Source organism: Onychostruthus taczanowskii, unplaced genomic scaffold, assembly GCF_017590055.1.
Source record: "Onychostruthus taczanowskii isolate IOZ18803 unplaced genomic scaffold, ASM1759005v1 scaffold61, whole genome shotgun sequence".
Classification (NCBI taxonomy): Eukaryota; Metazoa; Chordata; class Aves; order Passeriformes; family Passeridae; genus Onychostruthus; species Onychostruthus taczanowskii.
In genome coordinates this window covers 824,801-892,504 of record NW_024503790.1, presented here as the reverse complement: position 1 = coordinate 892,504, position 67,704 = coordinate 824,801, and the positions used below count along the sequence as shown (strand labels likewise).

Sequence of the window (67,704 nt, the reverse complement as noted above, 5' to 3'; positions counted from 1 at the left end):
TGGCTCTTCCCAGCTTTCCAGGCTACAAAACCCCAGGAGGTGGGAGCACAGCCAGACACCCTCTCCCCACTGCTCCAGCCTGGAACCTGTAGAGTGCTCCCAGTAGCAGGAATTCCACAGGGGATGGGATGTGGAGGAATGGGATCAGAGCCCCCCTGGCAAGCCCAGCTCCCTGCCCTGAGCCAGCAGCCCCAGCTGTGGGATCAGGTGTGGGACTGGGAAGGGGCTGAGGGCTCAGCTGTGACCCTGGGCTGCCCTGGGAGGGGTTTCAGCACTGAAACTGCAGTGACCAGTTTCTGGCGATCCTCTATGGACTGCAGGTACTGCTGCTTGCCCTCCTTGGACTCGTCCTTCTTCTTCAGGTAGGGCTCGATGGATTTGTACTGGGCGTAGAAGTTACTCAGGTCCTGGGGCAGGAAAAGCACAGGCATCTGGTTATGGGGCTGAGGAGAAACAGGGAACATCCCCAGCTGGATCCACCCCAAATCCCACCCCTGCTGTCCATGCCGTGGGGCCCTGACCCCTCCCTTCAGCCCCACCCTCGGGGCAGAGCCTCTTCCCAAAATCCCACCTAAATCCCCTCCTGGCACAGCTTCACGCCAAATTCACACCTGAACACCCGACCAGGAGGTGCCATTTCCTCCCCAGGTCTGCCACATTCCAGGCCAGCACACATTTAGTCACTGGGACCCACCCAAGGGACGAGTGAGCCCTGACCCGGTGGCAGCTGGCACGCCCTGCTCCCAGCCCTGGGTGTCCCCTGGCTGCTGCCAGCCCTGCACTCACCGGAACCAGGTCCTTCACCACGTACATGTGGGGCAGGGGGTAGATTTTGGTGACTTTGCTGAGGTCACTGTCGATTTTTTTGATGCAGGCCAGGGTGTTGCCCCCCGCGATGTTCATGGCGCAGGAGCCGCAGATCCCTGAGGGGGAAAAGCAGAGCCAAGTGTGGGATTCTCCCTGCTGGCCCCAAAAATCCCCCTGGGCTGTCCTGGGGAAACTCTATTTGGTCTTCCCAATCCACCAGGACCCCAAAAAGCCTCTTCCCGACCTGACAGGGTCTTGGAAAACCCCTTCCCAACCCACCAGGGTCCTCACCTGTCCCAGAAAATCTCCTGGAAAGGCTCTTCCCAACCTTCTGGAATCCTCACTTAGCCAAAAAATCTCTTCTCACCATACCAGGGTCCTCACCCATCCCAGAAAACCTCATCACAGGTTCTGGAAAAGCCTCTTCCCACCCCTCCAGAGGCCTCACCCATCCCCAAAAACACCCTTCTTGTTCTATCAGTGTCCTCATCTGCCTTGGAAAACCTCTTCCCAACCTGTCAGGGTCCCAAAAAACCTCTTCCCAATCCACCAGAGTCCCAAAAAACCCCTCCCACTGCACCAGGGTCTTCATCCATCCCACAAATGCCCCAAACAAGAAGAATGCTGGAATTCACCACTGGGGCTGAACATTTTTAAACTTCAGCAGGGATCAAACATGGGAGCTGCTTTCATCAGCACCAAAATCCCTTTTTCCACGGGGCAGCTCCTTCCCCAGCAGCAAATGAGGGACCTTGAGTGTGATTTGGGGAGGGGAGAACATCCAGCTCTGCTTTCGGATTTGGGGCACGAGGCGGGAGCCAAAAGAGGCATAAAATAAATTAAAAATAGAAAAACACAATAAAAAATGGCATTAAAACGTGGGGAACTGCTGCAGCCTCCTCAGCCAGAGAATCCTAGGGCTGGCAGGGATGGAAGGGACCTCTGGGAATCATCCAGCCCAACCCTGGAGCAGGTGGCACTGGAATGTGTCCAGGGCGGGTTTGGGACCTTGCTGGGCATTGTCCAACCTTTTTTGCCCCTAAAAGCCCCAATTCAGCCTGGTTTTGTCCTTCCTTTCTGTGCTGGGAGGTCACAGGACGGATCCAGGATGGAGTAAACCCACAAGTATGTTGCTACTGATGGGATTAGCTGTCAGAGGAGGTCAAATGCCCCAAACAAGAAGAATGCTGGAATTCACCACTGGGGCTGAACATTTTTATACTTCAGCAGGAGGGGCTCAGCACCCCTTTTTCCCTAAAACCTGGAATCCAGGCTGACACTGCCCTTCCTTTCACAGCCTTTGAGGTCACAGGATGGATCCAAGTGACAGCAAACTCACAAACCCTCACAAACCTCACTCCAGCCTTTTTCCCTCTAACAGCTGGAGCTGGAGTTCCACTCCAGGGAAAGAACTTCTTTGCAAAGGTTCAGTTGGAATTTTTGTGTTTTAATGGAATTTTAGTGTTTTGTGGCTGCTGCTCCTTGTCCTGTCTCTGGGCACCACTGGGAAGGGTCTGGGACTGGGACCATCCCCTGGCACCTCCTGGGAATATTTGTAAGGATTGATGGGATCCCCTCTCAGCCTCCCCATCTCTGGAACAAACAGGCCCAGCTCCCACAGCCTCTCCTCACAGAAGGGGAATAAAATACCCCAAGTCATCCCCAAAATTCAGGAATGTAATCCCATTCCCCCAGGCAGGGCCCCCTCCCCTCGTGCCCATTCCCAGGGCACAAACTGCCCTCCCAAAGGTGACCAGAGGCAGCAGGGGCACAAAAATAGCCCAACAAAGGGATGAAATGACCCCTCTGAGGGTGTCCCAGCCCCTGGCACTGCCACGAGGTTCCTCCCACTGCAGAAAGGCTCCCAAGCATTTTTCAGCCAGCTGGGGTGGGGAGCAGGGCCTGCAGCAGGAATGTGGGACTGGGGGAGCCACAGAGGGTCAGGATGGAACCAGCCCAGCCTGAAAACCCATCCTGTCCAGGGAAAATATTCAGGGCAAGAGTTCTGTCTGGGAGCCCCACTCCGTGTGGAATTCCTGCCTTGCCATGCAGATTCCAGAGGAAAAGGTACCTTGGGCATGCTGCTTTCCATTCCCACCCCAGACAAAACATCCCCAGGTACTGCCTGCCCTGAGACTGCCCCTGCCTGCAGACCCACCTCGGTAATGCAGAGTCATTCCAGACAGGAATGCAACCCCACAGCTCAGCACAACCTGAAATCCAGAGTCATTCCAGCCTGGAATGCACTCCCACAGCTCAGCGGGACCCTAAACCAGAGCTACTCCAGCCAGGAATGCAACCCCACAGCTCAGCAGGACCCTAAATCCAGAGTCATTCCAGCCAGGAATGCAATCCCACAGCTCAGCAGGACCCTAAATCCAGAGTCATTCCAGCCAGGAATGCAATCCCACAGCTCAGCAGGACCCTACGACCCTAAATCCAGAGTCACTCCAGCCTGGAATGTGTCCCAGCCCCTGGCACTGCCACGAGGTTCCTCCCACTGCAGAAAGGCTCCCAAGCATTTTTCAGCCAGCTGGGGTGGGGAGCAGGGCCTGCAGCAGGAATGTGGGACTGGGGGAGCCACAGAGGGTCAGGATGGAACCAGCCCAGCCTGAAAACCCATCCTGTCCAGGGAAAATATTCAGGGCAAGAGTTCTGTCTGGGAGCCCCACTCCGTGTGGAATTCCTGCCTTGCCATGCAGATTCCAGAGGAAAAGGTACCTCGGGCATGCTGCTTTCCATTCCCACCCCAGACAAAACATCCCCAGGTACTGCCTGCCCTGAGACTGCCCCTGCCTGCAGACCCACCTCGGTAATGCAGAGGCATTCCAGCCAGGAATGCAACCCCACAGCTCAGCAGGACCCTAAATCTGGAGTCATTCCAGCCAGGAATGCAACCCCACAGCTCAGCAGGACCCTAAATCCAGTCATTCCAGCCAGGAATGCAATCCCACAGCTCAGCAGCTCAGCACGACCCTAAATCCAGAGTCACTCCAGCCTGGAATGCACTCCCACACCCCAGCAGGACCCTAACTTCAGAGTCATTCCAGCCAGGAATGCACTCCCACAGCCCAGTGTGACCCGTGACTCAGGAGTTTTTCCCAGGGGAAGTCTGAGAGCAGCCCCAAACCAGATTTGGGAGCAGCCACAACCCCAAACCACCAGTGCCCTTTTCCTCACTCCACCCCTGCCCTCGGCCAAAGGGCCAGAGAAGATTCCTGGAGCTGTTCCTCGAAGTCCCGAGTGCTCTCTCCCAGTTCACCCAATCTGATTCCCACAGCAGCACTGGCACAGCCCCCACTGCTCCCATTGCAGCCCTGCCCGCTCAGCCTTGCCGCTGGAATCTCTCCCTGATGTCCCCACGCACTGGGAGGCAGCTGAAGAACCAGACTGGGAGAGAAACTGGAACAACTGGGAGCTCTGGAAGGAATTACTGGAGCTGGCAGCTCAGAACTGTGTCATTACACCCTGGGAGCACCAACTCCAGCTTTACTCCTTGGGTCACTCGGGTGTTTTATCCCCAGAGGTGGGAGGGGACAGGGGTTCTGTGCAGCTTTACTCCTTGGTTCCTTTGGGTGTTTTATCTCGAGTTCGGGGGAGAGGGGTTCTGAGTTTTACTCCCTGGTTTAACTGGGTGTTTTATCCCACAGTGGAAGGAGAAGGATTCTGAGCAGTTTTACTCCCTGGTTCATTTGGGTGTTTTATCCCACAGTGCAAGGAGCGGGGTTCTGAGCAGTTTTACTCCCTGGTTTATTTGTGTGTTTTATCCCACAGTGGAAGGAGAGGGGTTCTGAGCAGTTTTACTCCCTGGTTTATTTGGGTGTTTTATCCCACAGTGCAAGGAGAAGAGTTCTGAGCAGTTTTACTCCCTGGTTTATTTGGGTGTTTTATCCCACAGTGCAAGGAGAGGGGTTCTGAGCAGTTTCACTCCCTGGTTCACTCGGGTATTCCATCCCCAGGGGTGTGAGAGCAGGGGTTCTGAGCTCCCTGGGGCTCCCACAGTCAGCACACACAGCATTCCAAGGGCATTCCAGGTGGGAATGTGCTGTCCTTACCCTCCCTGCAGGACCTGCGGAAGGTCAGCGTGGAGTCCATCTCATTCTTGATCTTGATCAGGGCATCGAGCACCATGGGCCCACACCTGTGGCACAAATCCCAAATCACCAACCCTGCAGAGCCCCCAGATGCAGGGTCTGACCCCTGCACCCACACTCAGCAGCACCTAAAAGGGTTTTTAAAAATTCCCACTAATTCTGTGTGAATCCCAGGGATCAAACAGGGATCTCTGACCAGCAGGGCAGCCCAGGGGCAGGGTGGGTCAGACTCTTGTGACCACTGAGTGTACGGCCAACCCAAAGCCAGTGACCTGTGCTGGCCCCTCTGCCCCTCTCTGGGTCAGGCTGTGACAGCCCTGCCTGGCCCCGTGAGTCATAAGGGACACAGGACAAACACTTGGGGACAACTTCTGTCATTTTACACCCAGGGCACCACCCAGGGATTATTCACTGGGGCAAAGCCACCCCAAAACCGGAGCTGCGGCTCCTGTGGAGTTTGAGTAGGGGCTGGGTGGGAGGGGGAGCTCCTGGAAGGGTTTGGGGGGGATCCCTCAGGAAGGGTCTGGGGTGGATTCCTCTGGAGGAGCTCCTGGAAGGGTTTGGGGTGGGTTCCACTGGAGGAGCTCCTGGGAAGGGTTTGGGGTGGATCCCTCTGGAGGAGCTCCTGGGAAGGATTTGGGGTGGATCCCTCTGGAGGAGCTCCTGGGAAGGGTTTGGGGTGGATTCCTCTGGAGGAACTCCTGGGAATTCAGGCCCAGCATCCACAGGGAGGTTTCTGAGCCCCTTCTTAGGATCCCAGGGAAGCAGGAGCTGCTCTGGGAGGCCACAGCCAGGTGTGGATAAACCATGGAATGGGTAGATAGAGCTCCCACCTTCTCTCCCTGGGAATCGTGAGCTGCACATGGAATTCCCTCCTGGAATGCAGTATCCCAGAAGGGGCTGGGCTGGAGGGACCTTCCCATCCTATTCCCAGGGGCAGGGACACCTTCCTCTACCCCAGATGGCTCCAAGCCCCATCCAGCCTGGCCTGGGACACTTCCACAGCTTCACTGGGAATTCTGTGCCAGCCTCCTGGGTAAGAATTCCTTCCCAATATCCCATTTAAACCTCACCCAGGGAAGAATTCCTTCCCAGTATGCCACCCAAACCTCTCCTCTTCCAGTTCAAACCCTGTCCCCTGTCACTGCTCCTGACACCACCTGGCCTTGGGAAAAGCTGCTCTCCTTCTTCTTTCTTCTTCCCCCAAACTTCCCACATAAATCAAGTTTATTAAAGCCACCATCACCCCTTTAACCCATCCCAGGGATGGTCCAGAAATGTGGAAAATCTGCTTTTTCCTGGGATAACACCCACAGTGCCTGTAGAAAATCTGCTTTTTCGTGTGGAAAACCTGCTTAAATCCACTTTTTCCTGGGATGACACCCACGGTGGCTGTGCCCACAATGAGCTGCTCTGTGCCAGAGGGAAGCAACCCTTCCTAGCCATTCCCTGGAGCTGGGATTGCTCCCTAGCCCCATTCCCAAGGGACACCCACTTGTTCAGGTCCACCTCGTAGGTCTGCATGCGGGGTTTGTCCCCGGCCTTGTCGGGGTCCCATCTGTAGATGGCGAATTTCTTCAGCCGCGGCGCCGCCGCCGCCGTCTGCGCCTGCCGGAGCACCTGGATCCCGGGAAAAACAGCCTCAGATCCCACCCTGGATCCCGGGAAAAACAGCCTCAGATCCCACCCTGGATCCCGGGAAAAACAGCCTCAGATCCCACCCTGGATCCCGGGAAAAACAGCCTCAGATCCCACCCTGGATCCCGGGAAAAACAGCCTCAGATCCCACCCTGGATCCAGGGAAAAACAGCCTCAGATGCTGGGAAAAACAGCCTCAGATTCCACCCTGGATCCAGGGAAAAACAGCCTCAGATCCAAGGAAAAACAGCCCCAGATCCTATCCTGGATCCAGGGAAAAACAGCTTCAGATCCCAGGAAAAACAGCCTCAGATGCCATCCTGGATCCCAGGAAAAAAAAAAAAAACCTCAGATCCAGGGAAAAACAGCTTCAGATCCCACCCTAGATCCTGGGAAAAAACCAGCCTCAGATCCCATCCAGGGAAAAACAGCCTCAGATCCCACCAGGAGGGATCCAGGAGGAGATAAAGAGATGGATATGAGTGTATATATTAAAAAACATATTAAATATATATGTATATATATATATAAAGATTTTAAAAGATAATAACTACATACATTTTTACACACCTATACACACAAACATGATAAATACGCTTGGAATTACGTGTGGGTACCAATGTGTACACCATGTGCTGTGTGTATTCACATTATTATTATATTGTGTGTACTTATATATCATATATTGCATTACATAGATTATATAGCACATTGCATGTGATATATATTCATAAATATGTGTATATAAACATAGATGCACAAATGTATATGTATGTGCAAACACATGTGCACATTGTTTATGGTGCATTTTATTTATAAATTATATGTGTTTATAAATTATATGTATGCATTTGTATATTCTACTGACTGTCATTATAATGACATAATTACATGTTCACTTTATTTATATACTGTGTTTAAAATTATAGTTTATGAATTTATATATCCTACATATACTCTATGTATTTTTAGAGTGTATATTACTCATGATATAGAACACATCATATTTGCATTTTTATATATATATATACACACACATACATATGTATATATAAGTATACAATGCATTTTCTATGGAACAAATTCATATATTCTATGTATGCTTATAAATTACATGTATTTATAGATGTGTTTGTAAATGGCAAGTATTTGTATATTGTGCTGCATGTGTAACTACAATAATATAATTATATTTTACATCCATATATCTTTATGCATATGTTTTATATACCTTATTTATATATATAAGTATTATATATATATAATGTCTGTAGATAAATGTATATACACACATTATATTAATATATTTATAAATAAATATAAACCCATTAAAATTACAAATACATAAATGTATATAGAGATTTTTACATTCACATGTTTATATATAGATAAAAGATAAGTATTTTTATATAAATTAAAATATTTTATATAAATACATCCTGGGGCTCCCCCTGCCCAGAGCCAGACCAATATTCACAAAATTCCGACCTCCACCTGCTCCTGGATCCACCAAACCTCAGCAGCTCTCCCTGCCTGGTTATCCAGGAATTCCTGAGCAGCTCCTGTCTTCCCGGGATCACCCTCGCCCTGCTCCCACTGCTCTTCCCAACCTTCTCCTGGAATGTTCCCACTGCTCTTCCCAACCTTCTCCTGGAATGTTCCCACTGCTCTTCCCAACCTTTTCCTGAACCACTCCCCAAATTTCCTGTTGTCCTTTATCTCCCTAAACCCTTTCCAGACCCTTCCAGCTGCTCTCTGCCCCCAGCCCCCCCGCTTTTCCCGGCCATTCTTCCCCTAGTTCACCTTCTCCTGGATCTGTCTGCCCCCAGCCCCTCCTGCCCCCTCCCTCCATCCCCTTCTCCCGCTCCTCCCCTCTCCCAAATCCCACACACCCCCACATCCCCTCTCCCACTGACCCTATTCCTTCCCAAATCCCACAAACCCCTCCAGCTCCTCTGCCACTGACCCTATTCCTTCTCAAATCCCACAGACTCCTCCAGCCCTTTCCCAATTCCCCCTTCCAGACCCCACAGACCCTCTCCAGACCCTTCCCCACAGCTCCTTCCCCCCCTCTTCTCCCACCCCTTCTTCCTCCCTTTTACCTCACCTCCTCCTGCCCCCAGCCCCTTCCCTAGCCCTGCCCTCCTGTCCATCCCTAATTCCCCCACAATCCAGTTCCAGACCCCACACTCCAGCTCCAGCCCTGTCTCCAAAGCTCCCCCTCACTCACTGCCCTTCTCTTCCACACCCCTCCCGGACCCCTGTAGCCCCCGGCCGCCTCCGCCACGCGTCCCCCCGCTCCACTGCCAGCCCCCACGGCCGCCCCGGCCCCTCACCGCCCGCGGTCCGGCCCGCAGGAGCCGCGCGGGGACTCCGCGCCTCAAGGAGACTCCGACCGCGGCCGCCGCCATCTTGGCGCTGCGTACTTCCACATGCCCCGGAAGCACCCCCTCACCGCCATATTGTGGTCTGACGGGAAGGGGCTCCCGCCATTTTGAGTGTGGCGGCGCCCTCAAGAGAGGCGCCATGTTGGGTGTGGCGCGCCCTGTGGGACAGGGGTGGCGGGGGCAGGACGCCCAAAACCCCCTTTTATTTTCCTAGATTCCCCTTTTTCTTTCCTAAATCCCCCATTTTCTTTCCTCAATCTCCCTTGTTTTCTGTCCGTTAATTCCCAGCATCATTATTTTGCATGGAGATGTCTGTGCTGCTACCCGCCTCCTCAAGGGGACCTGCCCCAACATCAGTGGGGCAAATGGTGGGTGCTGGGGAGCAAAGAGTCCCAGAGACACTGAGGTAGGAAAAGCCCTCCGAGGTCCCTCCAGGACCTTCAAGTCTAAGCTGTGGCTGATCCCCACCTTGTCCCCAGCCCAGTGAGTGCCACATCCAGTCCTTCCTTGGACCACTCCAAACCTCCCTGGGCAGCCCCTGCCAAAAAAAAATGTCCCTGTTGGAAATGATGTAACTTTCCTAATTAGTTTTTAATTAATTGTTACAATTACTTGTAAGCAGTGCCCACTTTTAGCAAGCATAAGTTAAACTTCTTCACTGCTCTAGATTCTTACTACTATTTTAATCATTAAATCACTGAAACCTTGAGTTTGTTAAAGCTAACCCTGACAAGCTTCCATAAAGCCAAAGGGAGTTGAAGACTGGACATCTGGGATCTCAAATTTATGGACCTTTAAGGACACTGGAGAAAGAAGAAGACACAGAGGAGACTGAGGCCTGGAAATCTGGGGATTCCCAATTGAAAAACATGAGAAAAGGATGATAAAAGAACTCAAGAATGTGGCCCAGCTTAGCATGAAGAATGAGAGATCAATAACCAATAGTGGACAGGCTGCTAATCAATGAAGAGCGTTATTAGAACCCATGACCACTAATTTCTGTGTTAAAAACATGTAGATAAATGAAATAATTTTGTATTGATGTGGAGGCTGGAGCTCTGTCAGCCACACACAAACCCTGCCTGAGAATAAAGTGATGCCTGACTCACCAACACCACAAAAACAGTGGTAGAGACAATTTTGGAGGATTTTAGTAACTTCCTCACCTCTCTGAGCACTCCCACTGTTTCCCTCCCAGTTATTCCCGACATAATTATTAATTAATAATTAATTATTAATTATTTGGTTATTTAATTCCCCAGCTTTTTCCTCACAGCAAATTCATTTATTAAGGGAATCACAAGCAACACACGCTGGGGGCAAAGGTGGAGGGAGGAGGAGGAAGAGGAGGAAGAGGATGAAGAAGAGGCCTGGCTATGGTGTGAAGTGCCACCACTGGAAGGCAAAGGGCCGGCGCTGGACGTTGGTGCCGCAGCGCACCTCGCCGAGGCTGCCGTGGTAGGAGGCCACGTCCTCCAGGAAGCGGCAGCACAGCCCCAGCGGCTCCAGCAGCGCGCGGATCCGCTGCTCCAAGCAGCACTCGCCACCTGCCACCGGGCCAAACGGCTTGGGGATGCCCAGGTCCCTGGCCAGCACGATCATGGTGACCTGTGGGGTGACACCAGGGGATGTTGGCATCAGAATGGGTTACACTGAAGGGCTTGGGGATGCCCCTAGGTCCCTGGCCAGGATGATCATGGTGACCTGCAGGCTGACACTAGCAGTGTTGGGACGGATGAAGCCAAAGGAATGACACTGATCACCCTCCTTCACCCTCCTCAGTACCACTTTTTGCAGCTACCCTTTCTCAGGATTCCAAACCCAACAGAATTTCCCCCTTTTTATCATTAAAACATGCCTCACCCCTTGCAATTTCACCACTTTTTCTAAAAACCCCACTGCAAGCACCACAAAGCCACCAAGCTGTGTTAGACCTATGTTTATCCATCCCTGCCTGGATATATTTCCTTTTGCTAGACAGCTAGAGGGGTTTTTTGGGAAAACTTTGGGGAAAATATGCCTCTCAGCTTGCAATTTCACTGCTTTGAAAGGGTTTTGCCTCAGAACACCAAAGCCACCAAGCTGTGTTAAACCTATGTTTATCCTGGAGATATTTCCCTTTTCTAGACAGCTGCTTTTTCAGGAAAACTTTGGGGACTCATCCTGGCTGGCGCAGCTTTTTTTTGGGGAGGAGCCAAGAATGGGAACCCCCCATTACCGTGTTGGGGAAGTAGGGAATGGCTTTTCCCTGCTTGTCCAGCTTGAAGAGGGCCGGCAGGTCGATGATGTCCTCCTCCAGCAAGCCCAGCTCCTTCTTGAGGATATCCCTGTTCCAGTCAATGCAGCGCTGCAGGGGATGGAGCAGAGCAGAGAGGGGACCAAATTCCACCACTCCCTGTGGGGCTTGTGCCACGCTGGGTGGTCCCTGCCAGAAATGGGGGCTGTGACCCAGAGTGTGGGGATTACCTGCACGTACTGGTTCTGCTGCGCCAGGACGTCGTTGGACAGCACCTTGTTGATGGTGACGCGCTTGGTATCTGTCCCCGAGTACCCTAAACACAAAAAACACCCTCAAAACGAAGCAGTGCTGGCAGGAGCCTGGCTTGAGGTAGGGTATAGAGATGGAGAAAGCCCAAAAAAGCCAAAAAAAAAAAGCCCTAAACCCCAAAATCCCAATTTCCTGAGGCTGGGATGAAAGTTTGGGAAGCTGAAGGGAAGAAGTCTCTGCTCATTGGAAACAGCCTTGGAAAAGTCCTGTCATCCATTCTCCTGCCCATAGGGATCCAGTGGATTTCTCTAGAGCGTTCCTCTCCATGGGGTCACCCCTGGTCTGGGGACACCCGGGCTCCCACCAGAGGAACCCTTGGATACAGAGACCTTCTCCCAACCCCGCCATGGATCAAAATCACAGCAAAATGGAAAAAACACAGTTTGGAGACCTTCTCCCAACCCTGCCACAGATCAAAACCACAATGAAATGGAAAAACCCAGCTCCAATATGGACAGGAGAGCTACCTCTGCTCATTGGAAACAGCCTTGGAAAAGTCCTGTCATCCATTCTCCTGCCCATAGGGATCCAGTGGATTTCTCTAGAGCGTTCCTCTCCATGGGGTCACCCCTGGTCTGGGGACACCCGGGCTCCCACCAGAGGAACCCTTGGATACAGAGACCTTCTCCCAACCCCGCCATGGATCAAAATCACAGCAAAATGGAAAAAACACAGTTTGGAGACCTTCTCCCAACCCTGCCACAGATCAAAACCACAATGAAATGGAAAAACCCAGCTCCAATGCACAGGAGAGCTACCAGTTGAACTGCTCCATGCTGGAGCTCCATATCCTTGGAGATACAGAGACCTTCTCCCAAACCCATCAGGGATCAAAACCACAATGAAAGGGAAACCTGGTTCTAATCTGGGGGGACATGAGAGCTTCCAGTTGTCCTGCTCCGTGCTGGAGCTCTGCTGGCATTTCCAGAGGCTCCATCCCTGGCAGCAAACATCCCCTCCACGCAGAGACCCTTATCCCTCCCATCCCACTCATTTTCCCGAAATAGGGCTGGAGGAGGCCGGGGGCGGCGAGCAGGCATCTCGCTGAAGGACACCCAGCGGGGAAATGTCCCCGCGTGGCCCCGGCTGCGCCACTGAGCGCTGTCCCCTTGCCTTTGAACATGGTGGCTTCTCCCTGACCCTCCTTCTGCTTCTCACGGAAGAGCCGGTAGCAGGCGGCCGGGCTGGCCAGCAGCATCCGGAATCGCTGCGGGAACACGGCCGGGTCAGCTGCAGCCCTGCAGCGCCCCAGGACTCACGTCTGCAAAATCCCAAGCTGAAACTCTTAAAATCTGGAGTCTTTGCTGTCATCTAGTGCCTCGTTTAACCTGTGGAGGGTTTATGTGCCTAAATATTCTATTTTTGAGCCATTCAGGTCAAGGCTCAGTTTGCCTGAGTGGAAAATTTATGTGAGAAGCAGCCAAAGCAATGATAGACTGAAGAGAAACGATCTGAGAACATGTGGGCATAAATATTCCTTTTTTTTTGAGCCATCCTGGTCAAGGCTTGGTTTTCCTGAGGAAAAAACCCGTGTCAGAAGCAGGGAAAACGATGATAGAGGGAAGAGAAATAATCTGAAAACATGTGGGCATAAATATTCCTTTTGTTTTTTTGAACCATCGTGGTCAAGGCTTGGTTTCCCTGAGGGAAAAATCCATGTCAGAAGCAGGAAAAGCCACAAGAGAGGGAAGAGAAATGTTCTGAAAACCTCTGGGAGATGCTGAACCGCTGCAGACCCCCAGGAATGTTAAGGCTGGATTTTCTTGGATACCTTTGTAGCACCTTTTGCCTTCTATTTGCGTTCATTAATAGCCCAGCAAATCCCTTTTTTTGTGCTCAGATCCCTCATTTTGGGGTGGGGAATGAAACCCAAGGAAACACTGGCTGGGGTGCCAAAGGAGGGAGCTCTGGGCTTTTCCCAGGGGGATCGGTGTCCTGGAGGAGGAACCCTGGGGCAGCACGGGGGGTCTGGGGGTACCTTTTTGTCAGAGGCTGGGACAAAGTTGACAAACTCGTTGATGTTGCCCACGGCCAGCCAGTCAGAGTAGAGCTCCACGGGGGCCTGGACGCGCTGGGCGTAGAGGAAATCCCGCACCAGCCTGGTCATCCTGCGGCCCGCGGATCTGGGGGAGAATTCCCATCAACATCTGCCTGGATTCTTGGACTGGGGGGTATTCCCATCAACGTCTGCCTGGACACTCAGACTGGGGGGGTATTCCCATCAACATCTGCCTGGACCCTCAGATATAAATTGCCTCTGAGGTGGAGGAGCTGGGAGTCCCCACCCTGTGCAGGCAATGTCTGACTGACCCAATTACCCCGATTTTGGTGGTGTTTCAGGGCACCTGTTGAGGACCTGCTCCCAAATCCAGGTTTTTCCCAAATCTGTGTTTCCCCGTCTCTTACGTGGGGAAGCTGCTGCCGATGAGGATCCTTCCCAAGGGATACTCCTTGCCAGCCATGGACACAGGCGGGCTGACCTCCACGTTCCCGAAGGAGTCCAGGCTGGCCACGGCCTCGAAGAGAGGCTCCTTGTGCACGTAGCCGAAATTGGGGCCCTGTGAAAAAGGAAATGCCCTGAGTGCCCGCTGCCACCGCGGTGTTATCTTCCTGCAGGGTGGGTGAGGACAGCGACAGCGAGGGGACAGGAAAGGGGACAGGAGAAAGGTCTCAGGGTCATGGAGCTGCAGGAATAATTGGGTCAACCTGGGAGCAGAGCCCACGCCTGGTGCTGGGACCAGATCTCCTCTCATCCCACAGCCAAGGTTTAAATGTCCACATTAAGCCAAGGTTTAAGTGTCCACATTAAACTAAGGTTTAAGTGTCCACATTAAGCAAGACCAGATCTCTGTTCTCTCTACCCAAGGTTTTAATGTCCACATTAAGCCAAGGTTTAAGTGCTCACATTAACCAGGACCAGATCTCCTCTGTTCTCCCCAGCCAAGTTTTAAGTGTCTACATTAAGCCAGGCCAGATCTCCTCTGTTCTCTCTAGGAAGGTTTAAATGTACGCATTAAGCCAAGGTTTAAGTGTCCACATTAAGCCAAGGTTTAAGTGCCCACATTAAGCTAATTAAGCAGCCCTGAGCCACGTTCCTGGCTGGCTCTGGGAGGGAAGTGAACTCCAGCCCCTGAGGGTGACTCTGCCCTGGGCTAAGAGCCACCCCAAGGGCTGCATGGCACTTAAATCCCACTTAAGGCCTGATTTCCAGGATTTACCATATCTGGGATTGGAGGAGCTGTGTGTGCAGGGGTAATTAGTGCTGGGCTCTGTGTGCCAAAGCCCGAGGGAGCGTTAAAAATGGCAAAACTGGGACCAAAATCACCAAAATTCCACTTTGCCCGCTCTCTGGTTGGAGTCCATGCAGGCCTGGAGCACACGGCAGCCCCTGGGAGGAGATCAGGTGTCCGTGAGGTTTGAGTTAAATCCCAGTCACTTATCAGGGCTGGGTTTCCATGGGGATAACCCAAATATACAGGTCAGGAAAAGTGAGCAGGGAGAGCTGGGGTGCTTCCACACAGAAATTCTCTTTTTAAACCAAGGCTGTTTGGAGACGCTGGGGTAGAGGGAGCACAGCTTTCCCAGAGGCTTCCTGTGCAGTTTTGGGGTGCATTTTTGGGGGATGGCCAGGATCAGATCCCTTTTTCTCTGGGTGCTGAGGGAGGGCCTGAGCACCAACCACCTGCTCCTGACTAATTTCAGTTTAATAAAACCATGGAGCCTGCCTGGTTTCAACTGTCAGGGCTCTGGTTCATCCCAGGTTTGCGGGTCACATCCAAGTCCTATCAGTTCCACACTGATTTTGAGGGGATAATTCCCTCCCGTCTCCTTTTTCCCTGGCATGGGTTTCCAAGGGCCCAGGACTTGACCTGTGCCCATGGCATCGGGCTAAGTATTCCTAGCTGGAAAATGAGATTGGAAAGGTCGGGCTGGGGATTAGGGCAGCTTCAAAGCAGAAATTGGAGGATAATGCGTTAGCAGCTCCCAAGGCTGAAATTGCTGCCCTAAATACAAGGCAGAGCAATTCCTAAAGAGGGCAGATCCATGCGGCCACCCGGCGGATTTGCTGGCTGGGACTGGATGTTCCCAAGCCAGGCATGAGAAATGATGGATTTCAGTGCTCCCCAAAGCCCCCAGCCTTCCGCAAAGGGACAAAATATTGGATTTGTTCTCATCTCCTGTTCCTGCTGGGGCTGAGGCTGCTCCAGCACCCGGCTGGGAGTTGGGGACAGCAACTCCATGGCTGCCTGGGGTGTCCCGCCCTTCCCCCGTGGGGTATCTCCAAGGAATTGCCCAATCCAGCTTTTTTCCATGCTGGGCTCTCCCAAAATGCCCCATCCCAGGATTGCCCTGGTCCTTTTCCTCAGCCAAGGAGCCCACAAGGATGTTCAAAGGTGGCTGGCTGCATCCTGTTCTCCTTTAAGGAAGTAAACTGACCCTCTGTCCTGGGATGCTCAAGGAGGAGAAATCCCATCCCAGAGCTTGGCTCCCCTTTCATCCCAGAGGTGCCGGCTCCTCCTTTCCCCCTGGGCCAGAGGTTTCCCAGAGGGCTGAGATTGGGTGAGGCTGGATGAGGGATGAGGGGGTGAGGGTGGAGCTGGGTGGGAAGGAATCTCCACCCGGAGCTGCTCTGCTCTCATTTTCCAGGCAATTCCATGCACGGAGCCAAGGGCAGGGAGGATTTGGGAAATCTGAACGTGGGCTGGGCATGACCCCGGGAGCTGCTCCACAGGGAACACAGGGAACACAGGGAACCTGCTCTCACCAGCAGCTCCTTGACAGGGAGTTGCTCCATCCCTCTCTCCCGAGGGGAATCCAGCACCACTGGGAAGCTCTTGTGGGGAGCCTGGGTGTAGCCGAGCTTGATCTCATCCTGAGGAAGGGAGGAAATCCCACCTGGGGCACTGGCAGGGAAGGGTTTTCCAGGTTTTTGGAGCCCCCCTACCTGCATCCAGCGGTCTCCACGGTTGATGTAGCCGAAGCAAACCTTCAGCTTGCAGCCGGCCTTGGCCACCAGGCTCTGGATCTCCTTGGTGAACAGGTAGTTGTCCTTCATGCTGGAGGAAAGGGTGGAAAGGATGGAAATTCCCTGTTCCCAGCCTGGCCCCAGGGCCGGCGGGGCTGGGGAAGCACCACCTGTACCTGCACACCAAGAGGTTCACCGGGGCCAGGGTGTTGGGAGTCATGATCCACGGTGCCACCCGGAACACCACGGTGTCCGTGAAGATTGGTGAGCGGGGGATGCCCTGAGGGAGCCAAGCACAAATCAGGGACATTCCCCACACCATTCCCCCCAGACACCCTCCCCTGAGGCCAGTTTTGGGATTGGTTAATGGGATCGCTCTCCATTCTGGCACCGTCCCGATCTGCTGGGTGCAGCCTCCCATCTGCCCCATTCCTGAGAGTTCCCAGAGTTCCTGGGCATTCCCGACCTCAGCCAGTGGCTCCAGGAGGCTGACGTGGATGGATACCAGCCCGGAGAAGGTCTCACTGGGAAAGCACAGCCCCTCCACGAAGAAGTGGAGCTCAGCATTCCCACCGGGGTAGGGAACGGCATGGAACAGCTTCCTGCAGCCCAGCACCTGCACATAGCGCTGTCCGAAGAAGGGATCTGCAGGGAACAGGAAATCCCCAGTTTTATTGGGATTCCCGCCTGTTTCCTCAAGATTCCCGCCTGTTTCCTCGGGATTCACTCCTGTTTTCTCAGGATTCCTGCCTGTTTGTTTCCTTGGGATTCCTGCCTCTTTTCTCAGGATTCCCACCTCTTTCCTTGGGATTCCCACCTCTTTCCTTGGGATTCCCACCTCTTTCCTTGGGATTCCCACCTCTTTCCTCAGGATTCTGGCCAAAAAAATGTTATGTATGTTTAAATCCTCCTTTTCTTAAAACCACACCGGGCTACTTGCTGCCACCCCTTTGCTGCGTGGCTTTGTGTCCCGCTTCCTCTGCTTGTCCATCTCCAGAGTTTTTCACAGGACGGAAAAGAGGGGAAAATGGGGAGGGGGGAATGGGGAGAAAATGGGGAAGGGATGTTGGGGGCATGGTCTGAGAAGCGTGGAGAGGACAAGGTCAGAGATGGGAAGGAAAGGACTTGTGGGGCCTCAAAATCATTGGGGGGAGGAGAAGGAAGATGAATCAGGGGAAAAGGAGGAAAAGGAAGAGGAGGAAAGGAAGGAAGAGGAAGAGGCAGAGGGGAAGAGGAAGAAGGGGAAAAGGAGAAAAGGAGAAAAGGAGAAAAGGAAGATGGGGCAGAGGAAGAACAGGAAGAGGAGGAAGGGGCAGAAAAGGAAGGGGGAGAGATGGAAGGGGAAGAGGAGAAAGAGGAAGAAGAGAGAAAGGAGAAAGGGGAACAGGATGAAGGGGGAGAGGAAGGGGCAGAGGAGGAAGAGGCAGAGCAGGAGGTGAGGAAGGCCTTACTCTGCACATGGAAGACCCCAACTTTGTCGGCGTCACTGACAGAAATGGAGAGGACGATTTCATAGCCCCGGGGCAGGCGCTGGGGCCCCTCTGTCCTCAGCACCATCTGAGCCATGTCCAGCAAATCTGGGAGCAAACGAAGCAAATCAGGTGGGGTTCTCCATGTTCCCTCCTGGGGTTTGGATCTCCTTCCTGAGACACCTGCTCTTGCCTCGCCACCAGCCCGGGCACCCTGGCAAACCAGAGCTGGTGCCTCATGGGCTGTGACTCAAATGCCCTTTTCCTGTCCCTTCTCCCTGCCCTCCCTGGCACGGCTGGGCCGTGACCTCGGAGCGCCGCCGGGCCTGGCTCCGCGTGGGTTGTGTTTTCCAGGAACGGGTGGGTGGATTCCTGGCTGCCAGCCTCGTGCCTCACCCCGTGCTCCTCTCACCTGCGTGGAGCATCCCCGGCCCGCGCCGTGCCAGCCCTGGAACCTCAGCCCTCCCCCGTGCCAGCCGCCGTGCCCTGCCTGGCTCCAGTGGGTTGGCGCGGCGTTAATTCCACAGAAATTCCCATGTGGGAAGCTTGCTCAGCAGCTGGTGGGGAGCAGCTGGTTCCTAGGCTGGGTCTTGGGCTGGGTCCTTCTCAGGAAAGGTCACAGAGAGGGGACAATGGGGATTTTGGGGACAGGGCATTTGGGAAGCCGTTACCTTCCCTGTTGAACACTTGCTCGCTGTCGCAGTCGGAGGGCGGGATGAAGGGGAACTCCTTGTCACAGCTGACCAGCAGGATGGCCCCGTGTCCCTCTGGTCCCCAGGCCCAGCTCGCCTAGAGGAACCCTGGGGTTCAGTGGGCTCGGGACCCGCCGAGCCTGTGGATTTTCGGTGTGGGGGAGGCTGGGTACCTTATTGGGGCTGTTCTTTTCCACCACTCCATCCCGATCCGCGTCCACGTCCAGGGAGATCCCTGCGGGGACAGAGCCGCCTCATCCCCAGGCACAGTGAGGGGATCGGGTGCCAGACCCCCAGAGCCAGCAGACCTGGGTTTGCTGTCCCCATCCCTGCCCCTGCTCCAGGCATGAGGGGATGGGTGTGGACTCCTGGAGCTCTCGACTCACCGACACCAGTGAGGAACACTCCGGCTTGGTTGATGGGCTTCCCTCCCTCTGCGTAAAAGCTGACGGTGACCTGCAAACCCGAACCCCACACTGGGGCAGGATGTCCTCCCTCCGTGGAGGTCCTGCTCCCGGGATCCCGCTCCTCACCTTGTTGTCGTTGACCTCGGAGCTGGCCCGGCTCATGCTGAACCTCAGCACCGTCCCCTCGTCCAGCGGCCACCGCGCGCCAGCGCCGGACACGGCCTCGGGCTCGGCGCGGCCGCGGAACAGCACATCCACGCTGACCCCCTCCGTGTGCTTCACGCCAAAGGCCACGGCCCCGGCGGGGGCCGCCCTGTCAGAAACACCGGGAATTCTCAGGGATGTGCAGGGTCAGTGCGGCGTTCCCACCGGGATTCATTCCACTGCCCTGAGTGCGGCCAAGAGCGGGCATGCCAGCGTCTCCATGCTCACTGCTGGCACCTTCTGCCCTGCTCCTGCCTGGGAACTGGAATTTACCCGGGTTTAGGCCTGGCTTAGCCTTATGAGCTAATCGCTTTGGGTAAGGATCTGTAAGTCTCCATACTCACTGCTGGCACCTTCTGCCCTGCTCCTGCCTGGGAACTGGAATTTACCCGGGTTTAGGCCTGGCTTAGCCTCATGAGGGTTTGCAGCCATCGCTTTGGGTAAGGATCTGTAGTAATCCAGACCAACCTGGGCTCGCACTTCCATGGAGAAATCCCTGTTCATTTTCCAGCATGGTGTTTAACGGTTCCTCAAAACACTGTGGCCATCCCCCCGAGAGGCGTTTCCATGGTAAATTCCATGGAGAAATCCCTGTTCATTTTCCAGCATGGTGTTTTAACGGTTCCTCAAAACACAGTGGCCATCCCCCCGAGAGGCTTTTCCATGGGAAGCTCTCATTTTTGGGGCATTTTATCCAGTCCCAAAGCTGTCAGTGCTGCCCTGCTCCCAGTCCGATGTGCCCTTGCTCTTCCCCTCTCCTGGCTCCTTTTCCCAAATTTCCCTGCCTGTCCAGGTTATTATTTTTGGGCTCTTTGCCCCGACACCCGAGACCTCGCTTTGATCAGGTTTCTCAGATGCCGCCAGTCCCACCAAACCCGCACCCTTGGCGAGGGGGGGAGGAAATCCGAGTGCTCCTTTGCTCCTGCCTGGGTGTTCCTTAAATCCTTCAATTGCTTTTAATTACACATGGAAAAACTCGTTTGGTTTCCTGGTTCCTTGGATCTGGGGATCCCACTGGGAAGGGATTTGGCCTGGAGAGGTGCCAGGGGAGCTGGAGCTGTGCTGCTTGGCTTGAATATCGAGGCTGGGATTTGCAACAGCAGCACTGACCAGAATTGAGCCTGGGATGTTTTTCACCTCCTTTTTCCCTTTTATCCCGAAGTTCAGCATTGGGTTTGTTTTAGGGAAGTGGGGTTGGCGCTGTGGGGACTTCTCACTTTCCCAAGGTTTTAGTCAAGAGGTTTTGTGTTCTTCCCTTACTTTGCAGTCCCTTCCCGGGCTCCTGCTCATCCCTCTGCTCTCCTCACCTCCCCGAGGTGTCCCTGGATCTGCTGAGCCCAGCGGGTCGGACCCACCCTGGTCTGGGGTAAATACAGGGGTGTTCAAAGCTTTCCAGGGATTCATGCAGCTCTGCAATGTCTGGGAAGGGGTTTGCCCACAAATTGCATTAAAACAGTGTCGGGGCTGTGGAGTTTGGGAAACCAGAGGGAAAATGAAGAGCAGGGTTTCCCAGAGGGATAAACAGGAGGGAAAGATGAGGAGGAAGGTGAAGGTGGAGGAGGAAAGGAAGTTTTGGGGGTCTCACTCATCTGTGGACATCAGTGTGGCTGCCCAGCAGCTGTAGGGTTTGGGAAAACAGAAGGAAAAAGGAGGAGCAGGGATTTCCAGAGGGAAAAATGGGGGGAAAGCAAGGAGAAAGGTGGAGGAGGAAAGGAAATTTTTAGGGTCCCTCTCACCTATGGACATTGGTGTGGATGTGCCTGCCCAGCAGCTGTGGGGTTTGGGAAAACAGGAGGAAAAAAGAGGAGCAGGGATTCTCAGAAGGGAAAATGAGGAGCAGGGATTTGCAGAAGGAAAAACAAGGAGGAGGGATTCCCAGAGGGAAAAACAGGGTTGAAAGGTGAGCAGAAAGGTGAAGGAGGAGGAAAGGAGTTTTTGTGGGGGTCCCTCTCACCATGGACATCGGTGTGGGTGTGGTTGTGGCTACGCAGCAGCTGTGGGGTTTGGGAAAGCAGGAGGAGAAACCAGGAGCAGGGATTTGTAGGAGGAAAAATGAGTAGCGAGAATTTGCAGAAGGAAAAGCGGGAGGGAAGGTGGAGGAGGAGGAGGAAGGGAAGTTTTGGGGTCCCTCTCACCCGAAGACGTCGGCGCGGACGTGGCCGCCCAGCACGCACAGGGCCTCGATGCGGTTCCCGTGCTGCAGCCGCAGCGTGCGGGGCTCCCCCGGCATCTCCCCGGCCATGGGCACCGGCACCGGCACCGGGAGCTGCCCCGGGAGTGCCCCGCGGAGCCCTCGCGGCCGCTGCTGCTCCTTCCCCCGGCCCTGCCGCCCTCCTCCTCCTCGCGGGGCTGGGATGGCGATGGGAGCGAGGGGGCGGCTGGGCTGGACCCGTGAGACCTCTGAAAGTGATCCGGGGGAGGGAGGAACAGCGGGGGACAGGGATGGATAGTGAGGGAGGGACAGCGAGGGATGGACAGAGATGGACAGGGAGGGAGGGATGGACAGGGTAGGATGGACAGAGATAGACAGAAATGGATGGACAGGGAGGGAGGGACAGCGAGGGAGGGAGGGCAGCTGGCCCCAGCCCTGGGCAAGGAGCTCCCCCAGCTGTCCCCAGCTCCCGGTCCCTCCTCACCTCCCTGACCCCAGCCTGGGATCCCCAACGCGGATTTGCGGCATTTTGGGACCTGGCCGCATCCCTGGGGTGCATTTCACCTTCTCCTTCTGCTCTCTAGGGAAAATCCCTGCCTGCTCCCGCTTTCCCAGCCCTGAGGCAAGAGCAGAACTCTCCTTTTTTCCCCCTGCTAATTTTCAAAGGGAAGCTGGGGAGCAGTGGCTGCTGAAGGGAGCTCGGAGCTGGTTTTGTCCCCCCGGGCCGCTCCGGAGCCCGTCAGAAGCTGTTCCCGCCCACGCGGGGTTTGCATCGGTTATGAACACCCAGCTAAATATTCATTTTCCAGCCCAAACTGCTGCCCCAGATTCTGGAAGCCACAAGCAATTAGCGAGCAGCAGCAGAGCTCAGCTGGATGTTCCTTCTTTCCATCCCTCTCGGGCTTCCCTTTTCCAACCCCGGCTTCCCTCCGTGGGGATGGAGTCCCTGGGATTTATAGGGGTCGTCTCCACGCTGCCATTCCCCCATGGAAAAACGGGGAATGGGGTGGGATTTAAAGCCCTTCAACTCCAAATCATTCCGGGATTGTGCTAAGGAATATCCTAGATGGATATCCAGGCCAGGAGCTGGGATGTTCAGGGCTAGCTCCTCGTGGGAATCTGATCTAAACTGGGATAATTTCATTGGAATTGGGATAATTTCCATTGGAACTGAGGGGTGGGAAGGGCTGGGGGATGAATATTCCTGGATTTTTTAGGGATCATCCTCCCCCTGGAATCCCCCCACGGAAAGAGGGGGAATGGGATGGGATGTAAAGCCCTTCCAGCCCCAATAATTCCGGGATTGTGCTGAGGAATATCCCAGATGAGCATCCGGGCCAGGAGCTGGGAAGTTCAGGGCTGGGAAAATAGGGAATCTGAGTTAATCGGGATAATTTCCACTGGAATTGGGATAATTTCATTGGAATTCGGTTCTTCCATGGATCTGTCCCGCGGCTGTGCCGGGACTGGGAAGAATCCCGGTTTACCCCGGGATCTGTCTCGCCGTTTCCCGGTGAATCCGAGCCGCTCCGAGGATTCCCGGGCGTTTTTAACACCCAGACCGGACCGGGAGCTGCTCTGCCCGAACCTCCCTCTGCCGGGGCAGCGCTGCCCACCCGAATTCCCAGGCGCTGGGAGCAGATCCCAGCCGGGAGTTTGGGAGCAGCCCCTGCGCTCCACTCCCGAGGTTTTCCCGGAGCTGGAACTCGGGATTTGCTCTCCCCGGGTGCTCGGGGTCGTTCTGGCTCCGCGCTGCAGGCTCGGAATTCCGGGGAGTGGGAGTGGAATGTTCCCCGGAGCGCTCCGGGCTGACCTTTCGCCCTCAGGAGGTGCCAACAGGTGCCCGTGCCCGGCCGGGCGCTGCCCGTTCCTGCCCGGAATTCGGGAATTCGGGATGGAGGCGCTGGGGCAGAGCCGGGGCTGTGCTGGGGCTGAGCGGGAGATCTGTGGGGCAGGGCGGGCGATGTGTGGGGCACAGCTGGGCCCGGCTCCAGCCGCAGGGAAAATTGCTGTTCTGCTTTTCCGGGACGCTTCGCTCTGGGATCGGCAGCTCCGGAGCCTCCCTGCGGGCAGCCGTCTTTCTTTGGGGCAGAGGAAGGGACGGAGCGGGTTTTGGGGTGCTTGGGCAGTCCGAGTGTTTTCCACGCTTTCCACCAACCCAAATTCTGTGTTTTCCCAGAATTTTTTCCTGTCCCGAACCTGCCTGCTGCTCTTTTTCCCTGGCTCCCAGGTGGGATGGGAGATGCGAGACTTCCCTGCCCGCCTGGGATGCTGCGGCCAAAAGAAAACCTAAAGAAACCCTAAAAAAATCTAAAGAAAACCCTAAAGAAACCCTCGAGGAGCCCCAAGCCCTGCCGAGCCCGGCGGGGTTTGATAACTGGTTCGATGTCTCGCCCTGCTCAGGTAATTAGGCTGACACGGCTCGTAAAGGCTCCTGCCTGCAATTCTGCACGCGGGGTAATTAACCAGCTGTAATTAACGAGCTGTAATTATCGGCTTAGGAAGATTATCGAACTTTCCTTGGCAGAGTGGTGCTGCAGGATGGGCGAGGAGCAACGCCCCGGAGGGATCTGGCTGTTCCTGGTGTTCCTGGGGGCGTTCGGGGGGCTTGGGACGGACTGGGATTGGGGAAAAGGGGATTGGGGAAAAGAGTCTGGCACAGGGGAAGGAAAGAATCTGGGATTGGGGGGAAGCCAAAGGCACCCCCAGAGCAGGCTGCCCAAGCTCCCTGGTGTGATGGACAGGCGGGATCTGTCTGTCATGTGCCACTTTAATTAGGGAGAAGCGCTGAGCTCCGGCCGGGCCGGGTGGCTCCAAACCTTCCTGCCCCCGAGCACGGCACGTCGGAGCCGATGGCAGCTGCAGGAGGAAGAGGAGGGAGCCCAGGTTCCACCCAAAACCTGCCGGCGCTCGGGGCCGCGCGATATCCGCAGCGGCTCAGAACGGGCTGGGGCTGAGCTGCAAAACCCACGCGGCCCTGGAAGGTTTGGGTTCTCCGTGCCCAGGGGTGCGATCCCGCTGGATTTTGGGGAGCACTGAGGTCCCAGCTCATCCTGTGCTCCTGGCAGAGCTGAGTTCTCCTCCCTGCAGATCACAGAGCGCCCCAATCCCGCTGTCCCAGCCCCAGATGTGCTCCCATCCGGCCCCAGGTATGCTCCTGTCCATTCCTAGGTGTGTTCCTGTCCGTCCCTCGGCCCAAACCAGCCGAGCAGGCTCGGGGCACGGCCCCAGCCCCTGCCCAGTACAAACCAGTGCAACCAGCAGCCTCCAGTGGGGAGCCCGGCCCTCTGGGGCCACTCCACCATTCCAGCTCCCAGTCCAGGGATCCACCAGGGCTGGTGCTCCCAGGAAGACCTGGAGAGCCAACACCATTCCCAGCAGGAGTTTGGGTGGTACTGGGCTGTGGAAAATGGGTTCTTATCCAAAATCTCCAGCGAGTGAAGTCTGGGAGAGCCTGGAAATGCCACCAGCATTCCCTGCTGGAGCGTCCTGGCTGCTCCTCCAGGCTCCTCCAATTCCTGAAGCTGTTCTGGGGTATGAGACACGGAGCTGGGGGTGGTTGCTGCAGTTGAAGTGGGAGGGAGCCCTTTCCCAGAATCCCTTCCCGGAGCTGGGCTGGGCTCATCCCAGCAGTTTGATCCCACAGGGAATTCCCTGTTCCAGCAGCTGAGGACGTGCAGCTCGGTGCAGTGCTGGCTCTGGCTCCTCTGAGCCCTGCCCGGCTCCCCTGGGCCTTTTCCTGCTGCTCCCCACAGGGATTTGGCCCTTCCCAGCCCTCTCCTTCCCATTCCCTGCCCAATCACTTCCCATCCTTTCCATTCCCTGTCCTGAGCACATCCCACCCTATTCCCTGGGGATGAGCCATGAGATGTTGGAGTTCTGGATGCTGACAACTTTCAACTTTTGTACTAACAAACTCTAACCCAAGAAAACACTGCATTTAACCTAAAGCATAAAAAAAGCTTCCAAAATTGATTAATAACACTAAAATTATGAGTGTGCAGTTAATTAAAATTGTATAATATCACAGAGTAGAAAACTTACAATTCTAAGTTTTAAAATATAATAATATATATAAAGTAAAATAAAAGGGACCCTCTGGAGCTGCTCCCTCCATCCCCACAGGCAGGGCTCCCTCTCTCCTGCTCCAGCAGGGATTCCCTGCTCCCAGGCAGGCAAATCCTCTGGGATGGGATGGTCCGGAGAGTGATGGATATCTGAAGCACCGACAGCTTCCCGTGGGATCTCGGCCTGGAAACCCTCCATTCCCCTGAAGCTCGAGATCTGAGCAAGACACAGAGGAGTCTGAGTTTCCTTGGGCAGCCTCTGGTTGTTGGCTGTTGGTGTTTTCCCCTTCCCCGCCTGCCCCATAACCAGTTCTCCCTGCCCGTCCCTCCCGTCCTCGGGATGGTTGGGATGGGAAGGACCTGAGCAAACATTTCCTTTTGTTCAGCTGTACTCAGGCATGGCCCTGCTGCTGCAGCTGGGGCCGTGACTCACCCGGCCCAGAGAGGCCGGCTGGAAAATTTGGGGTGTTTTAAAGAAAATGCCCGGTTTTAATGACAGCATTGTAATAACCCCAAACAACCACCCTGCGCTGCCGGGGGAGCGGGAATGTTTAATGCATGAGCTGCGGGGCTTGAGATGGAGCTGGGGAGGAACAAAAAGAGGGGAATAAACCCAAACCCCCACTGAGGAGCATCCAGCAGGGCTGGCTGTCACCCGGTGTCCCTCCTGGAGCCGCCCCGGGGCTGCCCTATCAGCTCCATCTCGGCACGGAGGTGGAACCAGGGTCCCCCGGCCGAACCCCGTCATCCCGGGAAGGAGGAGTTACCTTCCCGAGCCTTTTAATCCAGTCCTGCTGGTTTCCCGGCACAGCCGGCAGAGCTCCCTGCCCATGCGGCCGTGCCCGGCTCACCATGGCCCCGCGTCACGTCGTGCCCATGTCCACCAGCCACGCCGCCCGCGGCGTCTGCGTGCTGGGCACCGAGGTCTTCCTGGACACGCGCCGGTAAGGCCGGGCACGGGGCAGCCCGGCGTGTTCCATGGAGCTGCTGGGATTTGGGATGGGTTTGATCGGGATTGGGGCATCCCAGCCAGGGATTTGGGATGGCTTTGATCGGGACTGGAGCATCCCAATCAGGGATTTGGGATAGGTTTGATCAGGATTGGGGCATCCCAGGCAGGGGTTTGGGATAGGTTTGCTCAGGACTGGGGCATCCTGGAGTGTTCCATGGAGCCACTAGGATTCGGGATGGGTTTGCCCAGCATCATGGCATCTTGGCATGTTCCACAGAGCTGCAGGGCTTTGGGATGGGTTTGAAGGAGGAATAGGTGGTGAGGGACTCAGAGCTCATCAGGAGTTCACCCAAGGGTTTGGAGGGACAGGTCCCTCCGGAGCTTTGGGGGATGATGTCCATGGGGAGCCCATCCAAGTTTTTTTTAGGGGATGATGTCCCACTGTGTGTGTTTTAGGGGATGATGTCCCATGGGGACCTCACCCCAAAACTCTGATTTTGTGGATGATATCCCACAGGGAGTTCACTTTTGGGGATGATGTCCTACCGGGAGCTCATTTTTGGGGACAATATCCCACAGGGATCTCATTTTTGGGGACAATATCCCACAGGGAGCTCATCCAAAGGTGGAATGTTGGCTCGAGGCATTGCAGCGGAGCCGGGCCAGAATGGTTTGGAGGCAAAGCCCGAGCACACCCCGGCTAAGCCTGGGTCTATTTCTGGCTCTGAGAACATTGGGCAAGAGCAATTCAAGACGAGCAACTCGGAGCTAAAACGGGAGGAGGAATAAAATGTGTGGCTCAGGCAGAAAAAATCCAGCAGCGGCCGTGCACAGCAGCATCAGGAAAAGGGATTTTTGCAGAATTAAATATGGGGTGGATTTATTGGGCAGATAGGCGGCTCTCCCTGCCCTGCTGCCACAGTGTCATTATTTAATAAATCACATTTATAATGACAGAGAACACAGGCCCGGCTGGTCGGCATCGCATCCAGGCAATTATTGGGATGGAGCACTGGAGCCGGGCCAGGATGTGCCACCATCCCCTCAGAGAGCTCTGGCTGTCCTAAAACAGCCTCATGTCCTCCCTCATGCAGATGGGAATGTAGAAAACCCATTATCTACAATTTTTTTGTCCTGCTTTTGGACTTGGAGCCCCCTCAGTCCTATTTAAACATGGAGCCCAAATGGGGTAATTTGGCTTCTTGGTAATAAATTTGAGACGTGGTCCCAAAAAGCAGATGGTGGAAGCTCTTCCAGCTGACAAATGGGATCATTTTATTCCTGGGGAGCACAAGCTGGGGGGAATTTAGTGATAGATGCATCAATTTTGGGCTGTGTGGGGCAGAATGTGGAGCTCATTAGGAATCGGGTGGGAGGGCCACAAACCCGCGGTAAAGAGCCCCAAATCCGTGGGATCCCAGCATCCAGCGGATCCATGGCTTCGTGGGGTGTTTGGGATGGGATCCAGCATCGCCCAGATCTGTGGCTTTGTGGGGTGTTCCGGATGGGATCCAGCATCCCTCTGGATCCACAGCTTTGTGGGGTTGTGGGATGGATCCAGCATTTCCTGGATCCACAGCTCTCGTGGGGTGTTTGGGATGGGATCCAGCATCGCCCAGATCTGTGGCTTTGTGGGGTGTTCCGGATGGGATCCAGCATCCCTCTGGATCCACAGCTTTGTGGGGTGTTGGGATGGGATCCAGCATTCCTTGGATCCACAGCTTCATGGGGTGTTCCAGATGGGGATGCCAAGCCCATGGAATGCCTTAATCTCCTCACAAGCTGCTGGAGGCACCGGGGACACCACGCCAAGAGCAACACCGGCGATAAATCCCTGCCGCGGCGGGGTTTTGATGTTGTGATTTTTATGTTCTCGCTGCCAAAGTTCCCACCTGGTTCCCCCTGGGACGCAGCCAGGGGAGTGGGAGCAGGTCAGGGCTGCCGGGATGGAGCGGCCGGGGCTGTAATGAGCAGGGAGCAGCACTTCAAAGGCTCCTGAGGATGTCATGGAGCCGGGCGCGGGCGCTGCATGCCTGGATCCAGGCTCCGCTCCAGCCCGAGCATCCCTCAGGTCACGGGATGGTCCCACAACACCCAGCTCCACGCGTGGTTGGCATGAAAATCATCCTGGCTCTTTCCTGGCTGGGGTTTTGTCACGGGGCACTGAAATTCAGGGAATTTCTCGTGGTTGCAGAGGGAGGTTGGATGTGGGATAAACCACGACCGGACGTGCTGGAGCTGCAGCGGGAGCTGGGCTTGCCCAATGCTGCCACAGAGATCCCACGTGTGGAACTCCAGGGACCATTTCATCACCCAGAGATGGTCTTGGGGCCCCTCCCGCCCAGTCGTGGCTGGGTTTAATTCCAGGTTTGGAGACTTGGCTCCCGTGGTCTCTGACCCGAGGTTGCTCTGTTCCAGGTCCACCCCAAAAGGTGCCGCATCCTTTGACGTGTACGCCACGCCGGCGGTGACGGTGCACATGATCCACAGCCCCGCCACAAAGCCCAGCCTGGACTCCCGGTGGCCCCTGGATCCTGACATCGAGGTGGTGGTGACCATCGATGTCACCAGCAGGACCGTCGATGACAACCAGGTCAGATGCTGTTCATGTGGCCAGACTGGGGGAAATAAGTGAAATTTCCTAGGAAAACTCAAGGATTTCTGAGTTATGCTGACACCAGGGTGGTTTTTCACGGGAAAAGCTTGAGCAGAGTTGTGTAATTGGCACTGACGAGAAATGAAACCCAGAAGGAGAAGGTCCCACTTGGTGCCTTAATGGTGACATTGCAGCTGTTGCAAAAGTTGGTGCCAGGCAGCAAAAAATACTCCAAGTCTGACTTTTTGCATGCTCGATTTTGTGCTGAAGCTGGCACAGAGGGTTCCAATAAATCGTGATTAATGGAGAACATCTGGGATGGACTTCCTGGGGCCCAGCTGGGTGGGCAGGCAGGGGTTGGAGTGGTGATCCTTGTGGGGCCCTTCCCAGCTCATCCTGTGATCCTGGGAGGGCAGAGATCCCACCAGCCTGGTGGGGTGTGGGGATGGAGATCCTGCCAGCCTGGAGGGATGTGGGTCACGGTGTGGGGATGGAGATCCTGCTGGCCCAGCGGGATGTGGGTCATGGTGTAGGGATGGAGATCCTGCTGGCCCAGCGGGATGTGGGTCACGGTGTGGGGATGGAGATCCCGCTGGCCCAGCGGGATGTGGGTCACGGTGTGGGGATGGAGATCCTGCTGGCCCAGCGGGATGTGGGTTACGGTGTGGGGATGGAGATCCTTTTGGCCCAGCGGGATGTGGGTCACGGTGTGGGGATGGAGATCCCACTGGCCCAGCGGGATGTGGGTCACAGTGTGGGGATGGAGATCCTGCTGGCCCAGTGGGATGTGGGTCACGGTGTGGGGATGGAGATCCCGCTGGCCCAGCGGGATGTGGGTCATGGTGTGGGGATGTCTCTACAGGTGAAGATCTCCTACTACGACCGTGAGGGCCACGAGCTGGCGGTGGCCTGGCTGTACCTCACCTGTGTTGGTAGGTGCCCACCAAGGCTCTGGGAATTCCTGGTCTCTTGGGATCTGGCTGGATCCACGAGGCTGCAAGTCCTCGGGGGCCACAGGCAATAAAGGTTTGGGTGTTCACCGATGCTGACGAGCAAGAGGAAAATAATTAAACCATGATTAATTAAACACTGCCTTATATGGTGTGGGAGAGACGGAGGCTGGGCCGTGTCCCCACCCAGGAGCATCCTCCTGTGCCTGCTGAGGTGGTTCCTCGGGAGAAGAGGATCCATGGGAGATCTCCTCACCCAGCTCCGGCCAGCACCTCCTTCACGGCAGCGAGGGGAGAGGGATCGGCACCAAAGCAGTGCCTGACCTATTTCAGGAGTTTAGGGTGAGGTGAATCATCCCCTCCAAATGCCTGCTCTCCCCTGCTGACTACAAAGGGAGTCTAGACAACCGGTCTGGGTGCAGAAGTCTCCACTTGGATGGATTAATTACCCTAAATTTGGGATTTTCTGAAGCGTTCACATGACAGTCTGACCTGTGTCCTCAAGTCATGCCTACGCCTCCCAAAATTGCCCCTGGAGAGGCTGAAGGTTTCCCATGTCCCGTGGCCGATGGGCCCTGCTGGAGCCAACTGGGGCCACCACTGGCCACAGGGATTTTGCCTTCCAAATATTCTTCTCTTGGTTGGATTCAGAGTTTCCCTCCTGGCTTTTCCATGTCATCCTCTCTGCCCCAAGGAGAACAATCTCTGACAACCCCTGTGTTTTCCACACTTTGTGTGTCCCATCTGGAGGAGTTTTTGGGTTAGGATTGAGGTGGGGTTTGGATGAGGTCACTGGTAAATCTCTGCAGCAGAAGCAGAAATTTGGGGCAAGAAGAGCTCTGTGAAGGAAAGCCCTTCCCAGACTTCCTAGAAATCATTTGGGTATTTGCTCAACTACAGTGAAAATGCATTTTTGTGCCTCCACCGTGTTTTGGCTTCGTGGAAAACAGGACAGTCAATAGGAAGTGTGTGAAAATGCAAAATCTGCCATGAAAACATAAAAAATGGCAAGAAAACAAAATCTGCCATGAAAAAATGCTATGAAAACATAAAATCTGCCATGAAGTGGGGATGTCCCTGCTTGGGGGAACCAAAATGAGAAGAGACAGCTGGAGATCAAAGAGGGAAAATCATGGCAAAGCCATTGGGTTGGATTTTCTTCTCCTGTTCTGTTGGAATCGTTGGGTCTGGAGCAGCTTTGGGGGCATGAGGTGGGGTGGGTGTGGGGTCATGGTGCCAAGGAGGATCCCAAAATGGCCCCAAGAGCTCATCCCCTGTCCATGGCTTCCTTCCCTCTTGCTGTTCCAGAGGTGTCCCTGGATGTGGACTGGAGCCGGAGCGGCCGGGTGAAGAGCAAGGGCAAGGACAAGGTGAGGAGGGCGGATCCATCACTGGCCTCTTCCTGGAAAATCTCCAGGGGGCACAGGGACCTGGGAGGTGTCTGCGTGAGGGCAAACAGCCCGGCAGATCCTCAACCTACTAATTGAGCAAGAAAAGGATTTATTTTCCTATTCCATGCCAAAACCACCTGCAGCTACAGCCTGGCCCTAAGGATCCTGTAGGAGAAAACTCTTCCCTTTTTCTTCCATCTCCTTTCTCTTTTTCTTTTCTTTTTTGGGCCCCAAAGGTGCCACTGAATGAGTTGAGCAAACAACAGGAGATTTCCCCCTTTGGCCACACATCTGCCTGTGCCCAGGCCCTCAAGCCAGGCTAATTAACCACAGCCCAGCTGGGCTAATTAACCGCAGACTGATTGGTGGCGCAAATTGGTATCAAGATGGGCTGAGCTTCCAGAAGTGCTGCAGCCGTGTCCAGATGAGGCTGGAGGCACTTCCAGCCTGACTGGGAGATAAAATCTCGGAGCAGTCCGTGCAGGCCCTGCTGGAGCTGCCGTTGGGAGGGGTGGTTTGGAGAGGCACTGGTGTCTCCTCGCAGCGTGGTCAGGTTCTCCTCCAAGCGCGGGGCTCTCCTCAGCCCAGGATGGGGAAAATCCTGCTCCTGTCCCCTCTCGGTGCTTTGCCTCCAGGCCAAGTGGACGTGGGGCCCAGATGGACAAGGGGCCGTGCTGTTGGTCAACTGTGACCGGGACAGCCCCGGCGCGGGGGGCACGGACAGCGGTGAGGCGGACATACGGACCGCGGCAGGTGAGCTGTGACCCCGAGGGGCTCCCTGAGGGCTTCCCTGCTGCCATCCCTTCCCTCTGTGTCCCCTGTGTCCCCCAGACCTCCAGGACATGTCGGTGATGCTGCTGCGGACCCAGGGCCCCAGCGCCATCTTCGCCGAGTACCCGGTGGTGCTGCACGTCCCCGAGAGCGACGCGGACAAAGTGCGGGTGTTCCACGCTGTCCGTGAGTGCCTCTGCCTTCCCCTGCCCCCAGCAGCCCTGTGTGACCCCAAGGACAGCCAACCCCACAGGTTTTGTTCATTGGGGCGCCCCTATTTGCTGTAATCACCCTCTTACCCTATTTGCTGTAATCACCCTCTTACCCTATTTGCTGTAATCACCCTCTTACCCCCAAAGCTCTTCTGCTGTTGCACAGGGTGGGGCTGTATGGGAAAAACCAAGGGGGAGAAGGCTCCAAAGAGGCTTTTCCCAACGAGGGCTGGAATTTTGACATTCCCATGGCACGGGAACCCCCACGTGGCTCCCGGCACTGTTTTGGCTCGGGCAGGGAGCCAAGCAGCCAAGCAGCCCATCCCGTTGGGCAGCGCCCTTCGCCTTTGAACAGTTGGATCCCCGGCAGCTCCGTGCCGAAAATCAGGTCCGGGGAGCCAAGGGTGTCATTAGATCCTCAGCCGGAGCCACGCACCTTGAAAGGGCTGGACCCGAGGAGACGGAGTCCTCTTTGTCCTGGGAAGATCAAGAGTGTTCCCCAGGAAGGAGGAGGAGGAGGCTCAGGCTCCTCTGCCACCCTTGGGCACCAATCACCTCCTCCTCCTTCTGCTGCTGGTGTGTCCCCCTGTGGGCAGGCTGCGAGAACCTGGGGTTCTCCAGGCTGCTGAACTCAGGGTGAGAATCCAGGGTTCTCCAGGCTGCTGAGTTTGGGTTTCTCCAGGTGGTGATGCCCACCCGCTCTACAAGCCCGTGCTGGGCCCGGACAAGCTCTCCTACGTGCTGGACCACGCTGGCCACGGGGACAGCACCTTCTACGTGGAGGGGCTGGCGTTCCCCGACAGGGGCTTCACCGGCCTCGTGTCCTTCAGCGCCAGCCTGCTGGAGGTGCCCCATAAGGTACGGGGGGGTCAGCCCTACCCCTCCCCTAGCAAACCCCCCGTGGTGGAGGTCCCAGACTCCGTTTTGGCTCCATCAGGACTCGCCGGGCACGCCGATCTTCACGGACACCGTGGTGTTCCGCGTGGCACCCTGGATCATGACGCCCAACACCCAGCAGCCCCTGGAGGTCTTTGTCTGCAGGTAGGAGGGGTGTCCCCGCCGTGGACAGAGGTGTCCCCTGCCCTGGGGGACTCTCCAGGGAGGAGTTCCCCACCCTTCCTGTCTGTGTGGGGCCCCAGGTGAGCCAGGCTTAGGCATTCCTGACTGCGAATGTTTGGGAAGGGAGCCAGCTGCTGCTGTGGGAGTCATTTCCATCCCAAGGAGAGCAGCTGGAGTTCCCTCTCCAGGTCAATTCCCATGCAGGAATGTTGCCCAGGGCATTTAAATCCCAAGGAGAAATGGTGGAAGACCTTCTCCAGGTCCAATTCCATGCAGGAATGCTGCCCGGGGTGTTTAAATTCCAGGGAGAAAGGCTGGAGTTCCCTCTCCAGCTCAAATTCCACAAAAGCTGGAGTTCCCTCTCCAGCTCCAATCCCACAAAGACTGGAGTTCCCTCTCCAGCCCAAATCCCACAAAAGCTGGAGTTCCCTCTCCAGCTCCAATCCCACTAAGGCTGGAGTTCCCTCTCCAGCTCAATTCCCATGCAGGAATGTTGCCCAGGGTGTTCAGGGTTGATGAACGAGCTGTGGGGTTGGGGTTTTGGGGGCTCCCTGTGATCCCCCTCGCAGCCCTGGCCCCTCGCTGTCCCCCCAGCATCAAGCAGGGCGTGGATTCCAACGAGGCCTTCCTGGAGGGGCTGCGGGCGCTGCTGCGGAAAGCCAGCTGCAAACTGACCGTGTGCTCGGAGCAGGACTCGCGCAGCGACCGCTGGATCCAGGTCAGCCCGCCCGGCCCCCCCAGGGCCCCCCGGGCACAGCAGAGCCCTCCCTGTGGCTTGGGCAGCTCCTGGAATGCCAGGGGATGGGCCAGGGAGTGGGCACTGAGGCACAGGGAATGCAGCCAGGGTGGCACGGATGGGGACAATGGCCAGGGAGCTCGGCCTGGCACCAGGGACACAGAGGGGCACCGGGACTGGGACCCCGTGGGGCTGTGCAGGAGGGGCCCCACTGCAAGGGGGATCCCAGTGAGGGAGGGGACCCTGTGAGGACATTGCAAAAGGGACCCCATGGGACACTGTTGCATTGTTCCATTGTCCCATGGGACACTGCAAAGGGGACCTCATTGCAATAGGGACACAATGGGACACTGCAAAGGGGGTCCCGCTGCAAAAGGGACCCTGTGGGACATTGCAAGGGGGTCCCTTTTGCAGAAGGGTCCCCGTGGTGCTTTGGAAGAGGGACCCAAGGGACACCTTGAGAGTGCCCTCATTGTACGAGGGGACCCCATTGAAGGGGGGGCATGTGGGGCTGTGCAGGAGGGTCCCAGTGCCAGGGGGACCCCAGGAGGACACCGTGGCTGTGGTGTCACCCTGTGGGGCTGTGCAGGAGGGCCCCAGTGCCAGGGGGACCCCAGGAGGACACCGTGGCTGTGGTGTCACCCTGTGGGGCTGTGCAGGAGGGTCCCAGTGCCATGGGGACCCCAGGAGGACACCGTGGCTGTGGTGTCACCCTGTGGGGCTGTGCAGGAGGGTCCCAGTGCCATGGGGACCCCAGGAGGACACCGTGGCTGTGGTGTCACCCCAGGAGGGCCAGGCAGGAGCCTCCCAGGTGGTTTAGACTGGGTTTAGCCAGGCTCACCCCATTTCCTGCCTCACCCTCCCCACATCCCTGGTGGAGATTCCTATCACTCCCCAGAGCCTTCCTCCTCCTCGTCTCCTTCCCACAGGATGAGCTGGAGTTCGGCTACGTGGAAGCTCCACACAAAACCTTCCCTGTGGTTTTCGACTCTCCCAGGAACAGAGGCCTGAAGGATTTCGCTTTCAAGAAGATCCTGGTGTGTGCTTGTGTTGAAATCCCCCCTTTTCCCCCCAAAAGCCCTGCACGGGAGGTCCTTGGCACCTCTTCCCTCTTTCCCAGGGCCCAGATTTTGGCTACGTGACCCGGGAGCCCCCCGGGAAGAACGTGACCAGCCTGGATTCCTTTGGGAACCTGGATGTGAGCCCGCCGGTGACGGTGCGGGGCAAGGAGTACCCGCTGGGGCGGATCCTCATCGGCAGCCCCCTGCCCTGGTGAGCACCCCCACCCTCCCTCGGGAGATCCCCAAAACCCACCCTCGGGAAGTCCCAAAACTCTTCCTCAGGAACCTCTTGGAGAAAAAGCCTGGCCCCGATCCCCCTCAAATCCCAGATTTTGCAGGCAAACCCCACGGCTGCTCCTCTGACCCTCACAAAACCTGGCTGCTGTTTTTCTGTTTTCCCTTTTCCCCATTTTCTCTTTTTCCCTTTTCCCCATTTTCTCACTTTCCCACTTTCCCCCTTTCCCATTTTCCCTTTTTCCCATTTTCCCTTTTTCTCTTTTTCCCATTTTCTCTTTTTCCCTTTTTCCCCCTTTCCTCCTTTCCCCTTTTCCCCTTTTTCCCCGTTTCCCCCCCTTTTCCCCCAGTCCCGCACACCCGGGCTGGGTTTGTTTTTTGGGAGAGGAGCGGGGGAGCCCAGCACAGGGTGAAATCCCGCATAACCGGGGATTGTTGTGCCCAGGGAATCCCGAATAACCGGGGCTTGGCTCCTCTGACCCTCACAAAACCTGGCTGCTGTTTTTCTGTTTTCCCTTTTCCCCATTTTCTCTTTTTCCCTTTTCCCCATTTTCTCACTTTCCCACTTTCCCCCTTTCCCATTTTCCCTTTTTCCCATTTTCCCTTTTTCTCTTTTTCCCATTTTCTCTTTTTCCCTTTTTCCCCCTTTCCTCCTTTCCCCTTTTCCCCTTTTTCCCCGTTTCCCCCCCTTTTCCCCCAGTCCCGCACACCCGGGCTGGGTTTGTTTTTTGGGAGAGGAGCGGGGGAGCCCAGCACAGGGTGAAATCCCGCATAACCGGGGATTGTTGTGCCCAGGGAATCCCGCATAACCGGGGATTGTTGTGCCCAGGGAATCCCGAATAACCGGGGATTGTTGTGCCCCGGGCTGGCGGCGCTCGGCAGCCCCGCGGGAACAAAGCTCCCTGCAAAGCCTCCACAAAGGAGGGCATTTTCCGGGAAAAACAACACCCGCTACATCCCAAAAAACCCACGGGACGCTCCCGTCCCAGCCCGGGCTCGCGCTGCTTCCAGAGGCAGGGAAATGGGATTTTCCGAGCCCCACTGGGGCCTGAATTGTCCCTCATTACCAGGAATTTAATTAACGTCTTCCCAGCCCGTTCTGCCTAAGAAAACTTGGCCCTCACACCGAAGTGAGGCGGGATTTGGGAATCGCAGGGATGGGAAAAACCCATCCCAGAGGTGCCCGAGCAGAACTGGGCATGGAATGATCCCATCCCTACGGACAGATCCAGCCTGGAGATGTGCTTATGGAAAATGAGGGGATATATCGATGTATTTATCCAAAATACAGGGAGATATGCTGATATATCTATGGAATATTAGGGATCTAGTAATAGATATTTGTAGTGATATATTTATAGGGATTTAGCAATATATAATTATATAACGTATAAATTTACACCCTTTATATGTAATATAGGGATATATCTATGTATTTATCCAAAATACAGGGAGGTACACTGATATATTTATGAAATATTAGGGATCTAGTAATATATATTTATGTAAGATAGGGATTTAGTAATATATATTTATGTAATATATGGATTTAACAATATATATGGGGAGCAGGTTTTGGGGAGGGGATTTTGGGGAGGATTTTGGGGAGTGGGTTTTGGGGCAGGAAAGAGGTTTTAGGAAAGAGAGCAGGTTTTGAGGTGGGGAGCGGGTTTTGGGGCGGGGAGGGGACTTTGGGGAGCGGGTTTTATTAGGGATCTAGTAATATATATTTATGTAAGATAGGGATTTAGTAATATATATTTATGTAATATATGGATTTAACAATATATATATTTAAATAATATAGGGATTTAGCAGTATATATTTCTATAACATGTATATATTAACACTACATACAGGGATATATCGATGTATTTATCTAAAACACAGGGAGCTTTGTTGATATATGTATGTAATATTAGGGATCCAGTAATATATATTTATATAAAATAGGCATTTAGTAATATCTATTTATATAATATATGGATTTAACAATATATATTTATATGGATATATTTATATAGGGATCTAGTAATATATATTTATATTGATGTATTTATATAAAATAGGCATTTAGTAATATATATTTAGGTATAATATAATATAGGGATGTAGTAATAAATATTTGTATTTATATATTTATATAATTGATATATTTACATATTTATATATTGATATATTTATATAAGGATTTATCAATATATATTTATATAACGTGTATATATTACCATACTTTATATATAACAAAGGACTATATTAATATAAAACAGACATAATGATACATAATTGGGCCATTAGGCAGATAAATCTATATTAAAGCAGAGCAATCTATAATTTATATGATTACATGTATTTAAATACGTGGATGTCTATAATCTAACTTGGGCCATTTTCCCTGAAAAGCAGGATAAAAATGAGCCTTGTGATGATCAGGGGGGGTGAGGGAGGAGAGCGGGTTCGGGGCAGGGTTTGGGGCCGGAGCGGTGCCCACCCAGCCTGTCCCGCAGGACGGCCGGCCGCAGGATGTGCCGGGCCGTGCGGGATTTCCTCTTCGCGCAGACGGTGCAGGCGCCGCTCGAGGTCTACTCGGAGTGGCTCAGCGTGGGCCACGTGGACGAGTTCCTCACCTTCGTCCCTGCCCTGGACAGGAAGGTGCCGATCCCAGAGCCTCCCCGGGGCTCTTTCCAGCACCCCAAAAATCCCCTTTGCCAGCTGTTTTTCCTTCCAGGGGTTCTGGGGGATGGAGTCCCTTTGGGGCGGCCCAGGGGGATGGGTTTGGGATTGCTGTGGGCATCTCATAGCCCCGAGAATGGATTTGGGGTCTCCGTGGGCATCTCATGGCCCAGGGATGGATTTGGAATTGCTGTGGACATCTCATAGCCCCAAGAATGGATTTGGGATCTCTATGGGCCTCTCACAGCCCAGGGGGATGGATTTGGGATTGCTGTGGGCATCTCCTGGCCCAGGGGTGGATTTGGGATCTCTATGGGCATCTCACAGCCCAGGGGGATGGATTTGGGATTGCTGTGGGCATCTCCTGGCCCAGGGGTGGATTTGGGATCTCTATGGGCATCTCACAGCCCAGGGGGATGGATTTGGGATTGCTGTGGGCATCTCCTGGCCCAGGGGTGGATTTGGGGTCTCCGTGAGCATCTCATGGCCCCAGGGATGGATTTGGGATCTCTGTGGCCATCCCGTGGCCCCAGGGCTGGGTTTGGGATGGCCGTGGTGCCTCCCAGTTGGACTCTGGGGTGTTTTATCCCCCACATTGGGGGTGACCCCCGGGCTCTGTCCCGCAGGGATTCCGGCTGCTCCTGGCCAGTCCCAACGCCTGCTACAAACTCTTCAAGGAGAAGCAGCAGCAGGGCCACGGGGAGGCCACGCAGTTCATCGGTGAGGGCTGGCTGAGGACATCCCTGGGGAACGGCATTCCTGCTGTCCCTTCTTGCTCTCCCTTCCAAGTATCCATTCCCAGTGTCCATCCCGCTGTCCTTTCCCACTGTCCCTTCCCAGTGTCCCCTCCCGCTGTCCATCCCAGTGTCCATTCCCAGTGTCCATCCCTGCTGTCCATCCCTCTGTCCCTGACTGCTCCCACACCCCAGGGCTGAAGGGCAGTGAGAAGAAGAGCATCGACGAGATCCTGGCTGACGAGTCCCTGCGCAGCGACAACCGCCACGTGCAGGTGGGACCCCAGGCCCGGGGGGTCCCCCTCCTCATTCCAGGGGGTTCTGGGGTGCAGGGAGGGGATTGGGGTCCTGGGGAATGGCCGGGGTGCCTGGAGGGGGCGAGGAGAGGGAGATGACCAAAGGGAGGTGGCAGCTGAAGGGAAAGAGAGGATGGGATGGGGATGGGATGGGATGGGATGGGATGGGATGGGATGTGAGGTGTCCACAGGGATGGGATGTGAGATTGTGCATAGGGTTGGGGCGGGAGGTTGTTCCCTTGGATGGGGTAGGATCCATGCAGGATCCAGCGGGGTCCATGGGCGGGATGTGGAGGGTGGGGATGGCAGTTCCAGGTCCTTCCCACAGCGCTGCATCGACTGGAACCGCGACCTGCTGAAGCAGGAGCTGGGGCTGAGCGAGCAGGACATCGTGGACATCCCGCAGCTCTTCATCCTGACCAACTCCCGCGCTGATGCGCTCTTCCCGGACATGGTGAGACCCCGACCCCACAACCCTGCCCCGATCCCAGTCCCCCAGGACTGATCCCTGCTGGACTCCCCGCGCTGCTCCAGGTGAACATGCTGGTGCTGGGCCGGCACCTGGGCATTCCCAAGCCCTTCGGGCCCGTGGTGGGCGGGAGCTGCTGCCTGGAGCAGCGCGTGCGGGAGCTGCTGGAGCCGCTGGGCCTCTCCTGCACCTTCATCGACGACTTCTTCTCCTACCACGTCCTGTCGGGGGACGTCCACTGCGGCACCAACGTGCGCCGCAAGCCCTTCGCCTTCAAGTGGTGGCACATGGTGCCCTGACCCCCCTGGTGCCCTGACCCTGGGCCGGGTCCTGCAGGGGAAGGTGCATTTCCTGCAGCCCAAGGGGAAAGTGCATTTCCTGCGCTGGAAAAGCACCGACAGCTCGGGTTTGGACAATAAAGCTTCATGGACACTGAGGGGGCAGCGATGCCACATCTCTTGTCCTTCCTTCCTTCCTCCCCTCCCGGCGTGAAGTTGTTGTTTGGAGCCTGGTTTTGGGCACGGGGTTTGGTTTGGGGCTGGTGGGCACAGCGGGGTGGGGAGGCTGCTCTGGGGGGTGCAGGCCCCATCCCACGGCCCCGGGGTCACGGAGTTCCCACCTGCGGCTTTGCAGATGACGACACCCCCAAAATTCCCTGTTTTGGCCAAAAAATCGCTTCCTGCTGGGAAACCTGTTTCTCAGGCTGCAGGAACCCCTCCTGCCCACCTCGGGACCTTTTCACGCCTTCTCCAGGAAGGAATTTCCGTGTCCCTCCGCTCTTCGTCTCCACTGGAGCGCGACACTTCCCTGTGCCCGCCTGGCACCCGCCTGGCACCCGCCTGGCACCGCCCCGGGAACCGAAACCCGCCCAGTGCCCCGGGCACGGCCCGGCCCTGCGCAGCCCCGCTGCTGTTCTGGGGCCGGACACGCTTATTTTGGGCAATTTGCTCTCCTGGCAGCGTTTCTGAGGTGCAGCTGCAGCTGCGGCTCGAACTCCTGCGGCGCTGGAAACCCGCGAGGGGATGCTCCCACACATCCCACTCACCCACCCTCTTTTTGCCCCAAAAGCGGATTTCTAAGCCCATTTCCAACCCCATTCCCCGGGGCTGTGTCCCTGCTGATATTCCCGGGCCCCGAGGAGCGACATTAAATCCGGGCCGCGCGTGACCGCGGGGAGGGGGTTTGGGAACAGCTGCAGGGACAAAGGGCTCTCCGCTCCCACGCGCAGCTGAGACTTTAATTAAAACAAAGGCGATTAAAGCCGCCGGGGGTCCGCTGTCCCCAGCGCAGGTGACAGCCCCCGGCAGCGCCCCGCGGAGCCGGGCGAGCGCTCTCCCGCCCCTCCGGCCCTCCCCGGAGGAAGAATTCCAGCGCATTGTCCCGGCCGAACAAATGAAACCTTTCAGCAGAAGAAATCAGACCCGGCCGGGCCCGGCTCTGGCTCGGGCCCAGCGCGGCTCGGGTGTCGCGGTGAATATTTCACGGCGTGGGCCGGACGGGCACCGCTCCCCCCGCGTCCCTCGGTGCTGACCGGAGCCCCGAGCCCCCCGGAGCCCCGAGCATCCCGTGGGCGTCCCGGGCCGCTTCCCCCCGCTCCGATCGCCGGGAGCGCGGCTGGACCCGCGCACACCCAGCCCTGAGGTGGGATTAGGCCGGGCTTTGGCTGATCCCCTCCCAGCAGCCCGGCTTTATAAATCCCCCGCTGCCGCCGGGCGCGGCACCCGAGGGTGCCCGGGGCGGCCGCGATGGCGCAGCAGCGCCGTGTCCAGCTGTCCACGCAGCGCCCCGGCAGCACCGTGTGCGTGCTGGGCACCGAGCTGGCCCTGGACGTGTGCGGGTGAGCGCGGGGCACAAATCCGCTTTTCCCCCTTGATCCCATTAACCAAAGCCCGAAAATAGCGCGCGGTGGGGCGGGGGCGGTGCTGCTGCTCCGGGGGCTTTTCCCAGGGGATACTGTCCCGGGAGGGGGGAGGGGTGGGATTCCCGGTGCCCCTTCCCAGTGCCCATTCCCAGTGTCCATTCCCTTTGTCCATTCCGTCTGTCCATCCCTCTGTCCATCCTGCTGTCCATTCCTCTGTCCATCCCTCTGTCCATCCTGCTGTCCATCCCAGCATCCATCCCACTGTCCATCCCTCTGTCCATCCCTCTGTCCATCCCGCTGTCCGTCCCAGTGTCCATCCCTCTGTCCATCCCCGCTGTCCATCCCTCTGTCCCTCACAGACACTCCGAACATCTCCGCAGCAGCAGGACCACAACATTCCCAGCGGGATTTTGCTCCCTTTAGGGTGCCACAAGCCCTTTTTGGGGTTTTAACGCTGCGCCCCACATCCCGGAGGGATGAAATAAGAAATATTTCCCACTTTCGGGAGCAGGCGGAGAGCGAACCCGTGGCCCGGCTCCGGTCCGGCTCCGGCTCTCGCTCCGCAGCAGCTCCGGGCTTTCGCTCCCCGCTCCGGCCGGGGCTCTCTGCCCGTTCCCCGCGCTGCCCCGCCGGGATTTTCCCATTCCCGGCCACGGAGCCGCGTTTCCTTCTCCCGGGTCCGGACCCGCTCCGGGCCCCTCGCCCGCGGCCTCCCGAGCGGGGCGGGCCGGGGCGGGCTCCGGCCTGCCCAGCCGCGCTCGGAAATGCCGATTTTGGGGAGATCCGAGCCCAAACCATTCCCGGGCAGCGCCGGCACCGATCGCTGCCCGTCCCCGCTGCCCTCGGGAGGTTCGCGCGTTTTCTCCCAGGATTTGGGGCGTTTCCGAGCGATTCCTGCGATTATTTTTGTGGGATTTATTCCCGTTTATACCCGTTACCCTTGGCAGGACGGGGCGCGCCTTGCACCAGGGATATCCCCGGATTTGGGGCATTTCGGAGCGATCCCTGCGGTTCTTTCCGCGGGATTCATTCCCGCCTATTCCCGTTTATTCCCAGGCTCTCTTTGCACCCGGAATATCCCCGGATTTGGGTTTTTTTCAGGGATTCCTGCGGGTCTTTCCGTGGGATTCATTCCCGCCTATTCCCGTTTATTCCCAGGCTCTCTTTGCACCCGGAATATCCCCGGATTTGGGTTTTTTTCAGGGATTCCTGCGGGTCTTTCCGTGGGATTCATTCCCGCCTATTCCCGTTTATTCCCAGGCTCGCTTTGCACCCGGAATATCCCCGGATTTGGGTTTTTTTCAGGAATTCCTGCCGCGGGCTTGGCGCCGCCGCCTTGCCCCGGGTTCGCAGCCTCGGGCGGGATTTGCTTTAATCGCCTTTGGGGATTTGTGGGAATTGCCTCTTCCAGGAGCGGCTGCCCGCACGTTTTGGGGGATTTGTGCCTATCCAGGGAATCGATGCAATTCCAGGTTGCAGGATTTGTGCCTATCCAGGGAATCGATGCAATTCCAGGTTGCAGGATTTGCTATGGGATTTGTTCCACTCTGGAGGATTTGTCCCCATTTCATCTTGCAGCACTTGCTGCAGTTGCATTTTTCAGGATTCATTCCATTTTTCAGAATCTGTTGCTATTCTGAATTTCAGGGTTTGTTCATTTTAAAGATTTTATAACAATTTCATCTCTCAGGGCTTGCTGCAGTTGCATTTTCCAGGATTATTTCCATTTTTCAGGAGTTCCCGCAATTCTAAATTGCAGGATCTATTGCATACTGAAGGGTTTACCCCAATTTAATCTTGCAGCAATTTCTGCAGTTGCATTTTCCAGGATTTTTTTCCATTTTCAGGACCTTTTTCCATTCTAAATTCCAGGATTTGTTCCACATTGAAGGATTTACCCCAATCTCATAGAGCTGGTTGCAGTTGCATTTTCCAGGACCTGTTGCTATTCCAAATTGTAGGATTGGCTCATATTAAAGATTTTGTCCCAATTTGGATCTCAGGGCTTGCTGCAGTTGCTTTTTCCAGGATTATTTCAATTTTTCAGGATTTCTCACAATTCTAAATTTCAGAGTTTGTTCCACACTGAAGGATTTATCAGAGTTTCACATCTCAGCACTTGTTGCCTTTGCATTTTCCAGTATTATTTACAGTTTTTAGGATTTGTTGATATTCAAAGTTTCAGGATTTGTTCCATATTGAAGGATCTCCTGCAACTGAATATTGCAGGATTTATTGCAGCTGTATTTCCCAGGCTTCGCTGCATTTTGCACTAATTGCTGTCATTCTAAGTTGCAGGATTTTTTCCCCATTGAAGGATTTACCCCAATTTCATATCTCAGCCCTTATTGAAATTGCATTTCCCAGGAATTATTTACACTTCCAGAATTCTTTGATATTCAGAATTCCAGGATTTTTCCCATATTGGAGGGTTTACCAGAATTTCACATCTCAGCACATGCTGAAATTGCATTTTCCAGGAATACTTGAATTTCCCAGGACTCACTGATATGCCTAACCCCAGGATTTGTTCCTGTTGAAGGTTTTACCCAATTCCACATGGCAGGACCTGCTGAAATCACAGTTTTCGGGATTTGTTGCATTTTGCACCACTGGTTGCAGTTCCAAATTGAAGGGATTTTTTCACATTGAAGGTTTTATCCCAATTCCACATCACAGCTATTGCTGAAATCACATTTTCCAGGAATATTTGAATTTTCCATGACTTGCTGATATTCCAAACCCTGGGATTTCTGGAATTTATCTAAATTCCACATCCCAGGCCTTGCTGAGGTTGCGTTTTCCAGGAATATTTGAATTTTCCAGCAATATTTGAATTTTCCAGTGATATTTGAATTTCCCATGACTAGTTGATATTCCAAACCCCGGGATTTGCTCCCTTTTGAAGGTTTTATCTCAATTCCACACCCCAGTCCTTGCTGAGGTTGCATTTTCCAGGAATATTTGAATTTTCCAGCAATATTTGAATTTTCCAGTGATATTTGAATTTCCCATGACTAGTTGATATTCCAAACCCCGGGATTTGCTCCCTTTGGAAGGCTTTACCCCAATTCCACATCCCAGCCCTTGCTAAGGTCGTGTTTTCCAGGAATATTTGAATTTTCCAGCAATATTTGAATTTTCCAGCAATATTTGAATTTCCCATGACTAGATGATATTCCAAACCCCGGGATTTGCTCCCTTTGGAAGGCTTTACCCCAATTCCACATCCCAACCCTTGCTGAGGTCGCATTTTCCAGGAATATTTGAATTTTCCAGGGATATTTGAATTTCCCATGACTAGTTGATATTCCAAACCCCGGGGTTTGCTCCCTTTGCAAGGCTTTACCCCAATTCCACATCGCAGCCCTTGCTGAGGTGGCGTTTCCCGGGACTGTTTGAGCTCAGCCCCGTTCCTGGCAGAATTCCCGTCGCCCTGACCGCGCTCCCTGTTGCAGCTCGGCCCCGCGCGGCGCCGCCTCCTTCCAGGCCCAGGCCACGCCGGGGGTGAAGCTCTGGGTGCTGCACGAGGCGCGGAGCGTGAAGCTGCCCTCGAGCGTCTGCCGCTGGCCCCTGGGCGCCGGCCCCGAGCTGCTGCTGGCCATGGACCGCCCCAGCAAGGACGTGGGCGACGAGAAGGTGCGAGACGGATCCCGCTGGGTCCCGGCGGTCCCGCTGGATTCCGGGATCCTGCTGAGTGCTGGGATTCCCGCTGGATCCCAAGATTACTGTTGGGTGTTGGGATTCCCGCTGGATCCTGGGATCCTGCTGGGTGTTGGGATTCCCATGGGATTCCGAGATTACTGTTGGGTGTTGGGATTCCCGCTGGGTGTTGGGATTCCTGCTGGATCCTGCTGGGTGTTGGGATTCCTGCTGGAACCCGGGATTCCTGATGGGTGTTGGGATTACCACTGGATCCTGGGACTCCTGATGGGTGTTGGAATTCCCGCTGGATCCCAGGATCCTGCTGGGTGTTGGGATACTGCTGGGTATTGGGACTCTTGCTGGATCCTGGGATTACTGTTGGGTGTTGGGATTCCTGCTGGATCCCAGGATTCCCACTGGGTGTTGGGATTCCTGCTGGATCTCAGCATTACTGCTGGGTGTTGGGATTCCCACTGGATCCTGGGACCCTGTTGGGTGTTGGGACTCCTGCTGGATCCTGGGATCCCCACTGGGTGCTGGGATTTTCACTGGGTGTCGGGAATCCTAGGGATCCCAGGATTCCTGCTGCATCTCAGGATTCCCATTGGATCCTAGGATGGGTGCCAGGATCCCCTCTGGGTGCCGGGATTCCTGCTGGATCCTGGGATTCCTGCTGGGTCCCAGGATTCCCACTGGATCCTGAGAATCCCATTGGGTACTGGGATTCCTGCTGGATCATTGGATTCCTGCTGGGTGTTGGGATCCCCGCTGGATACCAGGATCCTCACTGAGTCCTGAGATCCCCTCTGGGTGTTGGAATTCCCTCTGGATCCCATGATTCCCACCGGGTGCTGGGATGGGCACTGGGATTCCCAGCAGATCCTGGGATCCCACCCGGCTGCTCGGTGCCAGCTCCACTCCTTGTTGCAGGTCAGGATTTCCTATTTCCGCGAGGCCGGGGGGGTTCCCGTGGGCCGGGCCGTGCTCTACCTCACCTGCGTGGGTAAGGGGGGACGGCCCAACCCCCATTCCAGAACCCCCATTCCCAACCCCCATTCCCAACCCCCATTCCAGAACCCCCATTCCCCAATCCCCACTCCAAAGCCCCCATTCCCCAGCCTCCATTCCCCATTCCCAAACCCCCCTTCCCGGGATTTCCCCTTTTCCCATCTCACCCCTGTCCCACAGAGGTGTCACTGGACGCTGATGTCACCCGCAGTGGGGCCGTGAGCCGGACACTGCTGGACAAGGTATCCAGAGGGGCTGGGAACACCGTGGGATTCCTGGATGAGCCCCCAGGCCCCGATGGGATTGGGAATTCCTGGATGAGCCTCAAACACCAATGGGATGGGGAATTCCTGGATGAGCCCCCAGACCCAAAGGGGATTGGGAATTCCTGGCTGAGCCCCAGACCCCAATGGGATTGGGGATTCCTGGATGAGCCCCCAGACCCCGATGGGATTGGCAATTCCTGGATGAGCCCCCGGACCCCAATGGGATGGGGAATTCCTGGATGAGCCCCCAGACCCCGATGGGATTGGCAATTCCTGGATGAGCCCCCGGACCCCAATGGGACTGGGAATTCCTGGATGAGCTCCCCAGGTTCTGATGGGACTGGGAATTCCCAGCTGAGCCCAGCCCCGCTCCGTGCCCCCCAGGCCAGCTGGACGTGGGGCCCCGAGGGCCACGGGGCCATCCTGCTCGTCAACTGTGACCGCGACGACCCCGGCGCCGAGGGCCTGGACAACGAGGACAGCGTCGTGCGCTCCTACAACGGTCCCGACAGCCCAAGACCCTGTCTCCCACTTTTCTCTCCCTTTTCTCACTTTTCCCTGAGTTTTCCCTCCCTTTTCCCTGAGTTTTCCCACTTTCCCTTCAATTTTTCATTCTTACTGCAGCCCAGAGCCCAAATTTTCCCACTTTTCCCTCAATTTCCCCTTTATTCCACAGCCCAGAACCTGCCATTTTCCCACTTCTCTCTCAGTTTTCCCTCCCTACCACAGCCAGGAAACCCCAGTTTTCACACTTTTCCCCCAGTTTTCCCGCTTCTCCCTCAGATTTCCCTGGGTTTTCCCCTTTTCCCTCGGTTTTCCCCTTTTCCCCTAGCTTTCCCCTTAGTTTCCCCCTTCTCCCTCAGTTTTCCTCTGCTTTCCCCCTTTTCCCTGGTTTTCCCCTTTTTCCCCAGTTTTCCCTCTTTCCCCATTTTCCCCCCGCCATTTTCCTGAGCCGTGCCCGTTCCCCAGACCTGCAGGACATGGCGCAGCTGGTGCTGAGGACGCGCGGGCCCCGCGCCACCTTCGCCGGGCACCGCCTGCTGCTGCACCTGGACTTCAGCGACGCCGACAAGATCAGGGTTTTCTACGGCGGCAGTGAGTGCTCAGATTTGGGGGATTTGGGAGAATTTGGGGGGATCTGGGGGGATTTTGGGGGCACGGACCCCCCGGCTCACCGGATCAACCCCAAATCCTTGCGCTGCTTCTCCAACGCCCCAGGCGGGGTTGGGCTGATCCAGGCAGGGTTCGCTCCCCGCGGGGTTTGGGGCGGCTTTAGGGACCAAGGGGGAACGCTGTGGGAACGGGGCTGGGCTTTGGGTTTGAGGTGTCCGTGTCCCACAGATGGTGCAGAGCTGGAGATGTTCAAGCCCGTCCTGGGGGGCTCCAAGCTGGCCTACACCGTGCGGCCGAGCCGGCACCACCACGAGAGCGTCTTCTACGTGGAGGGCCTGGCCTTCCCCGACGTGGCCTTCTCGGGCCTTGTGTCCCTGCACGTCACCCTGCTCGAGAGCTCCGAGAAGGTCTGGCCAGGGGGCACGGGGGGTGGGATGGTGGACAGATCCGGAATGCCATCCCTGCCATCCTGGGGAGGGCTGGAACAGCAGGGACAGTTCCTAAACTCCATCCCCGCCAAGCCAGGGTGGGCTGGGACAGCGGGGACAGATCCCAAACTCTATCCCTGCCATCCCAGAACCCCCATTTTCCCATTTTTTCCCTCAATTTTTCCTCCCTGGAGGGCTGGGACATCAGGGACAGATCCTAAACTCCACCCCTGCCATCCCAGGGCCTCCTGGAGGCACCGATCTTCACGGACTCCGTGGTGTTCCGCGTGGCTCCCTGGATCATGACGCCCAACACTGCAGCCCCGCTCGAGGTCTTTGTCTGCAGGTGGGTGCTGGGTGCTCCCACCCTGCCCACCGCCAGATCCACTCCCAAATCCCGATTTTCCCGTTTTCTCCCCAGTGTGGCCAAGAACGAGGAGTTTGTGGCGGCCGTGGGCGCGCTGGCTGAGCGGGCGCAGTGCCCGCTGACCGTGTGCCCGGTGCCGCAGAACCAACAGGACCGCTGGATCCAGGTGGGAGCAGGGTGTGCCCGGCCCCTCTTCGTCACAGCAGCTCTGGAGGGATTCCCAAAATTCTCCATCCCTTCTCCAGGATGAGGTGGAGTTTGGCTACATCCAAGCCCCCCACAAGACTCTCCCTGTGGTCTTTGACTCGCCCCGGGACCGCGGCCTGAAGGATTTTCCTGTCAGGAGCATCCTGGTATCCAGCTCCTTCCTCCTGCCTTGCCCAGCTTGGCAACCCCGTAGAAACTGGGATAAATCCCTTTAAAAACTGGGATAAATCCCTTCAAAAACTGGGATAAATCCCCTAAAAACAGGGATAAATCCTTTCAAAAACTGGGATAAATCCCTTTAAAAACTGGGATAAATCCCTTTATTTCCTGCATTTTTGGGGTGGGATGCTCCAGCACAGAGGATTTGGTGCTGACAGCTGCATTTTTTAAACCATTGTCTCCCGTTTCTCCCCTGCCCAGGGCCCTGATTTTGGCTACGTGGCCCGGCAGGCTCCAGAGGGCGTTTCCAGCCTGGATTCCTTCGGGAATTTGGAGGTGAGCCCACCCGTGACGGTGCAGGGCAAGGAGTACCCCTTGGGGCGCATCCTGATCGGCAGCAGCTTCCCCAGGTGAGCCGGGAGCAGGAAAACCCCCGACCCAGGGTTTCCCGGCCTCGTTTTGGGGTCGGCTCTGAGCGGAGCCTCCCCCAAGCCCCGGCGCTCCCCCAGGGTGGGCGGCCGCAGGATGGCCAAGGCCGTGCGGGATTTCCTGGTGGCCCAGAAGGTGCAGGCGCCCGTGGAGCTCTTCTCGGACTGGCTCAACGTCGGGCACGTGGACGAGTTCCTGAGCTTCGTCCCCGCGCCTGACCGGAAGGTAACGGGTCCCGGGAGAGGCAAAAAGCGGGATGAGACCCTCAGAGCCCTCCCCGACCTCCTCCTCCTCCCACACAGGGATTCCGGCTGCTCCTGGCCAGCCCCAGCGCCTGCTACCAGCTCCTGAAGGAGAAGCAGGAGGAGGGGTTCGGCGAGGCCGCGATGTTCCAGGGTAGGGCAGGATGGGCAGTAGGGATCTGCGGGTTTGTTTCCCCTTTTTCCTGCAAAATGTGATGGGAGAGGTGGATGGACTCTGGAAGCCGGCTGGGAAGTAGGGGCAGAATGGAGTACAAGTGATTAATTAATTAATTAAAAGCTGCAGGGGGTGGATTGTAGGGTTGGGATGGAGCTCCGGAGTCAGAGCTGGAGTCTGAGCCCAGCCGAGCTGGGACAGAATTCCAGCCTGGCTCCCTCTTGGCAGGGCTGGACAGGGTGCCCAAGCCCACCATAAACGAGATCCTGGCTAATGAGGAGCTCCGCAAGTTCAATGACTACGCCCAGGTGAGCACGGGGAGCAGGAGGCTCCAACCCATCGCTCCCTCCATGTCCTTTTGTCCCCCCATCCCTCCTTCCTCCCTTCCATCCCTCCTCCCATCCTCCATCACCACCCTCCTCTCCATCCACCTCCCCACTGCTCTCTCCCTCCTTCCATCCATTTCTCCCTCTGTCCAGTCTTCCATCCATCCCTCCCTCCATGGATCCCTCCATCCATCCATGGATCCCTCTATTCACCTCTCTGCCCACCCTTCTGTCCATCCCTCCCTCCAGTCACCTGCCCATCCTAATGTCCATCCCTCTGTCCTTTCCCTCCCTTTGTCCCTCCATCTCCCCATGCCCTCATCCCTCCATCTCCCCTTCCCACTGTCCATCTCCTTGTTCCTCCATCCCTTTCCCCCCACTTTGTCCTTCCATTTCTCCATCCTTTTGTCCCTCCATCTCTTCATCCAACGTCCCTCTCCTTGTCCCTCCCTCCCCTCCCTCTCCCGCTGACCCTCCTTCCCTGGTGGCTCCCAGAGCTGCATCAGCTGGAACCGGGACATCCTGAAGCGCTCGCTGGGCCTGGCCGAGCCGGACATCCTGGACATCCCACAGCTCTTCCAGAGCAACGCCGCCTCGGAGGCCGAGGCCTTCTTCCCGGACATGGTAGCAGCACCCCTGACCTCCCCAGGGTGGGATCGGGGTTGGGATTGGGGCTCTGATGTTCCCTGATGGGCTTGGGGTCAGGGCTGGGATGTTCCCTGATGGGATCAGGGCTGGGATGGCCCCAGGCTGGGACTGGGGTCGGGATGTAACCTGATGGGATTGAGCCGGGATGCTCCCAAGGGTGGGATCGGGCTGGGATCTCTCTGGGGCGGGATTTGGGCCAGGATGTCCCTTGGTGGGATTGGGGTTTCGCAGGGTGGGATTGAAGCTGGGATGTCTCTGGGTGGGATTGGGGCCAGGATGTTCCCCAGGGTGGGATGTTTCCTGATGGGATCAGGGCTGGGATATTCCCTGAGCTGGTATGGATGCTCCCTGGGGTGGGATGGGGGCTGGGATGTCCCCGGGCCATGATGTTTCCTGATGGGATTGGGGCCAGCATATCCTGGGGCCGGGATCTCCCCTGATGGGATAAAGGCCGGGATGTCCCCAGGCCAGGATGAGGCCAGGGGGAGGCTCCGTGGAGTGGGATCAGGGATGGGAAGTCCCTGGCCTGGGATGTCCCCTGATGGGATCGGGATGCTCCTGGCCGCCTGGGAATTCCATCCCAGCCCTTTCCCACCCTCACAGTGAAAGATTTATCCCAAACATCCCAATACAAATTGTCGCTCTTTAGTTTGAAGCCATTCCCTGTTTCCTGTCCCTCCATCCCTTGTCCCCAGTCCCTCTCCAGCTCTCCTGGAGCCCCTTCAGGCCCTGGAAGGGCTCTGAGCTCTCCCTGGGGCTTCTCCTCTCAGGGTGAACATTCCCAGCTCTCCCAGCCTTTCCTCCCAGCAGAGCTGCTCCATCCCTCTGATCCCCCTGGAGCCTCCTCCGGGCTCGCTCCAGCAGCTCCAGCTCCTCCCTGTGCTGCCCAGGGCTGGGGCAGCTCTGCAGGGGCAGAGTCCCCCCATCCCCTGCCCATTCTCATTCGAACTCCCATTTCCAGCTCATTCCCGTTCCCACCCCCATTCCCTGCTCACTCCCATTCCCATTCCCAATCCCTGCTCACTCTCATCCCATCCCCATCCCACCCTGGGATCCATCCCTGTCCGAGCGGGATCTGGACGGGGCCATGGCCGTGTCCGAGCTGTGCTGGAATTCCAGAGGGACGGAATCCGCAACCTTTCCCTGGAGCGATCCCACACAGGGACAGGAACCTCTGCTCCCAGAGCTGCATCCCCATGGGATTTCAGAGGGAAAATGAGACAGGAACCCCTGATCCCAGAGCCACATCCCTGAGGAATTCCAAAGGGAAAATGGGACAGAAACCCCCAATCCCAGAGCTGCATCCCCATGGGATTCCAGAGGGAAAATGGGACAGGAACCCCTGATCCCAGAGCTGTATGTCCATGGAATTCCAGAGGGAAAACAGAACAGAAACCCCTGATCCCAGAGCTGTGTCCCTAAAGGATTCAAGAGGGAAAACGGGACAGGAACTCCTGATCCCAGAGCTGTGTCCCCATGGAGTTCCAGAGGGAAAATGGGAGCGGGAATTGTTTGGGATGGAGCCTGGATTGGGATTTGGGAAAAGGCAGTGTCAGCTCCAGGGCCCTTCGGGAACAAAACAGGGAAATAAAAAATGAAATAAAAAATTCTAAAAATGAAAATTTCAAGTTTTGACTTGAATTAAAATAAAAGGATGGAAATCTTGAAAATTGAAAAATACAGAGTAAAAAAATAGAAATTAAATGTTACAAATGAAAAAATAAGGAAAAATAAGGAAAAGAAGGAAAAATTGAAGTTTAAATTTAAACATTAATGTTAAAAAATGAAGGAAAAATAAAAAAGCGAAGTTGAAAATAGAAAATGAAAAGTAGAATAAAAAAAGAAATAAAATTAAAAATGAGAGGGAAAATATAAAATAAATATTAAAGTTGAATTAAAATGGAAAATTAGAGTAAGAAATAGAAATAACTATTAAAATTGAATTAAAATGAAAATTAGAGTTAAAAATATGAAATAAATGTTAAAATTGAACTTGAATTAAAATATTAAAAGTAGAATTTGGAATTTAAGCAAGTAAAAATTAGGAATACCAATAAAAGATGAATTAAAATACAGAATTGAAAAAGGAGAAATATAAAGGAAAAGATGAAGTTCAAGTTTGGATTTACCAAATTAAAAAGCAGAAGTTAAAATGAAATTTTGATGGAATAAAATAAAAAATAAAAAGGAAAAAAATGAAGTTCAAAGTTGAATTCATAGTAAGAACCAAACAAAAACCTAAGAATTAAAATGAGGAGAGTGATGAAATAAAAGAGAAAACAATGAAAAATAAAATAAAAATAAAACTTGAAGAAAAAAAAGGTAAAACTAAAAGCTGAATATTGAAAAATGAAGAAGCAAAGATGCCAAAAATCAGGGACTGAACGTGGAAAATGGGAATTTTTAAACTCCAACCGATGGAAGCCAAGGGTGGCTCCGGGGAATACAAAAATCCCGGGATCCTACCCCGGCCCCTCCTGGAGCCTTCCTGAGCTGGGAATTCCTCCGGAATGTGGGAATGGCCCCTTGGGAATGCAGGAATGGCACCCCTGGATCCTTCCCGAACCTGGGAATTCTCCGGGAATGACCCCTTGGGAATGACCCCCAAGGATCCTTCTTGAGATGGGAATTCCCCAGGAATACAGGAATGACCCCTTGGGAATGCAGGAATGGCATTTCAGGATCTTTCCCGAGGTGGGAATTCCTCAGGAATGCAGGAATGGCCCCTCTGGATCCTTCCCAGACTCGAGAATTCCCCGGGAATGGCCCCCCTGGATCCTTCCTCAACTTGGAAATTCCTCGGGAATGACCCTCCTGGACCCTTCCTGAACTCTGGAATTCCCCAGGAATGACCCTCAGGAATGCAGGAATGGCCCTCCTGGATCCTTCCCAAACCTGGGAATTCCTCAGGAATGTGTGAATGGCCCCTCTGGAATGTGGGAACAAACCCCCCACAGCTTTTGGGGCTCCAAGGGGGGTTTTGGGGATTCCCCACCCCCAAATCCTAAACATTGCTAAAAAAGCAGGATTTGGGATTTTCCCGCCGGCTTCTCTCCCTGGCTGGGATCTCCCGTCTCCAAACCTCCTGGAAAACAACTCCCGATCCCAAAAATTGACCAAAACCCATTTATTTTTTACTGCAAACTCCCCGAGCGCCGCCCCGGGGGAGATGGGAAGGAGCAAAAATCCATGGAAAAATCCAGGAGAATCCCTAAAAACGGCCCGAAGGGAGCGGGAATGGCGCGGGGCAGAGCTGGGCTCTGCTCCTGAAGGCACCTCGAGATTCCAGCACAGTGACCTGGCACGGAGGGAACTGGGAATGCGGGAATTCCGGCTGATCCCGGGCCAAACCATCCGCCAGAAGGAAAAAACTCCGAATTCCCAGGAAAAAAATTCCTTTGGGACTCCCCTCGTGATCCCTGAGATGTCCCCGGGGTGGGCGAGGGCGGGGAGCCTGGGAATGCTGCTGGGATGGGATCCGGGAATGCTTCTGGGATGGGATCTGGGATCCCTGCGGATGCTGGAGGGGTGGGAGGGGGAAATCCCGAAAACTGTAGCACCCAGAGTAGGGAAAACCAGCAAAAAATGGGAATACTGGGGGGAAAAAATGGGAATATAGGGGGAAAACCAGGCATTGGCGGCTGCTCTTTAGGGATCCCAGATCCCTAAAGGGATCCTAAGCCGGGATCAGATCCCCAAAGTGATCCCGAGCCGGCAGCCGCGGAGATTCGGGGCTGGAAAAATGGAAAACAGTAAAAAAAAGCTGCGGAAAAATACAAATAAAATAAAAAATAATTCAAGGGCAGGCCCTACAAAACCCGGGGCGGGACGTGCCGGAAAGCCCGGCTGCGGTCGGGAATTCCTAAAGCCGGGAATGGGGGTGGGAATGACCCCCCCGAGGGCTGGGAGTGCGGGAAAGGGGAGGGAGCACGGCGGCCGGGATGGAGAAGCGGGAGCAGGATCGGGATTGGGATCGGGGCCCCTCAGAGGGTGCGGGGGTTGTACTCCGGCAGCTTCCGCAGCTTCTCCTGCTCCGCCTCCGACTCGTCCCGGGCGATCACCAGAGAGTGGGAATAGCCCATGGCCACCTGGAACGGGAACAGGAATGGGTCAGCTGGGAGTGGGAATAGCCCATGGCCACCTGGAACGGGAACAGGAATGGGTCAGCTGGGAGTGGGAATAGCCCGTGGCCACCTGGGAGTGGGAATAGCCCAAGGCCGCTTGGAATGGGAACAGTCAGCTGGGAGTAGGAATAGCCCGTGGCCACCTGGAACGGGAACAGGAATGGGTCAGCTGGGAGTGGGAATAGCCCAAGGGGACCTGGAATGGGAATGGGAACAGTCAGCTGGGAGTGGGAATAGCCCAAGGGGACCTGGAATGGGAATGGGAACAGTCAGCTGGGAGTGGGAATAGCCCAAGGGGACCTGGAATGGGAATGGGAACAGTCAGCTGGGAGTGGGAATAGCCCAAGGGGACCTGGAATGGGAATGGGAACAGTCAGCTGGGAGTGGGAATAGCCCAAGGGGACCTGGAATGGGAATGGGAACAGTCAGCTGGGAGTGGGAATAGCCCAAGGGGACCTGGAATGGGAATGGGAACAGTCAGCTGGGAGTGGGAATAGCCCAAGGGGACCTGGAATGGGAATGGGAACAGTCAGCTGGGAGTGGGAATAGCCCAAGGGGACCTGGAATGGGAATGGGAACAGTCAGCTGGGAGTGGGAATAGCCCAAGGGGACCTGGAATGGGAATGGGAACAGTCAGCTGGGAGTGGGAATAGCCCAAGGGGACCTGGAATGGGAATGGGAACAGTCAGCTGGGAGGGGGAATAGCCCATGGCCACCTGGAACGGGAATGGGTCAGCTGGGAATAGCCCATGGCCACCTGGAATGGGAATGGGCCAGCTGGAATAGGAATGGGCCAGCTGGAATAGGAATGGGCCAGCTGGGAGTGGGAATAGCCCAAGGCCACTTGGAATGGGAATGGGAACAGTCAGCTGGGAGTGGGAATAGCCCGTGGCCAACTGGAACGGGAATGGGCCAGCTGGAATAGGAATGGGCCAGCTGGGAGTGGGAATGCCCATGGAACTGGGAATGGGTCAGCTGGGAGTGGGAATGCCCATGGAACTGGGAATGGGTCAGCTGGGAGTGGGAATGCCCATGGAACTGGGAAGGGTCACCTGGGAGCAGACACTGCCCATGGAAAAGTAAACGGGGAGCTGAGGGGATCTGGAGCCTTCCTGGGGATCCCTCCTGGGGATCCTCCCACGTGCTGAGATCCAGGCTGGGCTGGAGCATCCCAAGGGAGTTTTAGGGAAGGGCCCTGCACCCCCTGCAGGGCACCCACGGGTGTCACAAGCTGGCACGGCCTCAGCCCCAGGATTTGTCCTCCCACATCACCCATGGGTGTGATGGGCTGGGCACAGCCTCAGTGTCCCTGTTTATTTTGGGGAATGGAACCCATTGTCATTGGCTGGGCACAGCCTCAGTGTCCCTGTTTATTTTGGGGAATGGAACCCATTGTCATTGGCTGGGCACAGCCTCAGTGTCCCTGTTTATTTTGGGGAATGGAACCCATTGTCATTGGCTGGGCACAGCCTCAGTGTCCCTGTTTATTTTGGAGAATGGATCCCAGAGTCATGAGTTGTGTATGGCCTCAGCCCCTGGGTTTATTTAAAGGGGGATTCATGCACATCGTCCATGGGTGTCGTGGGCTGTGTATGGCCTCAGTTTCCCTGTTTGTTTTAGGGGAGGGCCCCATGGATGTGATGAGTTGTGCACAACCTCAGTTTCCCCGTTTATTTTAGGGAACAGCCCCTGGTGTCCTGCCTCCATCACCCCACAGGTGTGATGAGCTGTGTACAGCCTCAGCTGCCCTGTTTATTTTAGGGGAGGGGCCCCATGCATGTCACGAGCTGGGCACGGCCTCAGTTTCCCTGTTTATTTTAGGGAACAGCTCCATGCGCCCTCTCCATGACCCCATGGATGTGATGAGTTGGGCACAGCCTCAGTTTCCCTGTTTATTTTAGGGAATAGCCTCAGTTTCCCTGTTTATTTTAGGGAATGGCCCCACGTGATCCCTCTCCATCACCCCACGGATGTCACGAGCTGGGCATGGCCTCAGCCCCTGGGTTTACCTAAGGGGAGGGTCCCCCCTCCCTCACCCCACAGGTGTGATGAGCTGGCCATGGCCTCAGCCACCCCAAATGATGTCCACCCCCTCACCCCACAGGTGGGATGAGCCCCCCTGTGCATCCCCCACCCCAAGCCCTGTGGGGTCCCCTCACCTGCTCGGTGTAGATCCCGTCCAGGGTTTTCACCTCCTGCGCCGCCGTGGACGATTTGGGTTTGTGGTCCCCATATCCCTGTGGGAACATCCCATGGACAGGGAACAGTCAGTGGGGTTTGGGGGATTTGGGATGTCCCTTTGGGGGATTTGGGTTTGTGGTCCCCATATCCCTGTGGGAACATCCCAAGGACAGGGAATGCTCAGTGGGGCCAGAGGGGCCAGGTCTCAGGGTTTGAGGGATTTGGGGTGTCCATCTTGGGTTCTCTGGTGGATTTGGGGTGACTGTCTGGGATTTTTGGGGTGTCATTTGGTACCAGCTCCCTGAAGGTGGGTGAGGGCCCCCAGCTGATGATGGGTTCGGGGTGTCAGTTTGGGGGATTTGGGTTTTTATTTGGGGTTTTTTGGGATGCTGTTTGGGGTTTTATTTGGGGTGTCATTTGGAGTTTTTGGGATGCTGTTTGGGGTTTTATTTGGGGTGTCATTTGGGGTTTTTGGGATGCTGTTTGGGGTTTTATTTGGGGTGTCATTCAGTACCAGCTCCCCGAAGGTGGGCGAGGGCCCCCAGCTGATGGTGCTCTCGTCGGCCGCCACGATGACGGAGCTCTTCCTGCAAGGGAGGCAATCCCTGATCCCTGAGTGTCCCAGCACTCCAAATCCCGGGATGGGGTGGGAATTCCCAGAGCTGCACTCACCCGCAGGCCAGGCTGCGGATCTTCCACCCACACAGATCCTGCACAGCCTTGGGGTACATGGTGGATTCCCGGGAGGTGTTGGTGGCGCCCCAGAAGAACAATCCACCTGCAAGGGAGCATGTCAGGGCACGGATCCCAGAATTCCCAAATCCTGGGAATCCCACCTGTCAGGGATCCCAGGAATCCCACCTGTCAGGGCCTGGATCCCAGAATTCCCAATCCCAGGAATCCCACCTGTCAGGGCCTGGATCCCCCAGAATTCTTGATCCTGGGAATCCCACCTGTCAGGGCACAGATCCCAGAATTCCCAAATCCTGGGAATTCCAACTGTCAGGGCACAGATTCCCCGGGATTCCCAATGCTGGGAATCCCACCCGTCGGGTAACAGCTTCCCCCAGCATTCCCAATTCCTGGGATCCCTGGGATCCCAGCTGTCAGGCCACGGCTCCCTGAGAATTCCCAGATCCTGGGATCTCAAGATTCCCACCTGTCTTGGCTCTCCTGCAGCATTCCCAAATCCCACCTGTCAGGTCACAGCTCCCCCAGCATTCCCAGACCTCAAGATCCTAGGAATCCCACAGCCTGCCCAGCATTCCCAAATCCTGGGATCCTGGGAATCCCACCTCCCCCACTGACAGCTGTCCCCCAGCATTCCCAAATCCCAGATCCTGCATTCCCACCTGTCCCGCTGCCATCTCCCCCAGCATTCCCAAATCCCGAATCCCAGGTTCCCACCTGTCTTGCTGAAGGCTCCCCTAGCATTCCAAAATGCTGGGATCTTGCATTCCCACCTGTCCCGCTGCAATCTCCCCCAGCATTCCCAAATCCCAGATCCTGCATTCCCACCTGTCCCGCTGCCATCCCCCCCGGCATTCCCGAATCCCGTACCCCACCTGTCTCGCTGACGGCGAAGGAGCAGGTGTATCCCGCGTAGATCTGGGCGGCGCCGCGTCCCGGGAAGTCGAAGAGCTTCACCAGCCTGGGAACCATCTCGTCCTTCTGCTCCGCGTGGCCCAGGCGCCCGTAGCCCCCAAAGCCCCAGGAGAACACGCGCTTCTGGGAATCCAGCACCAGCTGGGAGAGAGGGAGCAGGGCCTCAGAGATCCCAGATCCCAAACCTCAAATCCCAAATCCCAAATCCCAGATCCCAGGAAAAGACACGCTTCTGGGAATCCAGCACCAGCTGGGAGAGAGGGAGCAGGGCCTCAGAGATCCCAGATCTCAGATCCCAAACCTCAAATCCCAGATCCCAGGAAAAGACACGCTTCTGGGAATCCAGCACCAGCTGGGAGAGAGGGAGCAGGGCCTCAGAGATCCCAGATCCCAAATCCCAAACCCCAAATCTCCAGGAGAACATGTGCTTCTGGGAGTCCAGCACCAGCTGGGACAGGGGAAAACAGCCTCAGAGACCCCAAATCCCCAATCCCAAACCCTAAATCCCAGGAAAAGACCATTCCTGCCCAGGAAAAGACATGCTTCTGAGAATCCAGCACCAACTGGGAGAGAGGGAGCAGGGCCTCAGAGATCCCAGATCCCAAATCCCAAACCCCAAACCCCCAGGAGAACATGTGCTTCAGAGACCCCAAATCCCCAATCCCAAGCCCTAAATCCCAGAAAAAGACCATTCCTGGGAATCCAGCAGCACCTGGGAGACAGGGAGCAAGGCCTCGGAGATCCCAAATCCCAAACCCCAAATCCCTAGGAGAAGCTGCACTTCTGGGAATCCAGCACCAGCTGGGATGGGGGAAAACAGCCTCAGAGACCCCAAATCCCAAACACCAAAAAAAGACACACTACTGGGAATGCAGCCTCAGAGGGGATGGGAGGAGCAGAGGCTGAGAGCTGGTGTCTCCTGTTCCCGTCCATTCCTCCTCTGCCATTCCCATTCCTGCTCTCCCATTCCCATTCTCTCATTCCTGCACCCATTCCCATTCCCATTCCTGATCCCATTCCATACTGTGTGGTTGGCCCTGCAGGCCACATCCCTGATCCATCCCCATTATCCTGATCCCATATTCCCATGTCCCATACCAGGTGGTTGGCCCGGCAGGCCCCATCCCTGACCCATTCCTGTTTTCTCGATCCCATTATCCCACATTCCCATATTCCCATGTCCCATAACATGTGGTTGGCCCCACAGGCCATGCCCCTGACCCATTCCCATTATCCTGATCCCATATTCCCAATCGCATATTCCCATTATCCCATACTCCTGTGTCCCGTACTGTGTGGCTGGCCCCACAGGCCCCATCCCTGACCCATTCCTGTTTTCTCGATCCCATTATCCCACATTCCCATATTCCCATGTCCCATACCAGGTGGTTGGCCCGGCAGGCCCCATCCCTGACCCATTCCTGTTTTCTCGATCCCATTATCCCACATTCCCATATTCCCATGTCCCATACCATGTGGCTGGCCCCACAGGCCCCGGCCCTGACCCAATTCCATTATCCCAATCCCACATTCCCATGTCCCGTCCCATGTGGCTGGCCCCACAGGCCCCGGCCCTGACCCAATTCCATTATCCCAATCCCACATTCCCATGTCCCGTCCCATGTGGCTGGCCCCACAGGCCCTGTCCCTGACCCAATTCCATTATCCCAATCCCACATTCCCATGTCCCATACCATGTGGCTGGCCCCGCAGGCCCCATCCCTGACCCCCTCCCATTATCCCAATCCCACATTCCCGTGTTCTGTACCATGTGGCTGGCCCCACAGGCCCCATCCCTGACCCACTCCCATTATCCCAATCCCAATTCCCGTGTTCTGTACCATGTGGCTGGCCCCGCAGACCTCATCCCTGACCCACTCCCATTATCCCAATCCCACATTCCCGTGTTCTGTACCATGTGGCTGGCCCCGCAGACCCCATCCCTGACCCACTCCCATTATCTCAATCCCATTATCTCATATTCCCATGGCCCGTACCGTGTGGTTGGCCCCACAGGCCATGTTCCTGACCCATTCCCATTATCCTGGTCCCATATTCCCAATCGCATATTCCCATTATCCCATACTCCTGTGTCCCGTACCATGTGGCTGGCCCCGCAGACCCCATCCTTGACCCACTCCCATTATCCCAATCCCACATTCCCGTGTTCTGTACCATGTGGCTGGCCCCGCAGACCCCATCCCTGACCCACTCCCATTATCCCAATCCCACATTCCCGTGTTCTGTACCATGTGGCTGGCCCCGCAGACCCCGTCCCTGACCCCCTCCCATTATCCCGATCCCATTATCTCACATTCCCGTGTCCCGTACCGTGTGGTTGGCCCCGCAGGCCACGTCCCTGACCACGACGTTGGGCACGGGCAGCACCTGGCCGTCCTTGGTGCGCTCCACGAAGAGCGCCACGCGCCGCGGCAGCAGCTCGCAGTCGTACTCGATGCGCTGCGCCCGCGCGATGAACTTCCCGTCGGAATTGTGGCCTGCAACGGGAACGGGGCACGGCCAGCCTGAGCATCCTGCGGGGTCATCCCGAACTGCCCCGGTCCCATGGGATCATCCTGAACTGCCCCTGTCCCATGGGATCATCCCGAACTGCCCCTGTCCCATGGGATCATCCTGAACTGCCCCGGTCCCATGGGATCATCCTGAACTGCCCCTGTCCCATGGGATCATCCCGAACTGCCCCAATCCCGTGCCATCATCCTGAACTGCCCCGTCCTGCGGGGTCACCCCGAACCACCCTGATCCTGTGGGGTCATCCGGAACTGCTCTGATTCCATGGGATCATCTGGAATTGCCCCATCCCACAGGGTGATCCCAAACTGCCCCCACCCCCCAGGATCATCCCAAACTGCCCCCATCCCACAAAGTGATCCCAAACCAGCCCATATCCCATGGGATGATCCCAAATCCCGTACCCAGCTGGCCGTACTCGGGGCACCCGAAGGAATACAGGTTCCCACAGGGTGATCCCATTCCCATGGGATGATCCCAAATCCCATTCCCATGGGGTGACCCCATAGATCCCAAATCCCGTACCCAGCTGGCCGTACTCGGGGCACCCGAAGGAATACAGGTTCCCCTTGCAGTCCATGACCATGCTGAACTCGGCCCCGCAGCCCAGCTTGGAGATCGGCTGCCCGTTGTACAGGATCTGTGAAAAACCAGGAATAGGGTCAGGAAATCCGGGAAAAAGGGAAAACGGGGTAAGAAAATCCAGGAAAATAGGATCAGAAACATGGGAGAAGGGGAAAAATGGGGATCAGAGGCACAGGAAAAGCCAGAAAAATGGGATCAGAAAAGCCAGGAAAAATGGGAATCAGAGACACAGGAAAAGCCAGAAAAATGGGATCAGAAAAACTGGGAAAAATGGGGAATTTCCACGCGAAATCCCTGATTGTCAGGAAAAATGGGACCAAGGACATGGGAAGAGCTGGTAAAAAGGGATCAGGAAAACACGGGAAAAGCAGGAAAAATAGAATTGGAGAAACGTGGGAAGAGGGAAAAGAGGGGAATTTCCATGGGAAATCCTTCATCTGTGGGAAAAGCAGGAAAACAGGATTGAAAAATTTTGGAACAGGAAAAACCAGATCAGAAATGCAGGAGAAGTTTAAAAACAGGATCAGAAATGTGGGGAAAAGGTGAAAAAAATGAATTTCCAGGGGAAATTCCTGATCTGTAGGAAACCTGGAAAAACAGGATTGAAAAAACACAGGAAAAGCAGGAGAAAACAATCAAAAAACACAGGAAAAGGGAAAACTGAAGAATTTCCATGGGAAATCTGTAAGAAAAGCAAAAAAATTTGGATTGAAAAAATTCAAGAAAAGAGAAAAAAGGGGAATTTTCCACAGGAAATCCCTGACCTGCAGGAAAAGCTGGAAAAACAGGATAAAAAAATTTGGGAAACAGGAAAAAAAAAGCAACTTCCATCAGAAAATCCCTAAAATCTTCAAAAATTCCACTTCCAAATCCTAGCTTTTCCTCTCCCCACCGCAGCTGGGAACAGCTCCCGGCTGAGAGGGAATTGCACACCCCGAGGGGTTTTTAGCGAATTTGTCACTAAAAGCCCCAAAACCCCCAGATTTCCCCCAAATCCCGGGTTTGGGGTCCGTACCTGGGTGGGGCTGGGCACGGCGTCTGTCTGGTTCCCCAGCCCCAGCTGGCCCAGCTTGTTCTCCCCGAAGGCGAACACCGAGCCACTCTCTGCGGGGAAAATGGGAATTTTGGGGGGAAAACCGGGATTTTGGGACCATTCTCCCAGAATTCGCGGGCAAAGGGGGCAGATTTGGGGGGAAAAGGGGCAGATTTTGAAGGAAAAGGGGTGGATTTGGGGGCAAAAGGGGAAGACTTTGGGGCAGGTTTCCCAGAATTTGGGGCAAAAGGAGCAGATTTAGGGGCAATTTTCCCAAATTTTTGGGAAAAAGGGGTGGATTTGGGACAAAAAGGGTGGATTTTGGGGGTGAAAGGGGTGGATTTGGGGCAGTTTTCCCAGGATTTTGGGGGTGAAAGGGGTGCATTTGGGGCAGCTTTCAGATCAGGGCAGTTTCCTGGGACTGGGCAGTTTGCTGGGATGGGGCCGTTTTGCAGGATCAGGCCGTTTCCCAGGATCCAGGGCCATTTCCCAGGATTAGCCCTGTTTCCTGGGATCCAAGACCATTTCCCAGGATCAGCCCTGTTTCCTGGGATCCAAGGCCATTTCCCAGGATCAGCCCCGTTTCCCAGGATCAGCCCCGTTCCCCAGGATCCAGAGCCATTTCCGGATCCAGCCCCGTGTCCCGGGATGCGGCGTGTCCCGTGTCTCCGTACCGGTCAGTGCCAGGGTGTGGTTCCTGCCGCAGGCGGCCGCCACGATGGCCTCGCCGCCCAGCGCCTCGATCGGCCGCGGCGCCTCCACGCGCTTCGTGTCGCCATGGCCCAGCTGCCCCTTCTCGTTCCGCCCTGCGGGATCCCAAAAATCCCGGAGTCACAGGGGCTCACAGCTGATCCCAGAATCCCAGGGGTTTCCTCTGATCTCGTTATCCCAGGGCTTCCCGCTGATCCCACTATCCCGGGGTTCCCAATGATCCCCCCCTCTCAGGGGGAGTTCTTGAGATGGATCCCACTGTCCCACAGGGGTGCCCAGGATGGATCCCATTATCCCAGTTTGGTTCCCAGGTGGATCCCGGTTTGGTTCCCAAGATGGATCCGGCTCTCCCGGCTGGGTTCCCAGGATGGATTCCTGCTATCCCAAGGGGTTCCCAGGATGGATCCTGCTCTCCCAGCCCGGTTCCTGGGATGGATTCTGCTCTCACAGGGGGGTTCCCGGGATAGATCCTGCTATCCCAGTTTGGTTCCTGGGCTGATCCCACTCTCTCAGGGGGGTTCCCAGGATGGATCCCGTTATCCCAGCCCCATTCCCTGGATGGATCCCGCTCTCCCAGCTGTGTTCCCAGGATGGAGCCTGCTCTCCCAGGAGGTTCCCACGACAGATCCCATTATCACAGCCCAGTTCCTGGGATGGATCCTGCTCTCCCAGGGGGGTTCCTGGGATGGATCCTGCTCTCCCAGCTGGATTCCCGGGATAGATCCTGCTCTCCTGGGGTGTGTTCCCGGGATGGATCCCGCCCTCCCAGGGGGTTCCCGGGATGGAGCCCACTCTCCCAGATGGGTTCCCAGGACGGATCCCATTATCACAGCCCAGTTCCTGGGATGGATCCTGCTCTCCCAGCTGGGTTCCCGGGATGGAGCCCGCTCTCCCAGGGGGTTCCCGGGATGGAGCCCGCTCTCCCAGGGGGGTCCCGGGATGGATCCTGCTCTCCCAGGGGGTTCCAGGGCTGGATCCCGCTCTCCCGGCTGGGTTCCCGGGATGGAGCCCGCTCTCCCGGCTGGGTTCCCAGGATGGAGCCCGCTCTCCCAGGAGGTTCCCAGGACAGATCCCATTATCACAGCCCAGTTCCTGGGATGGATCCTGCTCTCCCAGGGGGGTTCCTGGGATGGATCCTGCTCTCCCAGCTGGATTCCCGGGATAGATCCTGCTCTCCTGGGGTGTGTTCCCGGGATGGATCCCGCCCTCCCAGGGGGTTCCCGGGATGGAGCCCACTCTCCCAGATGGGTTCCCAGGACGGATCCCATTATCACAGCCCAGTTCCTGGGATGGATCCTGCTCTCCCAGGGGGTTCCCGGGATGGAGCCCGCTCTCCCCGGGGGTTCCCGGGATGGAGCCCGCTCTCCCAGGGGGGTCCCGGGATGGATCCTGCTCTCCCAGGGGGGTTCCCGGGAAGGCTCCTGCTCTCCTGGGGGGGGTTCCCAGGATGGAGCCCGCTATCCCAGCTGGGTTCCCGGGATGGATCCCGCTCTCCCAGGGGGTTCCTGGGATGGATCCTGCTCTCCCAGGGGGTTCCCGGGATGGAGCCCGCTCTCCCAGGGGGTTCCTGGGATGGATCCTGCTCTCCCGGCTGGGTTCCCGGGATGGATCCCCGCTCACCCCAGCTCCAGAGCTTGCCCTCGGCCGTGATCAGCAGGCTGTGCGCGGCGCAGGGCCCCGACACCACCGAGCGCACGCGCAGCCCCCCCAGGCTCCCGTAGCGGTGCGGCCCCCACAGGTTCTGGCCCAGGTTCCGGTACGCCGCTGGAAAACACCGGGAACGAGCGCGGGGTCAGCACCGGGAAACGCAGCTGGGAAAAGAACGAGCTGGGAAAAGCAGCCGGGAAAAGAGTACGGGAAATTCATCCAGGAAAATCATCCAAAAAATCATCTCAGAAAATCCAGGAAAATAATCTGGAAAAATCTGGGAAAATCAGCCAGGAAAATCATCTGGGAATACTGGGAAAATAATCTGGGAAAATCCAGGAAAAATTCAGGAAAATCATCTGAGAAAATCCAGGAACATCTGGGAAAATCATCCAGGAAAATCCAGAAAATTTCAGGAAAATAATCCAGGAAAATCAACCAGGAAAATCATCTGGAATACTAGGAAAATCCAGGAAAATCATCCTGGAAAATCACCTGGGAAATCTGGGAATAGTGGGAAAACAATCCAGGAAAACAATCCAGGAAAATCATCCGGGATTCCGCAGGGCAGGGGCTGAGGGCGGATTTGGGGACAGAGCCGGGAAAGGGGGAACCACAGACAGGGGAGGGGCACAGCAGGGCTGGGCCACCCCAACCCTGCCCCAATGAGCGTGTCCAGCCCTGGCTGCTGCCCCAATTAACGAGTTATTAATTAATGAACCAATGCCACTGAGAGCAGGCGTGTTAATGAACTTTCCATGCACCCCTAATATGCAGGGGCTCCATAGCAGAGCTGGCGCCCCCCAAATTCTGGCCCAAATTAAAACCTAAAACTGTAACTCCTCCTCCAGCTTGTTAATTTTAAACATTAATTAATGTAAATACTAATTTTTAATATTAATTAAATATATCCCCTTAAAAGAAGGAAATCATTAATGAACTAAAAATGAAGCAGAGGCTTAATTTGGCTTTACAACAGAGCTGGCGCCCCTCAAACCTGCCCCAATTAAGGGGTGCAACTGTGGCTCCTCCCCCAGTAATTAATGAAAATGATTAATTAGGAATAGATAATCAGGAAAATGAATGAACTATAAAAACATTCCCAGTAAACAGAGTCTTTTTGCTTTGCCACAGGTCTGGTGTATTAAACTGTGTTAAATTAATGTACCAAACTGTGGCTCCTCCCCAATTTGCCACCTTTAAAATTAATTAGATGTTAAGATTAATTAAATATAAACACATGAAAAGAAGATCAACTGATAGACTATAAATGCATCCAAAATAAGCAAAGTCTTAATTTGGCTTTGCAGCAGAGCTGGTGGCCCCTCAAACCTGCCCTAATTAAGGGGTGAAACTGAGGCTCCTCCTCCAGTTAACTGATTGATTAACTAATTAGAACTACATAAAAACAATCAGCAAAATTAACAAACTATAAATGCATCAGAACCAAACAAAGCCCTAATGTGGCTCCGCTGGACACCCAGTGCACCCCAAATTCTGGCCGGAGTACGAGATGCCACTCCAGGTCATTAATTACAAATTAACACCAATTAATCACACTGCCACTAATGGGGGCCCTGCTCTGCCCCAATACATAATTAATAGCAATAATCACCCCTTAATGATCCCCTACCCTGTCCCAAAGCCTTCATTGATTACTAATTAATACCAATTAATCCCAAAACATTAATTAAGAATTAATTAATTAAGAATTAATACAAATTAATTAACAGACATTAGTGAGCCCCTATCCTGCCCCAAGCCCTTCATTGATTACTAATTAATACCAATTAATTAATCAGCTATTAAGGACCTCTACCCTGTCCCAAAACATTAATTACTAATTAACCTCAAATCAATACTAATTAATCACAGCCATTAATAAGCCCCTACCCTGCCCCACACCATTCATTGATTACTAATTAATACTAACTAATTAACAAGCCATTAATGAGCCCCTACCCTGCCCAAAGCCTTAGTTACTAATTAACAGCAGGTAATTAAGCAACCCTACCCTGCCCCACATGGTTCATTAATGACTAATTAACCAGTTAATTAGCCAGCCCTACCCTGCCCCACACCACTCATTAATGACTAATTAACCAGTTAATTAGCAGCCCTACCCTGCTGCTTGGGCACCTCCTTGCGGCCAATCAGGTCCCAGTTGGTGGCACCGAAGATCAGGAGCTGCCCCCGGCTCTTGGAGCCCTCGAGCTTCTGTGGGGACATGGGGACATCAGGGACATGGGGGGACACAGGGACATCAGGGACATGGGAGGATATGGAGGACTTCAGGGGTGAGTGGGATACTGGGGACATTGGGGACATCAGAGCTGTAGGGGACACAGGGGACATTGTGGGACATCAGGGATGTGGGGGACATGGGGGATACTGGGGACATCGTGGGGGATATTGGGGACATCAGGGATGTGGGGACCTGGGGGCATCAGGGCTGTGGAGATCATCAGGGATGTGGGGAACATGGGGACATCGTGGGACACTGGGGATTTGAGGGACACAGGACATCGGGGACATTGGGGATGGGACACGGGATGGGAGGGACACAGGACACTGGGGATGGGACATGGGATGGGAGGGACACAGGACACTGGGGATGGGACACGGGATGGGAGGGACACAGGACATTGGGGATGGGACACGGGATGGGAGGGACACAGGACATTGGGGATGGGACACGAGATGGGAGGGACACAGGACATTGGGGACACTGGGGATGGGACACGGGATGGGAGGGACACAGGACATTGGGGATGGGACATGGGATGGGAGGGACACAGGACATTGGGGATGGGACACGGGATGGGAGGGACACAGGACATTGGGGAT

The 67,704-nt window shown here is 55.4% G+C and overlaps 5 protein-coding genes across 6 annotated transcripts in view; 2 read left to right on the top strand and 3 right to left on the bottom strand.

Moving 5' to 3' along the window:
- Positions 1 to 8,985, bottom strand: part of SDHB (succinate dehydrogenase complex iron sulfur subunit B) — a 14,490-nt gene extending 5,505 nt beyond the window's left edge. The window contains exons 1-5 of the mRNA XM_041419673.1: positions 8,876 to 8,985; positions 6,397 to 6,521; positions 4,863 to 4,948; positions 787 to 923; positions 291 to 407 (exon numbers count right to left, since the gene is read on the bottom strand). Of these exons, the coding sequence (XP_041275607.1) occupies positions 291 to 407; positions 787 to 923; positions 4,863 to 4,948; positions 6,397 to 6,521; positions 8,876 to 8,950 (540 nt within the window). The 5' untranslated portion in view covers positions 8,951 to 8,985. The remainder of the gene's footprint in view (positions 1 to 290; positions 408 to 786; positions 924 to 4,862; positions 4,949 to 6,396; positions 6,522 to 8,875) is intronic.
- Positions 8,986 to 10,224: 1,239 nt separating this feature from the next.
- On the bottom strand, positions 10,225 to 21,517 carry LOC121344020 (protein-arginine deiminase type-2-like). 2 transcript variants are annotated; one of them, XM_041419671.1, is made up of 16 exons: positions 21,348 to 21,517; positions 19,135 to 19,321; positions 18,988 to 19,057; positions 18,775 to 18,836; positions 18,581 to 18,698; positions 17,892 to 18,017; positions 16,832 to 17,085; positions 16,617 to 16,720; positions 16,420 to 16,531; positions 16,240 to 16,347; positions 13,881 to 14,032; positions 13,453 to 13,597; positions 12,588 to 12,681; positions 11,393 to 11,478; positions 11,145 to 11,273; positions 10,225 to 10,534 (listed from the first exon to the last, which is right to left on the bottom strand). In XM_041419671.1, exons 1-16 carry the CDS (start codon positions 21,452 to 21,454, stop codon positions 10,301 to 10,303), a joined length of 2,088 nt encoding a protein of 695 aa, XP_041275605.1. In that variant the 5' UTR covers positions 21,455 to 21,517; the 3' UTR covers positions 10,225 to 10,300. The 2 variants fall into 2 exon arrangements, with proteins under 2 accessions (XP_041275605.1, XP_041275606.1); XM_041419672.1 differs by having other exon boundaries at positions 16,907 to 17,085.
- A 4,766-nt stretch (positions 21,518 to 26,283) lies between these two features.
- Positions 26,284 to 39,864, top strand: LOC121344046 (protein-arginine deiminase type-1-like). Its single transcript, XM_041419713.1, has 16 exons — positions 26,284 to 26,375; positions 28,802 to 28,976; positions 29,842 to 29,911; positions 31,238 to 31,299; positions 31,956 to 32,073; positions 32,152 to 32,277; positions 32,986 to 33,161; positions 33,241 to 33,344; positions 33,957 to 34,080; positions 35,028 to 35,135; positions 35,219 to 35,370; positions 37,901 to 38,045; positions 38,693 to 38,786; positions 38,996 to 39,075; positions 39,425 to 39,550; positions 39,631 to 39,864. The coding sequence occupies exons 1-16, from the start codon at positions 26,284 to 26,286 to the stop codon at positions 39,862 to 39,864; spliced, it is 1,986 nt and encodes a 661-aa protein (XP_041275647.1).
- A 1,446-nt stretch (positions 39,865 to 41,310) lies between these two features.
- Positions 41,311 to 50,481, top strand: LOC121344119 (protein-arginine deiminase type-3-like). Its single transcript, XM_041419829.1, has 15 exons — positions 41,311 to 41,402; positions 44,885 to 45,065; positions 46,002 to 46,074; positions 46,260 to 46,321; positions 46,730 to 46,847; positions 47,315 to 47,440; positions 47,687 to 47,865; positions 48,129 to 48,232; positions 48,308 to 48,419; positions 48,499 to 48,606; positions 48,881 to 49,029; positions 49,129 to 49,273; positions 49,351 to 49,444; positions 49,694 to 49,773; positions 50,287 to 50,481. Exons 1-15 carry the CDS (start codon positions 41,311 to 41,313, stop codon positions 50,479 to 50,481), a joined length of 1,818 nt encoding a protein of 605 aa, XP_041275763.1.
- A 3,941-nt stretch (positions 50,482 to 54,422) lies between these two features.
- Positions 54,423 to 67,086, bottom strand: RCC2 (regulator of chromosome condensation 2). Its single transcript, XM_041419828.1, has 11 exons — positions 66,981 to 67,086; positions 64,831 to 64,974; positions 63,174 to 63,305; positions 62,482 to 62,570; positions 61,407 to 61,521; positions 60,681 to 60,847; positions 58,310 to 58,490; positions 57,417 to 57,522; positions 57,259 to 57,331; positions 56,723 to 56,800; positions 54,423 to 54,527 (listed from the first exon to the last, which is right to left on the bottom strand). The coding sequence occupies exons 1-11, from the start codon at positions 67,084 to 67,086 to the stop codon at positions 54,423 to 54,425; spliced, it is 1,296 nt and encodes a 431-aa protein (XP_041275762.1).
- Between the last annotated feature and the right edge of the window lie 618 nt (positions 67,087 to 67,704).

Excerpts from the sequence above, each read along its gene's own strand:
- LOC121344119 (XM_041419829.1), top strand. The coding sequence starts at position 41,311 with ATGGCGCAGCAGCGCCGTGTCCAGCTGTCCACGCAGCGCCCCGGCAGC. Across the intron at positions 41,403-44,884 it reads CTGGCCCTGGACGTGTGCGG|CTCGGCCCCGCGCGGCGCCG; the intron begins GTGAGCGCGGGG and ends TCCCTGTTGCAG. Across the intron at positions 48,420-48,498 it reads AACAGGACCGCTGGATCCAG|GATGAGGTGGAGTTTGGCTA; the intron begins GTGGGAGCAGGG and ends TCCCTTCTCCAG.
- LOC121344020 (XM_041419671.1), bottom strand. The coding sequence starts at position 21,454 with ATGGCCGGGGAGATGCCGGGGGAGCCCCGCACGCTGCGGCTGCAGCAC. Across the intron at positions 16,532-16,616 it reads GTGAACCTCTTGGTGTGCAG|CATGAAGGACAACTACCTGT; the intron begins GTACAGGTGGTG and ends CCTTTCCTCCAG. Across the intron at positions 10,535-11,144 it reads TTCCCTACTTCCCCAACACG|GTCACCATGATCGTGCTGGC; the intron begins GTAATGGGGGGT and ends GTCACCCCACAG.
- RCC2 (XM_041419828.1), bottom strand. The coding sequence starts at position 67,086 with ATGTCCCCACAGAAGCTCGAGGGCTCCAAGAGCCGGGGGCAGCTCCTG. Across the intron at positions 60,848-61,406 it reads CCCCGAGTACGGCCAGCTGG|GCCACAATTCCGACGGGAAG; the intron begins GTACGGGATTTG and ends TTCCCGTTGCAG. Across the intron at positions 57,332-57,416 it reads ATCCGCAGCCTGGCCTGCGG|GAAGAGCTCCGTCATCGTGG; the intron begins GTGAGTGCAGCT and ends CCTCCCTTGCAG.
- LOC121344046 (XM_041419713.1), top strand. The coding sequence starts at position 26,284 with ATGGCCCCGCGTCACGTCGTGCCCATGTCCACCAGCCACGCCGCCCGC. Across the intron at positions 26,376-28,801 it reads GTCTTCCTGGACACGCGCCG|GTCCACCCCAAAAGGTGCCG; the intron begins GTAAGGCCGGGC and ends GCTCTGTTCCAG. Across the intron at positions 38,787-38,995 it reads GGAGGCCACGCAGTTCATCG|GGCTGAAGGGCAGTGAGAAG; the intron begins GTGAGGGCTGGC and ends CCCACACCCCAG.